General features: G+C 39.6%; 5 protein-coding genes across 5 annotated transcripts; 3 read left to right on the forward strand and 2 right to left on the reverse strand.

The window, feature by feature from the left end:
• The first annotated feature begins 19,923 nt into the window (after window positions 1-19,923).
• Window positions 19,924-26,818, forward strand: LOC147334517 (uncharacterized). The gene is made up of 4 exons (XM_086273007.1): window positions 19,924-20,176; window positions 21,487-21,607; window positions 22,688-23,224; window positions 25,139-26,818. Exons 2-4 carry the CDS (start codon window positions 21,505-21,507, stop codon window positions 26,464-26,466), a joined length of 1,968 nt encoding a protein of 655 aa, XP_086129133.1. The 5' UTR covers window positions 19,924-20,176; window positions 21,487-21,504; the 3' UTR covers window positions 26,467-26,818.
• Window positions 26,819-32,494: 5,676 nt separating this feature from the next.
• Window positions 32,495-40,447, forward strand: fga (fibrinogen alpha chain). Its single transcript, XM_086273020.1, has 8 exons — window positions 32,495-32,662; window positions 34,364-34,465; window positions 34,982-35,165; window positions 35,553-35,698; window positions 36,474-36,572; window positions 37,454-37,615; window positions 38,437-39,073; window positions 39,522-40,447. Exons 1-8 carry the CDS (start codon window positions 32,510-32,512, stop codon window positions 40,223-40,225), a joined length of 2,187 nt encoding a protein of 728 aa, XP_086129146.1. The 5' UTR covers window positions 32,495-32,509; the 3' UTR covers window positions 40,226-40,447.
• Window positions 40,448-40,594: 147 nt separating this feature from the next.
• LOC147334519 (fibrinogen alpha chain) lies at window positions 40,595-45,779 on the forward strand. The gene is made up of 5 exons (XM_086273031.1): window positions 40,595-40,959; window positions 42,496-42,617; window positions 43,828-44,011; window positions 44,116-44,261; window positions 44,622-45,779. Exons 2-5 carry the CDS (start codon window positions 42,555-42,557, stop codon window positions 44,970-44,972), a joined length of 744 nt encoding a protein of 247 aa, XP_086129157.1. The 5' UTR covers window positions 40,595-40,959; window positions 42,496-42,554; the 3' UTR covers window positions 44,973-45,779.
• A 316-nt stretch (window positions 45,780-46,095) lies between these two features.
• On the reverse strand, window positions 46,096-52,626 carry fgb (fibrinogen beta chain). The gene is made up of 12 exons (XM_086273046.1): window positions 52,462-52,626; window positions 50,618-50,736; window positions 50,257-50,359; window positions 49,258-49,326; window positions 48,930-49,044; window positions 48,463-48,569; window positions 48,187-48,301; window positions 47,942-48,061; window positions 47,730-47,852; window positions 47,531-47,625; window positions 46,998-47,188; window positions 46,096-46,656 (listed from the first exon to the last, which is right to left on the reverse strand). Exons 1-12 carry the CDS (start codon window positions 52,609-52,611, stop codon window positions 46,425-46,427), a joined length of 1,539 nt encoding a protein of 512 aa, XP_086129172.1. The 5' UTR covers window positions 52,612-52,626; the 3' UTR covers window positions 46,096-46,424.
• Window positions 52,627-53,892: 1,266 nt separating this feature from the next.
• On the reverse strand, window positions 53,893-60,748 carry LOC147334521 (uncharacterized). Its single transcript, XM_086273060.1, has 6 exons — window positions 60,653-60,748; window positions 56,311-56,627; window positions 56,029-56,123; window positions 55,806-55,940; window positions 55,101-55,617; window positions 53,893-54,297 (listed from the first exon to the last, which is right to left on the reverse strand). Exons 2-6 carry the CDS (start codon window positions 56,591-56,593, stop codon window positions 54,230-54,232), a joined length of 1,098 nt encoding a protein of 365 aa, XP_086129186.1. The 5' UTR covers window positions 56,594-56,627; window positions 60,653-60,748; the 3' UTR covers window positions 53,893-54,229.
• Window positions 60,749-70,797: the final 10,049 nt, after the last annotated feature.

Consider the following 70,797-nt stretch of genomic DNA (forward strand, 5'->3'; position numbering starts at 1 on the left):
AGGACGCTTAGAAATTCAGAGGCTCCGTGAGAGGAACAAATGCATTTTTCATGTTGTATCTTCGTGTCCCAAGATGTATCGCTGTTAACTGTCTTTATTTTTACGTAACAGGTACATCACTGCCTCCCTCTCCTTATTCCACTATAGTCTCTCATCAGATTTTCTGTGATAAACATTCAGAGTTTAATGCCCTTTGAGCCTTCAACATTGTTTATGTTGTCATGAACTAATCACTCCCTCTATTTAGATTACTGTAGTTTTGATGATGCTTTCACTTTTATTCTGTGGACCTATTCTGCTCTTTTTCACCGCCATCTTTTTTAGTGTTGCATTCTGCTGGAGTAGCTTTGCATGAGTTAAAAAAATCATCTTTATTTATCTTACATAGAGCCTTAGTGGGGCCCCTCAGTTCATCATCATTAAGGTTTTCTTGTAATTTCAGACTCCATATAATTTGTGAACACCTATATAGCTTTGCACGATTCAACGTTCAAAAGAATCGTTATGTGAAACAAGCCATTTTGGCTCCTCCCCCTTCAAGCCAACATTGTTCTAATTGGAGTAAGGATGATTTTGAATGGTGACTTATGCTAAGCTACCCTAAAGTTCAAGAATAAAAATACACAGGTGGAAGCAAACAGAATAAGTCCTGTTTGAGGTCCTTCTAATAATCTGCCCTGCAGCAAACATCTGAACAAAGAAAATTAAAGAGTAGCCACTACTGAATTTCATCTTTTTCTTCCTGCTGTAAATGTGTTCTGGATCACTTGCTGAAAAGGTCAAATTACTGAGAACCTTGGTCAAGCAGACACTTCCATATCAGCCTCACTACCAGCATCCCTTCGCCGACTCTACTGTTGGTTTCTGGATCAAGTTTAGAACCCTCTCCTACAGAGTGCTGCACATGCAGGCTCCAAATATGTGGCTGAGCTACTTCAGATTCACTCTTCAGCTCAGGCCAGCCACTGTTTGTTCCCCTGTGGACTCAGAGATGGCCTTTTGACGTAGAATGTTTGCCTTCAACTCCGGGTTTAGTCGATTCTGTGACTCTTTATGCTAAGGGCAGTTCTGTTTACTCGGACATTTGAGTACCAGTGCAAGTACGTTTGACTTTTGAGTTTTGTTCTGTTCTTAATCAGTTTTACTTCTCACATTTTAAATTGTTTATTTATAAGAATTTTTTCCTTTAACCCTTTAAGACCTACCATAGAACCAAGTCCACCAGAGCTTTATATTTTTACATGCTCTAGTCCCATTTTTGGGAGTATTTCAAGTAGCTATACATCAATACAACCGTTATATCCCAAATTTGAATCCTATGTCTGAATTAAGTATATTATATATTATATAGTATATTAATATATTGCTAGTTAGAGAAATTTAAGAGGTATATCCCTCAAAACTGTAAATGCAAAAAACTTGCACAAAATAGTTTCCAACCACGAGAAATTTATTTTGAGTGTCTTATTTTTGAGATACATCAATTTTTATATAGTGCAGGAAAAACAAAAATAAATATTATAATGCAAATTTGCAAAACAAAAAACAAAAAAAAACAGCATGTGAATCAAAATAAACTATTTCCAACGGTGTAATTTGAGTTCTAAGCATCCCAGAAACTATACAGAAAAGCATAAAGTCAAACATGAAGCATATCTTTGTAAATGCCCTATAGGAAAAAAAATAAAACATTTTCTGCAAAAAGTGATGGCATTTCCAGTTTTGTCAGGTAATTGCGGACATGCAATAGTTCGCACTGACGTCTATTCCAACATAGAAAGTGTTATGAACAGCTGATTGGATCATGCAAAGCGTGTTTCTGGAATATTATGTTTTTGTTGCAGCTAATTAGTTTAGCAAAACTTAAGAAACACAGTGGGAGTATTTAGCTTGGCTTTGATCAAAGTTTTTCAAACTCAGCTTACAGACTGCACAGTTCCCTAAACACCAATTCATTACATATAGTTACGTTTGTGGAATGAAAAACTGTGTTGAGTATTTTGCTATGCAGCTATAAAGCAAAACAGATGGTCATGGGAGGAAAAAACATATCCAAGTAGAAACACATCATTTCTCCCACCCACAGGCGAGAATAATAAATGCAAACCCACAACAGAAACCCACACAGCTCGGTAAACATGCAAAAAAAATGCAACATCAGCTCAAGCTGATGAGAATCTATTGTCTGTAATTTATCTCCTTTCTTCTTCACTCACAGGAGCCAGCGATGTGTGAAAGACAGTAATTAATGAAACCTCGTCCTTCATAGTTCATCTTCTGACATACAGAGCTCTTGGATTACTTCATTAACGACCTCCGAGAATGTTAACATGTTTTCAAGCTTTCTTCATCCATGCCTCATTAATGACTTGCAGTTCCTCTCATATACTTATATTTACATTCACTGACATAATTAAAACCAATAGAAGAACATCTTTTCAGACTTGATGTTTATCTTTGGCATTATTTCATTTGCAACTTGGAAGTTGACCTGAACACAATTTAACAGCAGTAAACGGGTAATTATGTCCCAGCTAAGCCAACGGTCCATGTAAATATCCAGTCACTTGCAATTACACGGTAAAAAGGAAGTACCCGGTCTTTTGCTTATTTTGCTTCTAAGGTTTCACATATTAGGACATAATTTTAAAAATCATCTGGTCCTGAAACAATTTAATTATAAAACTTTATAATTACAACCTGTAATAAACAATATATGACATACAGTATTACAGTGTGTCATTATTTATTTAACAAAACGTCAACTATGCTGAAGCAGTGTGTGAAAAACAGGTTATATGTTTAAAGTTAACATGATGGGCCTACCAGATTTTATGATCTGAAAAGGAAAGCTGGTTTCCAATGCATCCCCCTGGACCCTTTCTTCGAGAACTTATAACGTATACTGTATGTTTCTCGTTCATGCTCTAGGGCTTGATTTTATGCTTCCTCTTAATTTTTAGAATGCTGTTGATGCAAATGCTATTAGAACAGAACAGAAACAAACGAAGATTTCTAGTGTTCTCTTGACCGATCCATCTCCCTGGACAACCTCTCAGTGCAAACTTACAACTACATATTTCTGGTTAACACTAACTGGCTTACCAGTTTTTTTATTCTTTGCCCCTATTAGTCAAGTCCAAAAACTTTATTTATCCCCAAGGGGCAATTAAGATAGATGATACCTCGCCGACCATACATACAATACACAAACATCACATTGGGGAGACAGGTCAGCCTAGGTAGCACTGGCCGGTTGACCGCACAAGCAGCAACCCAAACCGAAACCATAGAAAATGCACAACATGAGGAAAGACGAGGAGAAAAAAAGAACTCCCCCCAGACTGAGCTCCAACAGGGAGCTCAGTTTGAGAACAGAAAAAAAAACAACTCAGCGCACAGCACATGAATCATCACATCTCACAACATAGAAGACATAAGCTTCGGACAGAATAGAAACAAATGTTGACTGTTTCTAGACAAAAAGCAGATTTCAGATGTTCTGATCTGAAACAGAAATCAGCACAGGACAGAAATAGATGTCAACTGAAAAATGCTGTAAATGAAAAGCAGGTTTCCAGCATTCTCTTGGCCCATCCATTCACCCAATCACTGCTCAGTGTGAACTATCAGGATATCGCTATGTAGTTTCTATGTATGTATGTAGTTTTCTGATTTCTTCTTAAGCGATTAACCACACAGATTTTATAATCCAACACTCCTACATCATGACAAAACAGAAACAAATGTTGACTGTGGAAAGCTGGAGATGAATCCAAAATGCCTCAATCGTCTCTATGGCAACATCCCATTGAGTTCTTCTTAGTTTCATAATCTGAAGTGACTTTTTCTATTTTTTGCTTTTATTTTTGTTTTTTGAGAGGCCGTACTGATCCAGAGTATTAACAGTTTTAACAATTCCTTTAAAGACTGGCAAAATGTCCTCACTTTAGAGCATCATCTTGATGTTGCCACCCTTTGAAGGATAATTTGGACTCCAGGGTATAAAAATACACAAACACATACACACTAACTTGAACAAGCACAAGTGACCCAGTTTTTTGGCAGTATGACAGGACGCTGCGAGCTCACTTAATGAAGCGAAGCCACCCTGAAGTAGTTTGAGGAAAAGCTGTTAACTACAAACTTTCAGCAGTGATGGACGAGGAACTCTGCCGCCTGGCTTCCTGTTACTCAGCTCTCTTCATTTTGCCATTAAGGCCTCCACTGGGAGTGCAGATTGAAGCGAGAAAAGATGAGTACAAATTGACTTCCTGTCACAAGATTACACACAAACATTCACACAGCACACCTAATTGCAGAGCACTACAAACAGGCCAGCGACACACAATCGAAAGACTCCGGTCTGGGTGGCTGAACATTAAAAATGCATCAGCAGCAATTAGCATCTGTCTGAGGCGAAAGGAGGAGGAAGAAGTGAAGAAGAAGAGAGGAAAGTTACATAAGAGAAGCCGATTGAAAGAAAGAAAACAGAGGGGAAATGGACACAGAGAGATATTATGAATTAACTTGAGAAAAAGTAAAAAAAAATACAAATAGAACATAATAATATGCAAAGAAAATAGCTCCAAAGAAAGGATAAAGGAAAAGCTTAATTAAGTGGAACAAATATGAGCTGATTTCGATTCAGTCATTTTATTTTTTTTAGTTTTTCATCAGAAAAGATTAACTTATGAAGAGTTAGTCAGTCTTTCTCACACCGAGTCGTTGTATAGTCTATGACATAACCTTCACAATTGGCCAACTCCATTCAAAGCATTCATCATGTGTATCACCTTGTGTTTACTTCCATTATTCCATTATGATAGTTTCAGCAGACTCCCTTTGGGAATTTCAGAGATCGATCAAGGTGAGGGTTTACTAGCATCAGCTTCTGACATGTTCTCCTTCACTTACATCCATGAATGTTATCTGTGGACTTTGACCTTTCTGCTGCCTGGCAGCTTCATATTCAACATCCTTTGTCCAATATACCAACTATCGCTCCTCTGTGCGTCTCATCCTTGACTCTCTAACTTTTTCTTCAAACCACACTTTTCATGTCTAACTTTTTCCACTCTGGTCCATCTGGTCGCTCACAATGAAAGTTTTAACACATTTAGCTCTGCCACCTCCAGCTTGGCCTCCTGTCTTTTTGTTATTGCTACCATCTGAAAACCATACATCGTAGCAGGCCTCACTACCACCTTGTAAACCTTGCCTTTCACTCTCGCTGCCATTCTTCTATCCCAAATCACCCCTGGCACTTTGGATGGTTGACCTCAGGTATATAAACTGTTTCTACCTTATCTTCTATCTGTTTGACCCTAAAAAATATTAACAATGACTGACCGTGATACATACATCCTTAAACTTTGCTTAACTAATATCACCAAAGTTGTCAGTTCATCTATGGAAGGCAGTTTATCCAGTTCATCCACACAATACCTATAACTACAGTTTTCAAGGTGTCTGTTGCTGCAACCTGGCAAAGCACAGCCTAATTTCAGGAGCATCTGTGCAGCTAATTTCTGAGCAGGCTAAATTAATTCTGTGCTATATCAGCTGTTGCTTCACCAATGTTACCTCAAAGACAGTAAAATTTGATTTTTGAAACACACCATAATATTATATTTTTATTATAATGCTTTTAAAAAACTACTTTTCAGAATTTATATTTAAAATCAAAACTGATCTTCGATCATGTTTTTCATGAATGTCTGATTTCCATTACCTTCAAACTGCGATGCATCTGATATGTCACCATTTGTTTGTTGTGTGCAAAGTGAAGCTAAATCTTGACATGTTGGATATTATTTCTAAGCACTGATGCTCCTGTGGCTCAGGGGGTAGAGGGTTACCTGCCAATCAGAAGGCGTCTCTATGTCGCCATATCCTTGGGAAAGATGCTGAACCCAGAGTTGATTGATTGTTAGAGAAAGTGCTTAGAAAAAAGTGCTCATATGAATGTGTATGCAACTGGGTGAATGAGGCTTGTATTATGCATTGCATTAAGTCCTCAATTAGAGAAAGAATATGCTACTCCATTTACCATTAAGCTTTTACCATCAACCAGGTCACTAGCATCTCATCTAGGGTTAGGATTTAATTAAGATCCAGCACATTTTATAGTATTTCCTCCTGTTTGGAACACCCAAATGGAAAAGCTTTTAACATAAAAGCTGTAATGCCAAAGAGTATGACATTTGATCGCAAATGTGACTTTTTTGGATGTGTCGAAAACAAAAGTCACTTCTGGTTGATACACGAAAACCCACTTTTGCTTTTGTGTACTTCAGTCAAGTATAGGCTTTGCTGAGAGATATTTCCATGATAAAGTATTATCAAGAACCACTTACTCTTCTTCTACTTTACTCTTTCTGCTTAAATGATACTTATGTGATACCCAGCATGAGATCAAACTCCTTATATTTTATACATGTGTGTTTGGCTTTCTGTCTCGCCGTCTTGTACCCTTGAGCCTGAGTGGAGTTAATCTTTTGGAATAAAATCTAATCGTTGATGTATCTATGATACAACTCCTCTTTTTGAGTGATACTAAAACCTGTTTTCTTTGACAGACACCAAAACCAAGTGGTTAGGATTGGTGGTTAGATCTCTGTGAGACTCAATGATTAAGACTAAGCCAAACCTAAATGGACCATCAATGAACTGGCAGATGTTGAGAGAAGTTAGATTTGGCTTTTTTATGGGATGTTTAGTGCCAGCAACTTTGTGATTTGACCTAAATGGGTGTGGTTCATGTCAGCCCTGATTTTTTAAAATAATTTTTCAAACTGGAAAGGTTATTGTATAAGACATAATTTAAAAGGGAACAACTAGTTAGTGAAAATATGTCCTTTTAGAACGTGGCCAAAGCAAACCTTAATCGCGACCCCAAATAGGTCACCAGTGATCTGACGGGTTTTAAAAGGTTGATCGCCAGAGCAGGCCTCTGGAAGTAACGTGCATTGAGATCTGGGTATTATTTTGGCTGCACAAAATGAGTATTGAAGTATTGATTAGCACATACTTCCACCTTCCCCTCTGCTCTCAGTGTGCAGAGAGAAAGAAGAAGTTGAGGAAAGGATGTGCTCAGGAAACCTCTGAATTCTCGAGGTTTCCTGAGTACATCACGAAATGCTGATATGCCCTCTTAATGTGTGTTGGAGCAGGTTTTGTACCTGAGGTATTATCTTGTAAAAAGGGTTTTGATGTTTCAGGATGAGGACGTGATCTTGCATGGTGAGAAAAGCTTCACTGTTTGCGTGGATATTTGTGTGGGGGTGTTAAATGTAGACTGGGGAATCTGTGAAACTGAGATCAAAACGTTGAGCCACTACACACAGAGACTGAATATTAATAAGTGAATTTAAAAGCAGTAATATGCAATTATTTTAAATTCATTTTGATGCTATGCCAACTTGGGATAGGGCGATTGGCATTTCCCACCCACTTCAAATGTCTGGCCCGTAGTTACGTAACTTAGCTAAGCAGAAAAGTGCACTACCAAGAATCCTAAGAGCAAAATCTGCAACTACAAGGCCCAGCAGAAAAGGAATGACAGAACACGCTCCGGTTGTAGGGACTCAAGAAGCAGTGGAGTGCATGGAAGGAGAAGACCTAAATTATAGCATCGAAATGTCATTTGGCTGTGGCTTTGCTTTTCTGGCCAAATTTCGGCACTCTGGACAACAAATTTTAGACCTATTCAGGGTTGAGGACACAAATGCAGATGAGGTGATGCTTTATTCTGACATAAACTTGGCTCACTAGCAACCTGAATGGGAAATCTCAAAGTCTGCCAGTTCGCCAATGATTTATCTAAGGGGTGGGGCTGGCTTTGCTTCTTCTATTTATGAAATTGCCATATACAAAAGCTTGTAACAGAAGTTCTGTGGAGTAAAAGCGCATGTAAAACACTTCATTTGGAAAGGATAATCTTCTACAGTAATTTCTAATAATGTGCTTGTTTGACATGAAGCTAAAGTGTAATGTAGCCCTCCATCACTCTGATGGCAAAGTGATTACCACTGGGTTATACTGATCAGAGACGCTTAAGGGAATATTGAACCATGGTAATTCTCATTTCTCCATGACGCAGCCTAAATCTGCAATTATGGTTTTATTAACATCAAAAATTGATCTTCTCCCAAATCAAGCCTGATTAATGAGTTGTAATTTTAAAAATGTTGAGCAAAGGTCAATAAAATCAAAATTGTTATATTCAATGTCATCTTCCTGCACACCTCCTGGGCTGTTTCCTACCAAAACCCATTATAGCCCCTTCTCCCGTGAGATGTGCCAGATCTCATTGACTGCAATATGGCGAGTGAGGATTGTGTTGATGTTGTCAAGAAACTCCAAAAGTTTTGATCCACATGAACATTTTACCTTTTATTTACAACATTATATATCTAGTTGAGTTATTTCCTGTTGCACTGGTGCCTTTTATGGCTGCTGGAAATCCTCCAGAATGCAAAAAAAAAAGGAAATGTGTCTTTTTTTTACTGATGGAAAACAGAAGACACTGTGGGGAGTGAAATCTGGCAGTTGATCTTGGTGGTGATGGAAGATTTTGTTGGAATGGGCAAAAAACTTCAAAGCTTTTCAACCTGTTAACAGAAATTTTTAGTCACATTTTGTGTGTGTGTGTCTTTGGAACTCTTACCTACTTTATTTTTGTGGATTCAAATTCACTAGTCGGTAAACAGTGGCTAGATGTCCATCCATCTGTCCATTCATCTACAATTCATAAGAATCACTACTCTAAACTAAGAATTTTGGTCAGACTTTAGTGAAACTAACACAGAGTGACGTCTGAGTCTTCACCCAGACTGTGCTCAAGCCAAGATCACATGTCGTTTTACGGGCACTTCACATTAATTATGTGCACTTTTTCCAATTTCACCAAGTTCTCACTTCTGATGTATCAAACAAGTGCCACTTCAAATCATTTAGCAAAGTTGATTACATCATAAGATCCATGATGTAGATAAAAAATATTAGCACTTCAACTTTGGCATTGTTCAATGATGGTATTGCTCCACTCATTATCACAGTGGGTTGCTCCACATGTTTTGATTTGGCAGTGTTTTACACAGATCAAATCATTCAAAAAGAATGTGTGTCTGCAGCTGGAATCAAACCAGCAACTTGTGCTAACCACTACACTTTAGTAGCACTGGTTACATTTTGTACTTGATGATTAATTAGGTTAATTTGTGACTTCTTTATGAGTTTCAATTCTCTTCAATTTGCGCAATGCAGCAAACCAGTAATAAAAAAACAAAAAATGTGTGTATTTCTTTCTGCACTTCACACATTGCAGTAATGCAAATTGTAATGGATCCTGGGCCTTACTTTTTAGACTCTTAGAATTTGCTTTCTAGTGCCGTTGGATCATTTTTGGCATGATGTCAAGTACAGGACTTGTTTGCAGCATGCTAATTTGCTGCTCTTAAGGTAGGCTCCCTTAAAGCAAGTGTTTTCTCTTCTTTGAAGGTGTGCATGTCATAAGAAGTTGCTGTGCTGAATTATTTTTATTTCAAGCAGTTCCTGGGAGAAGAGAAACTCACATCAGCAGGCAAAGAGCAACTGACTCATCCTTAAATTCACACAAAACAAAGCAGAGCTCATAACCACATGAGGGTCGGGCCAGATTGGCTACAGCTGGTTCTTATGAAGTTGAACTCTTCGTATATGAAGCACAAAGTCAGCACTGATCTACTTTAAGTTCAAGAAGAGTTGGCTAAAAGGGTTGCTGAATTACTTATACCCATCTTTAGGGAGTAGGATTCACTGATTTTTATCATGTTACTGAGAGATGTCCCCTAAAACATTCAACTGGCTGAAGGAGAGGCAAGTTTTCTGTAAAAGTGAACTCCCAAACTAGTTAAAACCAAAACGTATCCAGTCTAATTGAGACTTGTGAGATTTGGTCTGTTTCATTTTGAAATTTGATTTAAGTGTCTGGGATTCAAGCCAGCGGGAGGTCTAATCCACACAGGAAGTGGTAAAAACAACATTTCAGATAGAAATACGGTCTCGGCTCAATACTTCTTCGCAAAAGAGATTCTTCATCTCAAGAGTTTTACTTCCTAGTTAAGTAAAGGCAAGGAAATGAAGCTCTGTAGCATCCAGATACTCTCTTACAGAAAGATGGCCAATGTCCTTTGTGACTGATGTTCACACAAAAGCTGCAAAAGTCACCAGTTTCGTCCACTTTTAAGTTCTCAGCAGCGGCTGAATCCAATAAGATTTTTTGCAAGAGATGAAATCTGATCAGTTTATTTGCTAGTTTTGAGGATAAAATGTTTATCGGAGTGTTTGAACTTTTCCTTTAAATGAGCAAATTTCTCTGAGTTTACAGAATGACTTTTGCTCTGTATTGATGCATTAATTTAGCTTTGCTACCCGTCAATGAAATTAATCCAATGGAAACCAAATATTGGCACTGTGATTACTGTGATTGATTGGGGCAATTTAATATAAATGGAGGTTTTTTGTCACACTGTACTCAACACAGTGTTCAGCAGGTTTCTGCAATTTACTGATAAAACAGATTTTTTTAATATCCTTCTTAAATCATCTGTCTCAACTCCACATTTTGTTCTCGTGACTATTGTGTTGTGTGTTTGTTATTTTGGGGTATGTTGTGTCCTAGTTACTATAATAACAAGTTTCTGTAATACTTACTTATAATTACAGAATTGCTGTAATTGCAGTTGTTGCTGCCCAGTATATTTAACCCTCACACCCTCACCAGTAGAGTAGAGAGCTCTGCGCTGACTGGTTTTGGGATTTTGAGTGCTCATCTTCAGCTTTTTGGCTGTTGCTGATTTGTTCTTTGGAGCTCAAGGTGACCAAACTTTAATGAGAAGGTGCAGCACTAAGTTATGAGGTGATGCTAATGTGCTTGATTAGCATAAACCATACACAGGTACCTGCTAATTTGTGCTAATTAATACAATAACAAAACTAGTTTGTGCACACAAAGGAATGATTTGACTCCAGTTCACTTTGCGAAGAAAATATTTGTTTATTAATATTATTATTTTTATTCACAAAGCTTCCTCTTATTAAAACTAGCTTCAAGTGGCAACATTTGAAAAACACAAAGTTTTTGACTAAATTTTGACACAGCATTAAAAAAAATCTCCTGAGGTGTAAAACTGTTAGAAGTGATGAAGAGAACTTTTAAAAGTTGTTTTAGAAGAAGAGAAGGGTCAGCGGGGGAGCTGGCTCCAAGGAGGGGCCACTTGCCCTTCCTTTTCTGCCCTCCCCATCCTCGGCTGCCTCCCTCTTCCCGCTCCACTACACCCACACACACGCAGGGCTTGGGGTGCAGGTGCTCTGTCCCCTTCTGGCCGCCTGTGCCTCAATTTTATTCCGCAACCTAGACATCCACATTACTCATACTCTCATAACACATACATATAGGGCCTTGGGGGTGGGCACGTTATACAGTGTCCAGCGGATGGTCTGTGTATTCAAACCCACCTCTGGCGATGGTGCCCTACCCTCAATTTTAAATGCACATAGACACTGAGGGTTTTCGGGAGGAGCCGTGCTGCTCTCTGGCAGGAAGCACCATGCCCTGCTGTGTTTTAAATGCACTTTAGAACAGCACACAGCAACACTACATATGAGCGGGCGGAGGGAGGTTTGGGGTCTTCACTCACCCCGGTTCTGTTACCCGTCAGGGCTGGGGGGCTGGGAGGAGGTGCTGGCCATCAGACTGGGGTCTGGGATGCGGGGCCTCCCTGCTACTGCAGATAAGGAGGCGATCTGCCTTCCTCCACCCCAGAGAGAAGGGTTACATCTCCTGGGTCCGGGTACTGTTTGCCCCTCTGGAGGCAGGGGTACCTGGACCTGGGATATAGAGCATGTTTGGGGAGTGTGAATGTGTGTACAGTGTCTATTTGTGTCTGTCTACACGTTGGTGAGTACCGAGTATTTGTTTGTGCATATGGGGATGGGAATGCATGTTTGTGTCCGCGTGCGCCTGTTCGTCTGTGTCTATATGTCAGGTTGGGTCTCAGACTCAACCTCTCTGGGAACATCTCAGGCTCTCCGAGGTACGGAGGCCAATCTCCCCTCACCACACTCCCTGCCAGTGGCTGATGCCCTCAGACGTTGGTGTGTTGGTGGTTCTTGGTGTCTGGAGCTGGGCGCTCATGTATGTACCGGCTCACTCCTGGTGGCCGATTGGCAGGGCCTGGCGCCTGTGGCCTGGCTGGGACCCTTCTGGGGGGTGGGCAAAGCCCGTGGGCACGTCACTGCAACCCCCTCTGGCCTCTGCTCCGTAGCTGCTGGATGACCTCTCGTTTTGGGGCTTTCCTCAGCTCTTCCCAGGAGGGTTGCACGGTTGCCCCTTTGGTGGTCCTCCTTGGGTTCTCGTACTCTGGGGTCTCTGAATGTCTGGTGCCTGGATCTCCTCCATACCTGCTTCATACCCTGGGGGACGGGGCTATGGCTCCCCACACTCCCTATCAGATTGTTACATGGAGAAACCTTTGGAATACAAGCATGCTGATCCACACAGGTGTACACACGGGTGTTCACAGACAAACTACACCTTTCTTGGCTGCAACCTCAAAGCACATTGTGTGCTGTCTATCTTGCGTGCTGCACAATAACATGTAATATTACGTATCTACTGTTATCTACTGTTAGCTAGTTTATTGTGATGGTGCTGTATTTATTACGTAACATGTTTGTTTTCTCTTCGGTTTTTTCTTATCTCCATACAGGTGATCCAGGTGTTTTGTTTGTTTTTCTTTTTTTTCTTCCCCCTTCTCACCGTCTCTTCTCCCCTCTATTTTTCTCTCCCTCTCTTTCTTTCATTCTTTCTCCCTGTCCTATCCCCCAGTCATGTCTGTCCCGTTTGTAACAACCAAAAATCAAATCAAATAAATACATAAGTATAATAAAGGTCAATCAAATGGACCAATATGGCAAGGCCATGATGATCCAATTGGTAAAGTAAATCTGCTTGGCATCTTTCGTGGCCTTCAGACAACAATTCTGATGGCTAAAGATCCAAATGGGACACAAAAAAAAAAGAAGAAGAAAAGAAAGTAAAAAGCACTGAGCTGCAGGAGCTTTTTCTTTAACTGGGTAAATTCAATCCTAGCACTTTGGACCTGAGTGGTTCCTAAAGTAAGGACCATGACCTACTGTTAGACAGTGAATATACTGCTAGTGAGCTGTAAATATTGTTATTTATTTTAAAAGTCTTGATAGAAGATAGTGCATATAACATTCTAGGATTAAAGCTTTATATGGGGAATGAACCTGAACAAATTGTTGGGCCATGAATCAATAAAACAACCCGTAAAGGACGAAATGCTTCTTCAACTCGTCTGATGAGATGTGTGATTAGAGGTTTGGGTGGGCTGCAGAAGACTTAGAAGTTTCAAACTTGCTATCTGAACTTTGATAATGGCTTTGGATCACAATGACACTTCTATGATTAGGCCTGTCGATGTGAGCTCAGTGAAATATTCTGATGGACTCAGTTCTTAATTCAAGTGTTACTTGATACAATGTGATGTTCGAATGGTCCCATTAGTTTAAAAATGTAAGATAAAGAGGGTTTTCTTACCCTTTGATTGACAAGTATAGCCCAGATTCTAAGTCTGATCTTCATCATATCCACATCCAGCTTCAGGCTTTAAATATAGTACTTCACAAATTAGTGGAAAGCATTATGTATTTCCATTATTTATTTACAGTTTATAGTAATAAATTGTAAATCAGTAATTCTGACCTCTTCTTCCTTCTTCCGATTGTAAAACTCACTCTGGACTGAATTGATGTTTGGACACCTTATGTTACGCCCCAGTCTAGGGGTACAGGAACGCAACATAAGTTTGAAAAGACTGCCCCGCCCTGGTCCCCAAAACCATACACAGAGGGAAACCAATTCCTTAGTGAATCGTGTTTTATTATCTACACTGCAAAAATGAAGCTCCAGGGTGAACAAAGGCCAAAATAACAAACAAAACAAGCTAAGTCAGGAGGAGGTGCTATCTAAAACCCTATGTGAAATCAAACATCAAACAAAAGACAAGCGCTACACCTAACTCCCTAACTGAAATAAACAGGAGAAAACAGTGCAAGGAAAAACAATACGGCAGCTCACCCCTTCTGTTGCAGTGCTATTTACAATGTGCTATGTACAATGAAAGCTAATATACACACTATATACAAAACTCAGAGAAGCCGCACAAATCACAAGCACAAAAGTCTCAAGTTTTGAAGGCCAGGGTCAGGTCTGCTGCTGCTGTCAGTGGCTGCCCCGGGACAACTGCTGGTGAGGGATTTGAAGAAGATCACATGGCCAGGGGACCAATCAGCAGCCGTCAGCTCATCCACTCTGGGACCTGCAAAGACTTAAAGGAACAGACAACAACAGCCACCAAAACAGATTATGGACAGGGCCATAACACCTTAAAAATATGAACAGGTGTTTATCATATGCTCAAATATTTCTCATGTTTTGCATCATTTGTGCTTTGTACTTCCTGCTCTGAAGGAAGTGAACGCAGTGATGCCTGAACCAGTGTCATTGCTTCAGATATTAATCAGGCATTCATGAGAAATAAAATTCCAAAAACTGAGTCACTTAATTGAAACTTGCAAAGCAACAACAGTTTAAACTTCAAAGGGATGTCAGCACTGTGCGTAACAGAAGGACACAGCTTGTGGGCATGTGTGTGTGGTTTTTTTTTTTGTTACTCTTAGTATGATTGTTGGAGGCTTTATCAGCTGCCTGCCTGAGGAGCAGCAGGATGTCTAGCTCAGAAGCTATTTCAGCCTTTTTTTCTCATTTAGTCTTCATCCAGAAACACTTGAGTCACAGTAAGACACACGCTTTAGTTCTGAGATCTGCAAACAGGCCTCCTCCACTCTGATTTTTCTCATGTTTTCTACAGTTTGTTTTTTAATCCGTAGAGCCTCCACTTGTTTCTACTGATGTGATTGCAAACCATTACTAAAAAGCACTCTTAGAGTAAACTTATCATTTGTCTCCATCTAGTGGTGCTCAGAGGACACATACGTCCTGTCTTCATTCTGGTATGTATTATTATTATTTGTTGGTTTTATTTTTTTTTTATAAAATAATATTTTGTTATTAAAAACACACACACACACACACATATACTCAGAAAATTGTAGCAACAGTTATAAAACTGTGAAAATATCTGTGCTAGCAGAGGAGGTAACAGGAGAGATATTTTCTCTGATTTAGAAATAGATCAGTGAACTCATCACACAGTAGGACTGTGCACATTATCCTCGTTGCTCTTTTTTGAAATTTTCCAGAAGGGCCATTTTTTATAACTGGCTGTAGAAGCTGAAATTGACTCTTTTTAGTCTCAAAGACACAAACAGACACACAAAGAGACACGACTGCTCTGCACTGGGTCATCGCTCAGTGTCGTCTTCAGTCATGCTGCTTACCAGCACAGAATAATTCAATTGAGTTTACAGTCCAATAGCTGTGCTATGACTGTTTAATGTTTTTATTATTAATCTGTGTGAATTAGTGTAACTTGTAGCTTAAGTGTATCAGAAGAGTTCAACGCAGTGAATTCACTGTGTGGGCGTGGACCCCGAGGCCCATCCATAACGCAGTGTGTTACAGTATTAGTTTATACTGTCAAACAAATTCAGAGTAATGATGGCACTTTTCACACTTTGTTTAGCATCTGCAGTTAATTCCCATCCCATAATCTAAGCTGGGTAAAATATAGATATACATTTTTTTACAGTGGTTTCACAGTAAAGAACAAACAAACAAAATTATAGGACAGGCTGCACAATGAGTTGTTAGAATTTTTTCTGTAATTTTGCGTATTTTATTCCTGCAAAATTAAACTCAAAGCAGCTTTTTGTTTATCGTGTAAAAAAAAACTGAGATGCATTGTAAAAATAAATAAATAAATTAGTGATTAAATATGTTATTTATTTAACTTCTTTCAACTACCAGAAAGAGAAATTTCACTAGTCCACAGTTTGCATGTTCTCCTGTGTGGGTCTGTGCTTCCTCCCAAGGTCCAAAGACATGCAGCAAGTGGGTCAGGTTAGTTGGTGGGTGTGGATGGTCAGTAGCGGTTTTTGATACGGGCGACACGGGCGGTTGCCGGAGCGGCATCGTGGTGGGGGGCGGCATCGTGGGCATCGGAAAAAAAAAAATAAATAAATAAATTGCTCGCACTCATGCTGCCCCGACATCAGCCAGCGCATACTGGGAATGGCATAGGCACCGATCGGTTTTCTATCGCCCATTTGCTGGGAGTAAGGGCGCTCTCCGTTTGCGAAGTGCGCCTTCTGCTTGCGGCACAGGGAGGAGAGGGCGGGGCGGCGGGGGACTTATAATTTGCACCGACGTTTTTCTGTACGCGAAAAGTGAGCGCGAGAGCCCTCGGTGCGCCTGCTCGCTGCTGAAGTCAAAGTAAAACTTTATTGTCATCTCCACTGCATGCAGTACACAACCCGTGGAAAGGGGAGGGAGACCTGCTGCCTCCAAATAGAGCACATTTCATTCATAATGTTTTCATTCATAATGTTGTAAATCCAAGCCCATTATCTATTCATGATTTGAATCCTGGGTTGTGTGAAATCCCAGAAATACACCTTAGACAAAGTGAATCTGTGAACTAAGATGTAGCTCTGTTAGATTATGTTGTGGTGATTCTCGGGTTGGTGGATTGTGGATTTATTTTTTATTTTTTTGGGGGGGGAAGGGGGGGGTAGAAATGACTGAAAGATTAATAGGCTCTGTTTTGAGTTTTGTTCAAAAAAGAATGACTTCATATAGGGAAAAATATATATCACACATGCAGGACACCTTAAACTAGTTTTTTAATTAAGCAGCAAGGCAGAACAAGGTCGGGGCTGTATCAAGACACGAGGACTAAACCCCAATTCAACCAGACCCAGAACTGATCTGGAATTAAAACAGGACTACAACAGTTCAAAATCAGGACTACTGAGGACTTAACCAAGACAGAACCAGAATCAGAACTAGATGATAGTAGCACTAAAAATCATCATAGACCTGCACTACACTTATTTTTTAATTCTACCAAAGTCCACTATTTAGATTGAGAAAAGTTTATATAATTATTTAGCCTTGTTGTGCAAACAAGCCTGCAGAACTTAATAAATATAGAATTTGAAAAATAACAAACCTAAAAAGAAACACTAGAAGATACATGAGTACCTATGATACGGTGATACTTTTGGTAAACAACCATTTGACTAACATGTGTGTCTCACCTGCTCTTGTTCATCTCTGTTCTGTCCTCATTCTCCTCTCTCTCCCTCTTTGTGCTGACAATCATAAAATATACAGTTGAAACCAGATATTTACAAACTCTTCAGATCAAAACAAACACTTTTTTAATTGTAACATCAAATCCGACTAAATGTTTATTTTTTTTAGATTGATAAATATAAAAAACATATTTGTTAACTTTAAGAGTAAAGAGAGAAACTGTCTGTGTTTCTTAATTGCAAATGGCACCAAATTGTATTCAAACTGAGCCACACTTATGGAGCTCCACAGTTCTTTTTCTGGTGTTTTGGTTGACATCTCTTGATTTTCCCATGTCAAAGAAACAGGCTCTGTGTTTTGCCTTATATGCATCCACAGCTGTGCCACCAATTTATCCACATGGGCTCTACTAACCTATCAGAAGCTTCTTCAGCTCAGAATGGAATCGTCTGGAGTTTCTTATTAATTAACAATAAACTTAGTGTACATGTACTCCTAAATTTAATGAAAGTGATAAAAAATAGACAGCTCTGTCTCTCTTTATTCTGACATTTAACTAATTCAAAATATATTTCAATATTTATCTAAAACAAAAGTTTACTCTAAATTGATGTTGTACAGTAAAAATGTTTTATGTTTTCTCCCTAAAGTGTAAATATCTGGTTACAAATGTGAATATCCTGCTGTGTACTGAAATCCCTCTTGGTTTGCATAGAAATATACTGAACAACATACAAAGCATAATATATAAAATAACATTTACCTGAGTTTTTTCTTTGAAAGAGCCCTCTAATGTCCATTCTTATATTTCAGTACATAACTGAAACCGATTTAGTCGGGGAGGGTAAGAACTGAAAATATGAAATAAACACACGTAAGCTAAGACTCTCTAAAGAAACAGCATTGTTGTTGTTCGGCTTTTCATTTCGCCATTTGTTGATTCACTTGAAGCGCAAGTAACGTAATATGGGTCAAGCAATCAGTTTGACATCAATCTTTCATGATGCACCGTCATATTTACATTATTTGTACGGTACGAATGATTTGCTTTGGTACCTGCTCACACTTAAGCTCTCCTTAGTATGGCTGGCTCCGTTTCTCCAACAGCGCACTCACAGGCAGCAGCTGCCCAGCCCTCTCGCTCAGTCGCTTAGTGCCTGAGCTCGGATCATACCAATATCAGGGGGGATTCACGCACAGTCGTAAATTCCCACAGTGTGCACTATGTGCTTCGAATATTGTGTGTACTTTTTGTTTTATACAGTTGTCAGCCAGGCATCTAACTATGAAAAAATTACACTCCAAAAGACCCCGGGCTTCTGACAAAACAACCCGGGCTTAAGCCCAGTAAGCCACCCCCACGCTCCGCCCCTGGTCCAAAATTAAAACCAATGGAAGATGGACAAGAAAAGTTCAAAGCCATCAGGTGCTCAGTTTAGAAAAAATAGAAAAGAAGAGGAGGAGAAACGAGCAAAAGATACAGGTAAGCAGATGTGTCATTGGATAATGGCAGGTCATCCTGAAATGATCAGAATCAGAATCAGAATCAGAATACGTTATTAATCCCTAAGGAAATAATGTGGGTTACAGTTGCTCCAAGAAGAAATGGTAAAAACAGTAACAGTAAGAGACTAAACTCCAAACAATACATTATGTTACAGATTTTAATATTAATTAGTCATTGTCAGTTGTTGATTTGTCCTGTTCTCAATGTATGATGAATTATGATAGCTGTTTGGTATCCGTTTGCATACAATGCATACTCTCTCTCTCTTCATATGTGTGTGTGTGTCTCTCTGGTGAATTTCGACAACACTTTTATGTTAATGTACAATCCTTAATATGTTTTATGTGTGTGTATGTGTGTGTGTGTGTGTGTGTGTGTGTGTGTGTGGGGGGGGGGGTCAGAGGGAGTGTCGCCCGGGGGGGGGGGGGGGCAAACAGGCTAGAACCGCCACTGTGGATGGTTGTCTGTCTCTCTGTGTTAGCCCTGCAACAGACTGACGACCTGTCCAGGGTGAACCGTGCCTCTCGCAGAAGATAATATATGGATGAATGGAGATGGTTTGGCATCTCAAGTGGGCGGGTTTTTCACAGTGAGGCAAAAGACACTTTGCTTGTTATCACAAACAGTTGATTGCAGTTCTTGCTGCCAAGTGTGGCAAAACCAGTTATTACGTTTTGGGGACTCAGCTAATTTTTCATATAGGATCAGGTTTTGATATTCTTTTCCCCATTAATAAATTAAATCCTTTAAAATCTGCATTTTGTACTTACTTGGATTATCTTTGTTTAATAGAACACTTGAGACAAGAAATGTGACAAATATGAAATAAGAAAACAAAGCCCAAATAAACTAATTAAAAGAATTTATTGTGGTAATTAGACTGAAACACTGATGAAAATTATGTGAAATTTTAAAATTAAATCTGATAAGAGGAACAGCGCCTGAAATAATCTGAACTATCAGACCAATCACTGTCACGGACCAGTGTAAAGAAAGGCGTTCATATCAATTTTGTCCTGAGCCGCGACCCTTCTGTTTGAACTCCATCCATGCTGTGATTGGCTACAGTTCTACACAAGAGCCCGCCTTCTCCTCCCTTCCCCAAAGCTCATTGGTCGCACATCCCCTTCTTCGCGTAAAGCTGGAAAAACACACCAAACACACGTTTCGGACTTCTTTCTCATGTTGTTTCTGTGCGTCCTTCTTCACAGTTTCTTTTCCTGATGAGATTATAAACAGAGGAGAGTGCAGCTCTGCATGTCAGAAGTAGAAATTGATGGTGGAAGTTTATTCATGTTTACACGAAGCGGAAATCGGGCTGCACGAGCGGTTTAGCTCGGGAGTTAGGCCGGGGGAGAAAGCGGACTAAACTCCTTCTGGTGAGTTCACCCAGTGTGCTCGGGGATTTCCTCTTGTGCTCGGTGTAAGGAGAGCAGGATATCAGACATGAAGTTTAAGTCTGTGCTGTAAAACAGGAGCTGGGCTACAGTTAGCCTCAAATTGCTAACTAAAGGGGAGAAAATTAGTTCGCAAAGCCACGTTAAGCACTGAATTGGAAACTAAAGCTGGGGCTATTGTAAAGTAAACCATACCAAGATACTCGGGAAGCTTAAAGCAGAGCAGTGCCTCAAGCTAAAACAGATAAAAACAGTGTAAACTGTGACACCGAAACACCGTCATTATTATTAATATTTATTGATGGATTGTTAATGTTTTACGTTTCTTATTGACGAAGATGTTAAATATTTGCAGGTTTTTGTGCCTGTTGTACTGACATTGTAAAGGAGCTGTCAATGATTATTTTTTGGTTTTATAGGGAAAAAAAAGTTTTGTAGTCATAAACATGCATTAATTAATCTTGCTGATGCATTCTCATAAATGCATATCAGTGGCTGGTGGTTTGTGGAAGCTGCCATGTTGAATACAATGGATGACATGGCCTTAAGCCTGAATTATGCTTCAGCAGGAAGTCTGCTTGGTTTCGGTTGTTTACCTTTAACACTGGGTGTTAAACCTCACTGTGGGAGGATTCGTTATAGCATTCGTCCCAAAAGTCCTGTGATGTCATTTGTATAGGACACCAATGCAAAGCAACACAACACATTGTTATGTTGAGGACATCGAGGCGATGGTATACCTGCTGCTAAGCTGATGGTAAACCATTGGACCACAGTGTTGGTTTGTGTGCAGCCATTTCCCTCGTTTCTGTGTTTCAAAAATGAGGAGTGTGATTCTTCCGGAGGCGTCACTCTTATGACTCATCCAATCAGTGGCATGGAGCCTGGTTACATCACATTTTTGGCTCAACTCAGCTCACTTGGAACCGGGGTCAAGTAGCTACCGGTGGCAAAGAGGCTTAAATGTAACAAGTGGTTGTTTAAGGTACTGCTGTCTTGGGCTTTTGGTGGTTGACTGCACACATAAGCACAATTAGTCCCATTCAATAAAGGCAAAGCATCTGTGTTAGAGATTTCCACTTAAATGGTAATTTTATTGGGCTATTTGATAAACAGACACATACTTAAACTTGCGTAAACAAATCCCCACATAATTAATTACTAGTTAAAATATTTTTATTTGGGTTTTAGTGGGTTTTCTTTTGGCACTGACAAAATTAACTTTAGCCTGCACCAAAAAATATTTATATGCAAGAAAAGCTCAAAACATGCTGAACCTGACTGTCTTTCAGGTCTCTTGACGGGCGATCATGGAGTCGGTCAGCAGTCTGTCCATGCTGGGCCGCAAGCAGCTCACTGTCTGCCTGGTGGACTGTATGAAGACTCTGGGGGTCCCGAGGGCAGAGCTTGAAGGTGAGCAGCATTCAGAAACACAAGATCAGGATCCTTCCTACATCTTACAGTGCTGGTCACAGGCTTAGATACCCTCATCAAGTATACAAACAAGGGCAAGGGAATGAGGGAGTCAACAACAATTAGAGCTGGGAAAAGAAACAAGTCAAACACAGTAGTTTTTATAAATAATATGCTTTTATTGCTATAGTCAAAAAAACAAAAAATGGCTAAACTGAAAGTCAGTAACCAACAGAAATATGCTAAAATAACAATGAGATGGTTCAACAAAGCAAACTACTCACTAGTAATGCCAAAAACAAACTGCACAGCTACTGGCCTCCACTCGGCTGGTAGCTCTAACGCAGCCTTTCTTGTGTCTGGGCTGACTGCTTTTATCACTAGTATGATTTTTATCATGCTGTCAAGCTCCACAAATCAGTACCAGCATGCCTGAGGACCTGCTCCGATGTTCTTAATTTCCTATAGTGATGTTCCACAGTTACAGGCAAACCAGGATTTTACTGTTTGGGCAGATTACTTCTTGGGCATAAAACTGTGACACTGCCCACAAAGACTAATGTAAACCAGCCTTTTCTTTCTTTTATGGCAACATAGTCATCTGCTAAAATCCGCATTCACATGAATTAAACTTTTTTTTTCTAGATTTACATATACAATGACCACTCGGAGAGAGAGACTGAACTCACATGAGCCTGAAGCTTCATGCATAGCTGATGATTCTTTAGAGGTCTTCTCTGGTTACATATGTAACAAATGTTGCCCTGTTGTCAAACTGCTGTTTCTGAGAAATAGAGTCTGAAGAGACTTTGGGAAAATGTGAAGTAATGCATAGATTTTTATCTGTTTTATAAAAAGTTTTAAAACTTGGCCACCATTCTGGAGTCTATTTTAAAGCCCTGTGAACAGGCGATTGGCTGAATTTTAAAACAGTTTAAGGTTTTTGCTCACTGCTCATATCTGTATGCGAACAAATTATTTCAGCCTCCTTTTAAAGTAAAGTTCAAACAGTAAACCCTGAAGAGGTCAGCAAATAATCCATCAGTTTTCTGTGTCTTCCTCTTCTTAACGTCCTTTCAGCCCCGTCTGGTGACCTTCCAGTCCTCACTCTGAGGGAGCTGTCTGTCTCTTTGGTGGACTGCATGAAAACTCCAGTGCTGAACAGTGACGATAATCACAGCAGCTTGCAGCTCAACTTGAAAGAGGAGGACGAGCAGTTGGGGAGAGAGTACGAGGGCTCAAAGCTGGAGCTGCACCCAGTCTGGCAGGACAGCGGAGTCGGAGCAGAGATTCATTTGTATAAAGAAGAAGAAGAAAATAAAAACAACATTTTGGTGGAAAACAAACCTGAAGAGCTTGCTCGGACTGATGGCAAAATGTTAGTGTTTCAGGAGAACGGCAGCGGCACCAAAGGGATGGCGTGGCTCATACAGTGTTCCGAACTATCAGAGTCCCTCGAAACAGCTGCACTGGGCGCCAGTTCAGAGGAGGACATGGATGCAATGTCACAGCAAAGTCAGGAAGAAGATGCTTTATCAGACAGAGCAGAGACGGCACAGCAGGACACTGAAGCAGAGGAAGCTGAAGATGCAGAAACCCCCGAGCCCGAGTCTGGAGGTGAATGTTTAATAACTAGTGTTTTAGTAATTTTTTAATTATTTGATTAAAACTTAAAATTTTCACCAGAAAGTTTTTTTTAAGGCTTTGCTGCCAATATTTTAGCTTTGCACTACTGCTCTGTTGCCTCTTGGTGGCACTGTGACTATTAGATACTGCTGAGTAGATGTTCAGGTCTTCATCAAACATGAGAAGTTTGGGCCGTACTGGACGACATATGTGTGAGTTACAAATTTCCCCATGGAGCAAGAGACACGCTCTTCAATAAAAACTCAAAAGTTTTCCAATTTATCATCAGTGAGGTCTTTGCATTAGACTGAGTAAATATGACGCTGATCAGATCAAACCTTTAACGTAAAACCTAGAAATGTCATTATTTCTAAATGATATTATTTCCACACTACCCTCCTAAATTGTTAGCTTTACAGCATGGCTACAAAAGGTTTGGTTTTTGTAGGGTTTTTTGTGCATCCTGTGATGTTACATGTGTGTACCAATCTCACATATGCATGTAAAAAAAAAACATCAGTTGGGTTTATTTGTAGTAAGCCCAACTGTTCACATTCAACTGATGTGAAAGTAAATCTTCACCAGTTGCAATTCTCCTGATGAATTTCAGAGCATGTTTAGCTTCTAGAAAAAGGCCTTATTATTAGGGGTGGGCGATATATCGAATATACTTCAGGTATCGCAAGTTTTTCCATGTATGGTGGTTAAAATGGCTTTATCGTGACCATCGAGTATAAATTGCTATGGCAATATTAAGCCATTGACACATGTCAACATCTCCTCACACAGCAAAGAAAATGTTAAACCAGCTGTGATACCTGTGACTGTTCTTGGTCAGTCATTTTTATAGTCACTATCTAGACTTTTCTTTCTGTAATTTGAGATAATCCCATTTTTTGTTTTAAAATTTTCATATATCATAAGCACAAAAGAGCACCTTTTTCATTTCAGTTAGTTTATTTTGTCACATGAATTATTGCTTGATGTACTTTTGTTTGTTCTGATCTTTTGTTTGTTAAATGTCTGGTGTTGAACACAGAAAGAGATGTACTACCACAGTAGTGTCATTTTTTTGTATTTGAAGTAGAAGTAAAACACAGAATGGTCGATTTGAATGTTGTACTACACCAAAGTGGGTTTTTTTTGTTTTGTTTTGTTTTGTTTTGTTTTGGGGGGGGGGTATTTGAACATTAGATTTTTCTCATATTGCCCAGCCGTACTTGTTGTTGTTATTGTTATTAGTATCATTATGATTAGTTGTAGTAGTACGAGTAGTATTGGTATTAGCTTGAGTATTATAAACTTAGTGCAAGACCCTGTTGCATCTGCTAGGAGTTCTCAGGTCCAACAATAGCTCGAGCTGATTCAATTTTGGTGAAAATCATGTCAAGGTCACAGCAAATGTAAAAATCAGTAAAAGCTTTGCTTACCCACAATTTTTTCTGGATCATCCACAAACTTAGCACCCTCAACATCAAAGTTGACCTTGAAAAAAGATTTAAAGAAACCATATTAAGTATATATATGTATTATAAAAGGGCATGGAGAGCACTGTACAAAGCACTTTTTCAACACAATGCCTTACGATGTCACAAAGATGGCATAAAGGTTCGCAAATTGCAAACAGCATGAAAATACCTTCAAATTTCAAGTTTTTACAGCTTATAGAACCCAAAGATTTCATCTTATGGGTAAACATGCTATTTTAGTATGTAATGCTTCAAGGCCATAGGTCAAAAGGTCAGACATTAGTCTTGTTATAAAAGCAGATTGATTGTAATTAAAACATCAATTTTTTTACGTCCTTCAAGCTTCTCTTCTAAACATCATTTTCAACACGCTAATGGAATAATTTTGAGCATTGTGACTTGTAATCATCACTTTCTTCTTTCCTCTTCCTTGCAGCTCCTTCTTGCGTGTCTTCAACCAATGAAAACCAAACAGAGAACCAACAGGATGCTGCGTCTGAACCCCGACACCACCGCTGTGAGCACTGTGGGAAGTCCTTCGCAAGGAAGAGCAACGTCCTCCGACACCAGCGGCACAACTGCAGCAGAACAAAACCCACAGAAGATTCAGACCAGCTGGAGCAGGAGACGTTCTCATGCAGCAGGTGCATTCTAACATTTGACACTAAACGCGGGCTGAAGCTGCATGAGCTCTGTCACAAAGAGAACGGTGAAAGTCACGAGGGCAAAGACAGTAATGAGGTTCAACGAGAGAGGCCTCACACCTGCACACAATGTAATAAGAGCTTCTACATGCTGTACACACTGCGGCAGCATCTCCTCACTCACACTGGGGAGAAATCTTACCACTGTGAGGTCTGTGGGAAGCAGTTTGGCAGGGAAGGAACTCTGAAGGAGCACATGCTGATCCACACAGGGGAGAAACCATATAAATGCGACCAGTGCGGCAAGACCTGTGCCAGGCGCGGGGACCTCAGAATACACATGTTGAGCCACTCTGAGGAGAGACCTCACAACTGCAGCCACTGTGGCAAAAGCTTCAAACAGCTTTTCAAACTGAGGAAGCACGAGCGAATCCACACAGGGGAGAAACCCTACCAATGTCAGCTTTGCGCAAAGAAGTTTAGACTGCAGGAATCGCTGGCATCACACATCCACACCCACACTGGAGAGCAGCCCTTCAAGTGCAGACTCTGCCCCAAGGCCTTCAGTATCAGGAGCAACTTGAAGAAGCACCAAATGATACACACCGGGGAGAAGCGCTTTCACTGCTCACACTGCGACAAAAGTTTCCGGCTGCAGCAGCACCTGATATTCCATGAGCGTGGCCACACAGGGGAGAAACCATACAAGTGTGAAAAATGTGGGAAAGGTTATTGTCACCCGTCCACGTTGAAAACACACCTGTCCGCTCATGAGGAGAAACCACCACGGTGTTCCCTGTGCGGGCGGGAATTTAGAGATCAGGAGGAGTTAGCCAATCACGGGTGTGCTGAGTCAGCAGAAAAACCACATCGCTGCTCTCAGTGTGGAAAGTGCTTTTCCCAGATCATGAATATGAAGAAACACCAGATGATCCACTCAGGGGAAAAACCCTTCGCGTGCAAGGAGTGTGGGAAGCAGTTCAACCACAGTGGGAATCTCACAAAGCACATGCGCACCCACACCGATGAAAGGCCGTTTGAGTGTGAACTCTGCAAGAAGCGCTTCAGGCTCCTGCAGCACCTCACAAATCACAGATTAACTCACAACAAGAAAAAGTAGAGACTGAATCTGATGTTTTAGTGGAAGCAGCTGCAGATTAGGAGGACAAACAGGGATGACTGCTGAGATGAGATTACGTTGACTCAGCTTCACCCCATTTTAAGCTTTAACTGTAGCTCTTTTAGTTGTTCTTCATGTAAAATGAGACGGAAGAATGTTAGAGAGAAACTCGCTGCCTTGGTCTTTAAATGATAAAATGCTTTTAGAATTATAGTTTGGGACAGTTTTGTATTCTTTTATTTTATTTTTTTTACAGATTAATATATTAAATTGGGGATTTGTCCCAAACTGAAAAGGATGAAAAAAATGAAATGCCAAAAAAAGAAACTATTTCGGGAATAAAAGTCAATATTAAAACCAAAGAACTAAGAAACTATCTTGTGTCTGGATGTCATAGTTTTCATTGGTAAAATACAGATTGGATATTGATCATCAAGTAGTGAGTTACAATCATACTTTCACCACACTAGACTCTCAGTACGTCTACCTCACTGTAGTTGTCAGAGTAATTAATAATATAGATAATAGAGAAAATTAAAAAGAAAAAACTGCTGTTGGTCAAAATGGGCATCAACTTTTTGCCCTGTTTTAAGTCATGTATCTCTAATTAAGGAAACTCATTGCGCTCATTGACACAGACTGACTCCGATTGATTGGCAGAGGTTTCCAAATAACTGCAGATTGCAATCTGTCTGAGAGTTGCCACAACTACTTGTAGATGGTTGGCTTTGCGATGTAATTCAATGCAACTATTGGTCACCTATCTTTATAAATTTATTCTTCTCCTAGTTGCAGAGACAATGCTTTCCTACCTTTACTCCAGTGTGATATCTGCTGTAACCCAAACTGTGCTGCCACTGGATTTCTTGCAATGTGCACGTTTTTAACGTGATACGTGTCAACCTACGCAAGTGGCCAACACTGTTACCAGTAGGGCTGCCACAAACGATTATTTTGATAGTCGACTAGTCACCGATTATTTATGCGATTAGTCGACTAATCAGATCATCATCCACTGGACGTAAAACTACAGCTTAATTGCACCAGCAGCATCTGCTCTTATATAACTATCATTAGCTTACAGCTTTAAGCTTTTAAGGTGTTAACTAAAAATAAAGACAAGATGATAGTTTATTCAATTTTAATGAAATTTGCAGATTGTTTTGGTAAAGTTTAATAAACTCCTTGCTATCTAAAATATAACAGGACACCGGAGTATATTCTCCAGCATCTCACACTTCTGATAATCAGCTGTCTGCTTGACGTTTATTCAGCTGTGTAAAAACTATAACTTTAATCTCAGCCAAACCGATTTACTCAGGAACAAATAAAATACTAAAAAAAAAAAAAAAAGCCAAACAACAACATTTTTAATTTATCTAAGTGACTCATATATATTTAACCTGAGTCGCGAAAGACGGCGGTGGGTTTGAAAACAATTTGCCGGGAGTCCGGTGTTCTCACGGCGCTAGTGACCTAGCCCCCGGCTAGCTATCGAGCTAGTGGGTAACAGACGTCTCCGAAAACGTCGGAGCGCTTTTGAAAATATGTGTAACAGCTACCCTGAGGTACCCCTGAGCAAGGTACCGTCCCTACACACTGCTCCCCGGGCGCCCAATGGCTGCCCACTGCTTCACTGAGTGAATGGGTTAAATGCAGAGAGCAATTTCCCCACGGGGCTCAATAAAGTACAATAATAATGTAATAATAATAAACTGAGCCGATATTTGAGGTTTACACAGCTACATTCTCGCCTGAAAATATGTTAAACGTTTATTTTGTGACCCAGAAAGAATAATAAGAGTAATATTAAAACTAACTAGCTACCGCCATGACAACTGCGCTGGGCTGCGCTATGAATTCTGGGACACAGCTGCTTCTTCTTCTTCGGGGTTTAACGGCAGCTGGCATCCTTGTACATGCAGTGCTGCCATCTTCTGTTTCAGTCCGTTATTACACTCTTAAATCCTGCTATTATTCCTGCGTCTTTTGCGATCTTACAAAGCTTCAAACGACACGTCGACTATTAAATCAGTCGTCGACGATTTTGATAGTCGACGTAATCGTGACTAGTCGACAAATCGTGGCAGCCCTAGTTACCAGCATTCAAACTTGTGCTGGGTGTTTTATCTGTTTACCTTCAGATTGTGAGCCTTTATGTAATTTCAATTTTTTAATGAAGTGACAGTGATAATGGAACTAAATAAAATTCAGGGACTTTTTTTTTACCCTCTTGAATTCTCGCTCTTCGCTGTGGTCAACATATTTGTGCCTCAATGGGTTCGACTTATTAACCCATTCCTGCTCATCTATTTGGATATTTTTGGCAGTCTCTCTCCAGGGATTCACACCCTCCCCACATACTACTCTGCAAGTCAGAGCAGACCATTATACATGAGTTTACAATCCAAGAATCTTGTAAAAGTGTAAACCTTTAATCTGCACTGCCAATGTTGTGAATTTTTAAGCCAAAGTGGTAACTCATAATGCGTCAACACGTATTTGGTCATTTCTTACTATGTCTTGAACTTGGTCCTGAATTGTTTTTGTGTGTAAGACATGACTGAGCTGTTCAGTGTGAAGCTTTAGGTTTTTAATGTCTGGTACAAAAACAACAACACCTATGACCTCAGTAATAGCTTAGCACTTATCTTAGTACAAGGACATGCAGATGGTTGTTAAACTCCTGACATTCAAATACACTGCATTTTGACCATCTTCTAGGTTGGTGTGTAATTATTAATTTTAGTATCAATGAACTTCCATGTTAGGTTAATTGGTGATTCTGGCTGTAGTTGTAAAAGTTCATGAAGGAAGCAAAGCAGATAAAATAGCTAATATAACTGAGGAGTTGGTTCTTTTCTTCTTGAGGTGGTTTCAGAGACACCACTAGCTCCCCAAAGTGTCCCATTTCATCACACTGAAAGCAACTATATGAGAGAAAGATGAAAATATGACTTTGGAAACATGAGTATTTCTTTTCATAATAAATCTGAATCGCTGAACATGGCTGAGAAAAACATCAAAGTTAAGGTAAGTGCTTACTCTATACCGTTAACTATCGCTAAATTTAATCACATTTTTAATCTGAGAGTAGTTTGTGTTGGTCTTTGTTCAATGTTCTGATGGGACAAGTTCTAGTCACACAAACTCTTCACCCAGTGCACATGATAGCAGTGAAATTATCAGTTGCAGTAATGAAGGCAAATTTATCTGCAGCTCCTTTAAAGGAAAGGCGCTCCAGCAGGATCCAGAAGTGTTTGCTATATTTGACTAAGACTGAGCCAGAAACAAATTTCTACTGCTTTACAGCAGAGAATACATTCATAGACTTTGACGCTGAGCTAGATTATGCAGTTCTGGAGCTCAACCCTGAAACATCTTGATGCATGCTCAATCATCCAGGTAACCCTGAAAGCTCAAAGGCAAAACAAGAGCAAAGAACAAGGTACCACTGGGGCTCCACTGCCTCCCAATGGTAAAGCCTGCATCATTGGACACCCAGCAGGGGAAGTGAAACAAATGGATCCTACATGTATCATTGAGACAGAGAAGAGAGGGCAGGCTGCTGATGATTATTTGAGTCATTAAATTAAGTCATTAAATCCAATAATCATCCACTTGATCTGTAATTATGCCACAAAGCAAAGCATTGAAAACATATTAGAGGGTGGAAATAAAGCAGGAAAAGTAGCGACCTAACACACTTCGATGTATCACGCTGGCTCTGGCTCTCCAGTGTTTGATGTTTTTGCAGGATTTACTTATGGTTTTACAAAAGAAGTCGATGGTATTTAACTGATAGTAAATGAGAAGTGAAGCAACACAGTGTGTAAAACAGTTTCTTGTCTGTGTGGTAAAAAGTTGAGATGAAGATGATAATGTACTTCTGCACTTAGTGAAGAACTTACATTCTGCTAATAGGGTTCTTTATATGGTTAAAATCTGTATCTTTGTCTGCACTGATTTAAAGAGTTTTATGTGTCTTTGTGAGACATTCAATCCTAAATTGTTTCCTATCACTAATTTGTCAATCCACTTTTACTTTTCCTGAAAATAAAAGCATGCATATTGTTTGTTTCTTTGTCTAAGTATAAGCTTTAATCTTCTACAGACCCAGATCAGAAAGATTGGCTGAGACTTATTGCTGCTGCTGATATCAATACACTTCATATGTTACTATTAATCAGTCGTGCCATTTTGTTTGGTCTGTGCTGCTCTTTAAGCAGCCTTAAACTCAAGAGTGATTCTTTGTTTGTTCCAGTAGATGGCGGTGTTGCTTCATTATTCTCCTCACTGGTAAACAAGAAAGAAAAGATATTTCCTATAGTAATTTAGTCTGTCTATACATTTATCAGAATCAGAATACTTCATTAATCCCCAGGGAAATTATGTGGGTTATAGTTGCTCCAGTACAGTAACATTAACAAAAGCAGACTATTTAACAATACAATATGTTAAGATATAAGGAATAGCACAATATATACAAATCACCAAATAATAAATATCCCGGGTTGACAGATGTAGTTATAAATAAATATTAAGAATATTGACAGCAACATTACAGAGTAGAAAAGAGCGTGTGTAAAACGTGCGTAGCTATTGCAGTGTTTACAGTGTGTTTGATGGAGGAGTTGTACAGGGAGATGGCCACAGGCAGGAATGATTTCCTGTGTGATTCAGTGGTGCTTTTTGGTAATCTCAGTCTCCCACTGAACGTGCTCCTGTGACAAGCCAGCATGTCATGAGTGGGTGGGAGGTATTACCCAACATTGTCTTTATCTTGGACAACATCCGCCTCTCCGACACCACCTTAAGGGAATCCAGCTCCATACCCACAACATTACTGCATCACTTTGTTTTTGATTTGATAAATAACCATGTTCCTGGTGTGTATTTAACAGTGTGTGATTCTCCTCATATTTACATATTTACATATTTATGTACATCTGTTCACAGAAACGGTTATAGCAAAAGACTAATGAGAATTTTAGAAGGACAATTTTAATGGGAAGATAATTGTGATTCGGTTTATTTCCTGTTAAGAGAAATAATATCGAAAGCGTTCACGTGTTTATAAAACTGTAAGTAGTTGGCTTAGTGTATCTCCCAAAATACTGTATTGGCACTATGAAACTGCAGTTTCTCATTTTTACTATTACTTTTGTACTGGATCAATAAGTTAGTGTCCTGCTTAACAATCAGTCAAATAAAGCCTTTGAAATAAATGATAAATTTTGCTGTGCACACCCCACAGCAGCCTAGCTGGTAGTTGCTAGCTCTCATCCCCTAGTTCTAGTCATTTAACTGGTTCTGTCCACTCTGTTGGTGTGTTTTTTAATATCGTGGCCTGCTGTGTGGTACTTTTTATGCGCTCCTTTATTCATTAACTTCTACAACAATATTTTACCTTCTGGCCTGTATTTCTCTTTTATATTTGGTGTTAACATACACCTTAACTTGAGAAGCTAAATCATTATTGTTATTTAAAAATGTTATACATTTTATCATTGCATTTTTTTTTACCTGTGTGTCGTTAACTTTTTTATTCTCTGGTATTTTTTTGTGAAGCACTTTGTGATCTTTGTATTGAAAGGTGGTAAATAAATGACATTTTTCTGACGCATGTAATATTAATATGGAGAGATTCATTTATATTTTAACAAAACCCGCGGTAATGCTGTAAAATGGGAGTAAATAGAAACTCTATTCTATCATTTTAAAATCCTCGAATGTTTTTGTTGCCCTTTTCTGATTGAGTTCAGTTGAGTCAATGTTAGTGTCGTTGGTGTTTGTCACTATTTGGTTGGTGTAAAATGTACAGGAACTGACAGGAAATCCTGCTGCAACTGAACTGAGTAGGCAGCATGTTTGACTTTAGTGTGTGTGTGTGTGTGTGTGTGTGTGTGTGTGTGTGTGTGTGTGTGTGTGTGTGTGTGTGTGTTTGAATGCATTATTTTTGAGTAAAGATACACACAGTACAACAAACACATCGATTAGAAGCTGTTGCTCAACTCTGATCTGACCTGACCAGTGTTTGCTGATGACTCACCGGTTTGTGAAACTGAACCTGAAGGCTTCAAATGATCAGAGAGCAGCGTTAGAAAATCATTCAGGAACAACTCTTCGCACAGAAACAGGAACGATGGAGCGACTCTGTTTCCTTTTGTGTCTGATATGTGTGTCCTCAACACTGGTGAGTTTCTCTGATGTTTTTAAATAATTTTACAAAGATGTGGCCCTGAAATTTTTTTCTTTGTCATTTTACTGTATACTATGTGTTGTTTAATAAATAACAAGAATAATTATGTATTTACTGATCACACATATGTTTATTATTTACTGATATGAATACATGAACATAGAATTTGGCTGTTCTATTTATAAAGATGTCGAGCACACTGTCTTATCCATTATTTACTCTTTTATTTTACTACCTAAGTTTATTAGATATATTTCTGGTAATTATTATTATTATTATTATTGATTTATATGAATATAGTAACAAAAGATTTAGCAGTTGTGGACGTCGGCTTGAGCAGAATGCTGAATACTGATCAATCAAAGAAACAGTCACTATCTTTAGCTGTTTTAAGAATTCAAATAAAGGATGTGTAACTTAGCAGACCTAACAAAACAGAGCTTCATTTATACTTACAGATTTTATATATATTATTTAAAGCCAGTTATTTAAATACTGCAGACTGATTAACTACCACTGACCTAAAATTTTCGTATGCAACATTTAACCTCCTAAGACCCAAACTTTTCCACGGCATGCATTTTTAATTTCTCTTTGATATTTGAGCATATTGGGGCCAGATGAATGTAAAAACAAAGAATTACCTGATTATTATTTTTTTACCTGATTTTTTTCTCTTAAAAAAATTATAGCCACATATGAGGATATTCATTTAATATTTCGACAGAACAGTAGCAGTTTAATGTCCTCGTAAGTGAATATCAGGCCCATGTAGAGCAAAATTGAGTATTTTGGTCTAAATAACCCAAAATGTGATGTCCACATATGTGGACGTCAGGTAAATGGACTGATTCTTATATGGCGCTTTTCTACTCTCCCAGAGTACTCAAAGCGCTGTATACAACATGCCTCATTCACCCATTCATACAAGCGCTTCTAAACTCAAGTGCAACTAATAAGCATTCACACACATTCACACTCCGATGAACGCATCGGAGGGCAACTTGGGGTTAGTATCTTGCCCAAGGATATTTGGCATGCAGACTGGGGCAGCCAGGAATCAAACCACCAACCTTCCAATCAGTAGTTGATCTGCTCTACCACCTGAGCCACAGCCACCCCAGGGTCCTAGGAGGATGATAAGAAAAATAATTATGTACTAATAACAGTATAAAATTGAGTACATTTCAAAATAAATTTGCAATAAATAAATTTGAAAAGTATTTCTGCTTATATAATTATTGTAATTGTGGATTTTACTTTATAAAAATTATTAATAAAATCTTTATTTGTGGGTAAGAAGCAAACAATTTAAATATTTTTAGTCAGTAATATTATTCCAAAGAAACACCTCCTAATTTGAGCAGTTCAATTGAAATTGGTTATACGTGTTATAATGTACATGTCTGATGTGCAGCATCTGTTTTTAAGATTTTTAGTTAGTTTTATCAAAGAAGTTCAGAATGTATCACCAAGCCTTTAACCAGGGTTTTGTTTAAGTAGGGTTTCATTGTAAAAGTCCTTGTTGTAGACCAAATGGACTAAAATAGCTGCTCTGTCACAAAGACTCTTTGCTTGCAACTATATGTGCATAGTCACCCCTCAAAAATCCATTGTACACCAAGAACAACCAGAGACAATAGCTATGTTTTCTGCCCTAACTAAAACAATGTTGACTTTCTTGTCTTCGTCTAGGCCCAGGTTGATCCCAGGGGAGCTCGTCCAGTGGAGCAGGGCACCAGAAGTGAAAAATGTGCCACTGAGAAGGAATGGCCTTTCTGCACAGACGTTGAATGGGTATGCAGATTCTCTGTTGTCTCTCAGAGCTCAAGCTAGGCAAAGTTCTTATTGACCTCAATTAATGTGTGCAATTTTAAGATTCAATGTTTACAAGAAAGCTGGACTGGTGAAATTCCAGTTTCTGTCAGTGCAAAAGTCTAACTATGTACTTAATCGATAAGATTTCAAAATTATGTCTTAGTGTTTATATATGGTAAAGAGATGCTGCTATAATAAGGGAAGGAAATCTGTCAGCACGAGCCGATTGCAATAATTAATGCTTAAAATGACAGAAATCTATAATAAATGTTATATTGTGAATGACCATGAGGGAGGTCTTTATGGGTAGGAAAAATGGTTAAACTTGTGAAAATACACTACAGAATGTACAATCCGGGCCAGACTGGAGCTTTTGTGCCTCTGGTTGTACTGCCAATTATTAGAATAACCTGTTGTTCTATATTTAAATGACTCTGATTTTCATGTGACACAGAAATAAGGAATAATTATGTCTTCTCTTTGGTCATCCATTAGGGCCCTAAATGTCCATCAGGCTGCAGGATCCAGGGTCTGATGGAGAAATACGATCACAATATGCTGAAGAAGATCGAGAAAATCCGCAGCCTGCTGGATCAAAACAAGGCCAAACATCGCTCCGCTGATACGGTGTCGAAACAGACCTACACCTACTTGAAAGAAAAGCTAACCACTGACGCTGGTTAGTGTGGCTTTGTGCACTTCTTCTGTTTCCCAGTCAAGAGTTTAATGGTTACAGGAACCCAGTCTAGGTGGTTACAGGACACCTGGAAGTTGTTTCACAGTTAAATAAATATCTGCATAAACTGATCAAAAGTGCAACCCTAACAAGCAGCTTTAAAGGTGTACACAGTCATATTTAAAAGATATTTAGCGGAAAGAAATGGGACATGGGAGTGCGCACCAGTTTGTGGAAGCCATCATGTGGTTTTATTCCCAATATTATCTCAATTATTTATATCCAGCAGAACCCTCCCATCTCCGGACAGCTGACAAAATGCATTTAAACAAAAGTAAGAATCAATCCATCCATTTATTAAACTAAACGTTTCCTGTTTTCTTCTACTAGGTGGCGACAACAACTACCTTGAATTGGCTCAGACTCTTCGTCAGAGGATCACAGACATGAAGATTAAAATCGACAAACAGATGACTGTCCTGGCAGCCCTGAGGGATCAGGTCAAAGACCAGGTCACAGAGATGCAGAGACTGGAGGTATACCAAGCCAGCACAGTCAAAAATACATGTTTGCATAAAAAACATGACAAGAACATCCTTAAAAGTATTTACAAATGCACTAGAGAAGAAAGAATTTAAAGTACTGAGGATAGTTGACTATGCAAAAATATTGAAATGCCTGTAACCAACAGTAGTGAAGCCACAGGTTTCAGAAGTCTAGAAGAAAGAAAATAAGAACATTTTAAAAAGCACTTAGCCAGCGCCAAATCACAACAACAGTCACCTCTAGTTGCTTTATGCTGTAAGGTAAAGACCTTAGAATAATACAGAGAAAACTCCAACAATCCGTTGAACCCTTAAAGCAAGCCCTTGGCGACAGTAGGAAGGAAGAACTCCCTTTTAACAGGAAGAAACAGCAGAACCAAGTTCAGGGAGGGACATCCATCTGCCGTGACCAGTTGGGGGTGAGGGAAAGAAGGCAGGACACAATAAATCAACATAAATCAGTATAATAAATATCTACACATGGATATATTCAGATTTGTACTGCGAATGTAGCTCAACTTCTGACAAAACTCTGAATATTAATTAATCAAAAGGTCCGATTAACTAAAGTAAAATCTTTTTATGGCACCTGTGTAACAGTGAGAAGCAGTAAAATATTGTTTTTTATTGTAAAGATATGTTACAATGGCAGAGTGAATTTGTTCACATATATTTAAAACTACCACTTTTTTTACAAGTTACTTTTACAATTTTTTTTTACTCTTGGGTTTCACATTTTTTTTAAAAACTTGATCTCCTCTTTCAGGTGGATATTGATATTAAGCTTCGTTCCTGCAAAGGATCCTGTGGAGGCTACTCTGAGTACCAAGTGGACACGGAAAGCTATGTCACCTTGAATAAACAGGTGAGAATTCAAGCGACCACATCTATCCACCCAGTTAAGGGTGAATAAATTAAAAACAAGCTCATTAAATTGCCAATCAGCAGAGTGAGTCAATAAATAACTAATTGTGGGGTTTGCATACAGTGAAACACCAGCTATCTCGAGTAATCTGCTGTTTTAAATACATTTTAAGTCCAAGTAATTTCACCTCTCACAATTTCTTAGGTTTTTGCATATCTGTCCCATTTTATTGACCACTAGAGATAACCTTGGAAAAAACTTCTTTTTCCTATTTTTAAATGGAAAAAGAAGTATTTTTAAAAGCTACCCAAACCTACATGGCTCTATGCAGAACTGTAATTGCCCCCAAAACTTAATAACTTGTGCCACCCTTGACATGAAGAACTTAAATAATTTGCTATAACTGTCAATGAGTCTTCACAGTTTTCACCCATTTGCAGTTTGCCATTACTTTTGTCACCAAAATAAAGTTATTACTTTACATCTGTTAAAAGTGGTTTAAAGTTTAAAGGGTTGCGGGTCGGACTCAAACTCGGGTCGGCCACTCTAATCATACAGGATTTGGTCACCTGCTCATCCCACCAAGCCAAAACATGAGAATAAATAGTGAGAAATACACTATTTTAAGATAACATTGGAAATAAAACAACCAAAAAGAAAGTTTTTATTGGCTGTTTTTTGAAAGGTAATAAATTCAAAGATACAGAAAAAGTTATATTTGTTAAAAAGTCAAAATATTTAGTTGTGACCATTTTTATATTCAATTTTTTCAGAATTAATAAAAAGATATTTTTGTGTAAGATTTGTGTTTGTCATTCTTCTGACAATTGAATTTTTCCCAACATTAGGTTGTGAACTTCTCTTTCTGTCTGTCTTTCCAGGTCCAGCAGTTAGACTCCCAGGCACCCCAGAATGTCGAGACTGTGGGGACGCTGTACGTGATGAAGAGCAGGCCGCTAAGGGATATGGTTGTGGATAGCAACTTCAAATCCGGGGCCGTTGAAGGAGCAGCAGGACAGCAGACTGCAGACAAGTTCCCTGATGTAAGAGAGCCGTCACATTTAGATTTCATCTCTTAACAAGCATTACGTTGCTGGTAACTTTTCAGGTTTAGAGGTATATTCAAAAATAACTATTATTATGGCGTTTTCATGTACTTCAAATGGAAATCTTACAATAGGAGAGAGATAAGGCCAAAATTGCCTTTAGTTGACATTCTCCTGAAAGCTAAGCGCCTCATTTCTAAAACTATGCATCTTTACCATGTGGCTAAAATGTTAATCTTAACTCTAAGCGGTAATGCAGTGATTGATGAAAATCTTAAGTAAATGCTTCCCATTGTTTACATCTTGCACCAGTGAGCTAGTGTTTGATTGTTTTATGCTACTTTGGAGCACTTTTTGTCCCCTTGGATTGCCCACTAGTGGAGTTCTAAGACCCAGAGGAAGCAGACATATCAAATTTTGATATCAACTGACATTTGTTATTGACAGTTTAGTCTTTTTAAAACGTTTGACAGCATTTAGTTCAATTCAATTTAATTTTAAATACCCTAAAATTTGATTCCTTTTGGTTTGTGGTTCTTATTTGGTTAACTGTACTGTATGTTTGGAAACTTTAGGCTTTTATGTTACACAAACATTTATTGGGAATTGTTATGGCACCATGAAAAAAATGTCAGGGACTTCTCAAGCAAGAAGCAGCTATTGAGTTACTGACCTTCCGGAAGTTGGAAACCATTCTCCCTCTTGAGCAGGATCTATCATTTCATCAAATTCTGTTAATATTGCTCTATATTTGTATAAAAAAGTACTTTCACTGAACCAATATTCCTTAAGAGTTTTTTTCTCTTTTCTTTTTCTAGGTGAGGACTGTCCATTTGGTCCTGGAAGAGGAAGGCTCTAGCTCATCCCCAGCAACTGTTTCCAAGGTCCCAGGTACTTCCTTCTCTTCGTCTACATCCTCATCCTCCTCATCTTCATCGTCCACCTCTTCCACATCATCTAGATCAATCACTGAGATTAGTGGTCGTGGCGACGCGGACACGTTTGGTTTGGGTGGAGGGTCGCATAGCCTCGGCCAACCCAGTACAAGTCATGTGTCCACCAAAACCATCACCTGCACCAAGAGAACCCGAACAACTGTGGTTCATACAAGCGATGGGCCAGTGGAAAGGACAGAGGAGGTGATAGAAGGAGGACCCGGATGCCAGGTGACAGGAGACTTCACCAAGGGTGGGATAAGCTCCTTGTTCCCCTCTCTCAGCCATACATCTTCATCCTCTTCTACTGGCTCCACCAAGACCGTACATCTCAGCAGCACTAAGGGCAGCGTCTCTGGAAATACCAAAACTGGGTTTAGCGATCCATTCGACTCTGATGTCGGGCTCGACCTTGGCGCATTTCTGACTGACAATACAGAAGATGATGTTCCTGATTTTCACGCCAGGAGTGTGAAGGTCACATCACGAATCGAACGCCAGGCGGATTATGTAGGAAAAGGTACTGAAACTGACCTGGAGTAAAATATACAAAGCCAAGAAGAAAATGATTAGCTAGATAGCATGCATTAGCATCAGATAGCTTGCTAGCTAGCCCTATGTACCAAAATGATAAGTGAATACAGCATTTTTTGTTGTTTGTTTCTGGAGTTTAAATATTTTAAGATTTCCCATATAATACATTTGATAAAAACATATTTCTCATTGATAGTTTACCAATCAACAAATTCCTGATTAGCGATTAACCAAACTCTCCAAAAATCCTGCAAATATCACCACCCACATCCGTCCTGCTAGCCACAGACTTATTTGCCACAAAAGAGTGTTTAACATAGAGATCAGGAGACGAAGAATCGACTGCCAGCAAGTTTAGCTTTTGTCGATGAAGTGTCCATTTTAGCCAGTCCACGCTAACTCGCGGTTTGCGGTATGCCCCTCTCTGTTTACAGATTGCGTTGAAATCTACCAGAACCATCTGAATGGGGAAACAAATGGCCTGTTTAAGATCAAACCTGGCGGCACCGACTCTGAGGCAGTAGTGGATGTTTACTGCCAGCAGGAGGGTATTATGGGAGGGTGGTTGTTAGTCCAGCAGCGAGAGAGTGGTGCACTCAGCTTCAACCACAGCTGGGTTGAATACCGCAATGGGTTTGGATCAGTGGACACTCAGGGCAAAGGCGAGTTTTGGTTAGGCAACCATAACCTCCACTTGCTAAGTAATGAAAGTGAGACTATGCTGAAAGTTGAACTAGAGGACTGGGAAGGTGCTGTAGCCAGTGCAGAGTACACTATACGGGTAGGATCAGAGGCGGAGGGGTACCCGCTGCATGTCTCCACATACAGCGGGGATGCTGGGGATGCTCTATTAATGCCAAAAGCATCTGATTTATCCCACAACGGAATGAAATTCAGCACCTTCGACAAAGATAACGATAGATCGGAGCATAATTGTGCAGAGATTTATGGGGGTGGGTGGTGGTACAACAACTGCCAGTCAGCTAATTTAAACGGTATTTATTATAAAGGCACATATGACCCCAAAAAAACAAACATCCCACATGGAACCGAGAATGGAGTTGTGTGGGTGACATACAAACCAGCAAATTACAGCCTGAAAACTGTTCGGATGTTTATCCGACCAACTGCTTTTTAACTTGAAAAAACAGGTGAATAGATAACAACCAGAGGACAAAAACCAAAGGTAGAATCAATCTATCTGTGCAATAAGTACTTTCTGTTTGTGAGCATGCTGTGTAAACAGTATTGATTCTTTTGTTAGCACTACCAGTCCAATGTTCTTGCAGTGACCCAATGTTTTTCGTGTTTCTCAACCACTGAACTCTGCTCAATCAATAAAGACTCAGTCTTCACTTTACTCACTGTGGTTTGTGTTCTCATTTCCCGCTAAATAAATAACTTGAATTTAATCTTATTGACTTGAATTGAAACTTAAAGATAGAAAATATGTACAAAATCTATCAAAATATTAAACCACATGGTTGCAGAGTAATAAACCACATGTAAAATAACTGGGTATTAGGAGTATTTATATGGTCTTATAGACTGTATGTATAACTGGCACTCACTTTGCTATTAATATTTTAAAAATAAAGCGCAATATAAGGATATATTATTTCATAATGTGAGTAATACAAAATATATGTTAAAATATTCTGAATGGGTATATCTAGTTTGTAGTGTCAAAGATTGCCGCTGAAAAGTAAAGCAGTTAACCATGCTAAGTCATTCTGTGTTTGATGAATTGTATTTATTGTTATGTTGTCTTCCTTCCTTCTTAGAGTTGCTGGGTTGATGATGACGTGTTAGCACACATAACATGCAAATTGAACTCCGCGCAAGAAGTAGCCAAAGCAAGTATTGTCGAATGTGTGTACACAAGGAACTGGTGACAAAAAGTTCTTACACAATATGATATAGTGCAAGAAATACTACTACTACTAATGGTAATAATAATTCAAAACTTTAAAAATTTATATGTGCATTGCTGAATTTAGGCATCAAAACAACAGGAACTACATAAAGATTACAAGATTAAAAAACATGAATGTGAAAACATGAAAACAAGATAGTGATTAAGTATTATTACCGAAAATAAGAAAAAGTATTCAGAAGGCATTAAAATGTTATGCACAAGTCATTCTATAAAGGAGATCTGAGTATCCCTTTGTTTTAAACCCTGAAACTTATAACAGTATCACATTCTTTGATCTGTGCTTCAAAATACTGAGTTAAGAGTCCTCAGATTTCTAAAGGAACAAAGTCGTTGTTTTCATTTAAAAGAAATAACAAAAAATCTCACATATAGATGACCTAATACATTTATTAGGCTGTCACTTAATGTATTTTTTTTGTTAAATTCAATTCAGTTCAGTTTTATTTATATATAATATATATATAACACCAAATAACACAGCAGTTGCCTCAAGGCACTTCACATTGTAAGGTAAAGCTGTCCTAAATTAAAAGTATTTATAATAACGAGAATCTTTAATGGTTAATCCATCAGTGTGTGCGAACTCTAATCAAAATTATATTTCTAATGCTAAAATATAACTATTATTATCCATCATTTTTAAAATGCATTTTATTATTTATTAAAATGTATTTTTTACCATATAATAAAGCGCATCTTTAGATTATGATTAAGATGCCAGATAGCAGTTATTTTACTTACAAACATGAACAAAAAAAAAAAAATGGTTCTTCAATGTCAGTTAATTCGTTTTTGTTCAGTGTGAAAGCTCAAATTTCAGTATAAAAATGGCACATTCAGTTTATTTGCCTATAAATAACAATTAAATGAGACATACAACTGTAAAAGTTACCAAGGCACTCTTAGGATACAATTTATTTGAATTGATTTAAATGAAAATATGCTTTGAGTGCTCCAAGAGAGTAGAAAAGCTCTCTATAAGAATCAACTATTTAAATACCAACTGTGACTAGCAATACCTGTGATACTGTATATAACCCATAGAGGGCATTAAAAATAAAAGCACCAATGTGGTCTAGCGCAGATTAGTATGCAACATAACAACAGGATCTACATAAAGATTACATTTTAACTGTAACATCCTTGTGTTTTTTATGTAATAAGTTTTTATGGTCATTGTTTTTATCTCTGGCCTGGTGATAAGGACATTGGAAAGTTATCTTTTATGCTTTTTATCCATAGAGCCCATTTTCACCTCACAGTTTCATAACTATTATTGATTTTGTGCTTGTTTTTCATGTGGAAATGTTAAATAACAACCCCGAAGTTACTGATCTTTGTACAGTCCACAAGTTCCATCAGTGACACAAAATAAACACAAGAAAGTGCACGCAAATCACATTTCGTTTGTACTGTCCTATTTGAATTAGAGCACAGTTGAAGGTGGACTTTTTTTTCCCTCTCTGCAGTGTGTATCAGGTTCAAACAGCAGAATGAAGATGGCCGACCGTCCCCCAGTGCAACCCAGATGTACAGGAAGCAGCAATGTGAAGCAAAACTAGAGACCCCGCTGTGTTTAGATGATGACTGGGTAAGAAGCATACAAGCACATAAATACAACTCTATTGATGAGTACTATAAAGAAAATCATTTGCTAGTTTAAACCATTGTAATATCAGGATGTGAAAATAATTTGAGTTTCTTGAGCTTAAATTAAAAGAAATTCACAGAAAACATGAGGGAAACCAACTTAAGTGCTCTCTTTGAGAGGAAGAGGGCACTTGGGTTTTGGTGTCCAGTACTCTTGACCACCACACGTCAGCTTTAGCCAAAGGTGACCAGCCATACTGAAAGAGGTCACTATGTTAGAAAACCAGCAAACCAGCATTTATTGACTTGCTCAGTCTCATAAACCAATAGGCAGAAAATCACCTTACACAAGCAGCCACCTTTAGCTGAAGTGCAAAGCGCACAGATGACATCTACAAAAACTTTGAATTGAATCCAGGATTTGCTCTTGATAACTGGTAGAATTTAAACATTTTCAGTCGACTTACGTATTATTACACAATTGCTTGAAAACTTAAACTAGCACACCTAAAGTACTTTTTATCTTGCTTTTATTTGTCAGGGATCGCAATCTAAAATACATCAGTCAAAAGGTTTAAGCTGTTTAAGCAGTAACTACATCTGTTCTGATATCCTTCCCTGTTTGAGATCAGTGGGGTTATCATTACAGTTACACATCCTAGAATAAAAACAAAACACCCCCTCTTCTTCCCAAAAAAGGACATAACCACATTAACCATTAAGCCAGTTAATTTGAGAAAAATGTCAATAATGAAATTGTTTCAATCAATTCCAGTTTATTTTATCTGTAACCCATGCACTGACACACATCCAACAGCTGGCAAGATGTAGACTAAATTTCAAAGTTGGTAAAGAATTTGGAAAGATTTCTTTAACGTTTCAATTTTTTCTTTGTAATCTGTCTTAAAATAAATAGTTACTCGTGAACTAAGTGTTATCAGTATAATTCATGAATACTCTGGCACCACTGATAACAATTGATTGTTATGAAGGACAGTCCTACAACATGGCTTAATTAGCAGTTGTCTAATTATTTGAATTATTTCAACCCAGCACCGTGCTACCACTTTACTAGCATTACTCTGAAAAATCTAAAACGCAAAGTGTAAATAAGATGGGGTTTTTTTGTTGTTATGATGCATGATAACTCAGAATGACCTGTTACTATGATGCACTGCCAACCTGACCTGTTCTCTTGTCCTTCTCCAAAGTTTTCTAAATGCCCGTCTGGCTGCAGACTCCAAGGTTTGATCTCACAGATGGAAAACAAAGTGGAAAGAAAACTGCGGGAGGTGTGTAAAACAGCAGAGATGTATGAAGATGCAACAGAGAAGTCCATGACTACAATGACTCACATATACAACTTTAACCGGCGAGTCATCATCAACAGATACAGTTAAGACTCTTTGGGGATGTTTGGATTTGTGGTTGTGGATAAAATAATTCGTAAATACTTACTAAAGTAATGCTGAGTTACTAATGCAGAATTTCATCTCTAGTGTTTAAGCTGAAATTCGTGGAACAAGCAGAAGAATTGGGCAGAAATTTCACAACGCTACAGAAACGATCAAGCAGTCTGTCCCAACAGATAAAAAAACTGATTAGCAAACTGCAGAAACAGACAGAGGAGCTATATCGAACAGAGGTAAGACATAAACAAATACTATTGATTGGTCGATTGTGCAATTGTTTGACTGTATTTACATTTAAGACTTGTTGATTACCTTATTCTTCTGACACTGATTGCTGCAATGTTTTAAATGAATGCCCTAAAACATTTTATTTTATATTTGACACGTTAAACAACTCAGTGTAGTTAGTATTTATGGAATGCCATTTCATAAATGGCGTTATTGTCCTCTATTGCAAAGAAACACATTTCAGACAAGTTATGTTCAACCTGATACATTTATATTTTTTGTAATACTTTTTCTTACTTTGTTTTTTGTTCTTTATGGTGTTTGTTGCTTGAATAACTGCTTATTCAACTTGTTTTTGTTGCCAGGTGGACATTGACATGAAGCTACGAGCCTGTCGCGGGTCTTGCCAGTCTGTGCTGCCATTTGAAATTGATCATCCCGACTATCACATCCTTCGAACTCACATGGAAGACATGGACAAGACTCTAAACAGAAGAGCCAAAGCACCTTTACCTCCTGCAGGCATCCCACATATTAAGCTCCAGCCTATAGACATAGTCCCAGAACCAGCTGAAGGATACAAGACGATCCCGACAGTCCAGAAAGAACTACTGACCCAATTTGAGGACATTGAACAGAATCAGATCATTTTGGAGGAGCCACTGGAGGAGTTAGAGGATGTAAATGATCACAATCATGTAGAAAGGTTTAATTAAATATGGGGCTGACAGAAAACAAGGAAGCACATTGTAATCTTGTTACTTAAATAACCATTATTTTGTTTCATCTGCAAAGTTTAGCTATCGTTTCAGTTTATATTTGGATCAGCAATGTGAGTAGTTTGTGGGCTAGTCTTTTCCATATTTTTCGGTGGTATGTCATTTGAATAGATGAGATAACATGAAGAATAACTCTGATTTATGACATGCTGTTTTACAGTTCAATCCAGGGGCATTTTTGATTAAAAACAATGGGGGGGAAAAGCCTTTTGGTGAATTTAAATATAGTTAAACTACTAACGTTAATGATGCAGTCTGTGTTCTGCTGGGAAACTTTGAGTCAAGGTATTAGTGGATGTTACTGTGACATCTCCCTAAACACACCCACAGTACACTCCCACTTTTGGCAGTGGAACTGCCTTACAGCATCTGCTTTGTCAGGCAAGAGAATAGACCCCACAAGCAAAAGCTAGCTTGTGTTATTACATTGAAGAGGTGGACTGTGCTTTTTTCAAAGGATGATGGGAGTAGACAGTATTACTAATTCTGTGCCTTATCAATGCACCTGAGAAATTCTCCTGTTACCTCCATTCATTATCCAGACAATGCACTCCTGTTTGGTCATCTGTTATTTACCTCACAAACTCCATGATTAGGCAATAAAACTATTACTTTACCCTCGCTGTGCAGTCATTGCTTTATGCAACTTACTAAATTTTATTTGTGTAAGTGAAAATGCTGTCTGAATGGTTACAAGTTGCTATCCATTGTATCCTTATTCTGTTTTATTAAATAGTTTCTGATAACCAATTTTGTTTTATATTTATGTTTACTTGAGTTTACTGGATGACTGGATATCATCCCTGTCAATTATAATCAAAACTTTAAACTCCAAAACTTGCAAAAAATTAAATAATCAATGTTTTTACATTTAATTCATTGTCACATAAATCCTTTAATAGTTTTCTTGGTATGCAGCAAAAATGAGCAGATGATTCCAGTGGTACCAGATTTGTCTTATTTATGTCACAGAAGTGCTCATAGTGTTTAAGCAAAAGAACATTTAAATAGCAAAGACATTTTTGTTTCTTAGGTGAAATAACCAACACAAACAATATAATATGTTCCTCAATGTGTTTATTGAGTAGTCGAGGACAGTTTGCATCAACTCATCCTTATAGTTGTCACACATAACAAAAAAGGACAGATCGCAGCATATTTACTCACAACTAATTAGGTTTTTTTCTCTTACTTTTGTTGGTAACAAGTTTATCTGACATCCCCAACATATTTTTAATACTTGCATTGCTCCTGCATTACTTTAGCCTTGTTTTTTAGTTCTCGTTACAGTTTGTTGACACTTAGTGTTAGTTATTTGTAAATCTGCATGTCATATACCATTTAGTTTGGCACCTTCTTTTATATGTTATGTGCATCGACACTCTTGGATTATCTGGAGGCAAAGTAAGGCCTGATCTTCATGCTAATAGCCTTGAGCGAGTACCAGCTGCCCTTCCAGTTCATCCACACCACACCATCATCTGTGCCATGCTTGGCCATCTGTCGTGTGTAGGCTCCTCCAATGTAGTACCGCCCATTGGGATTGGCTGAGTGGCAGCGATTGTACCACCAGCCACCTCCATCCTCCTTGGAGCACTGTTTGGTGGGATTACCAGGGGTCCTGATTGGTACGGACAAGAAGAGTAAAGTTAAAATGTGAAATTTCTGAAAAATTCTAAATCTGAGTTATTACCATTTACATTTATTTCATAACATTACATTTAGATGCTGGTAGATGTATTAACTACTGCCACATTTAGTTTATAGAGGGGTGTTAAAGCCAAAGTCAAAATCCTTTTGAACATATTTAACAGACTGAGTAAACTTGTGGGTCATCCAAAATGCTAAGATGGGCTTGATTTCTTTACATTTTAGTAACATGATAATTAGCTGTTACAGCTAGTATTCTAGTATTTATATTTTAAGTAATAATTTATTATTTACTTTTTTTAGGATACCTACCAGTTGTCGTTGTCTCTGTCGTAGGTACTGAACATCATGCCATTGTGAATGGTCATAGTACGGTTTTCACCAAAGAGCTCAAGAGATCCTTCCAGGAAACAGTTGCCAGCATTACCAGAATAACCACCAACAGCAAGCACGTAGTTGGATGTCTCTGATTGGACAGTGAACTGGTTGTACTGGGCATGGACCTGATTAAAAGCAGAAACCAGTTTTAATTTAATTCCTAACTGACATAGTCATTAGAAGGAGTAGGTGAAAACACTGTAATATTGCATTCATGTCTTCCTGATAATTAACTATTAGACCCTAACCATTAATGCAAATTACAATTTCCTAAATTCAAAAAAACTTTTTTTGAAATTGCTTCTTTTTTTTAGATCAACTATTCAAAACTGTACACAATTTGCTTTATTATCAAATAAACAAATTTCTACATTTAAAATTCACAGGAGTCTACAATTATCAAGCTTAAACTTTTTCAGTAGTCCTATGATAATTTCTTGGACCTGCCAATCCCTTTAAAAACTCACCTTGGCTCCTGTCCAGTCCTCCATCTCGATGAGAACCTCAGTTGGGCCCATCTTAGTCAGCTGACTGATACGGTCATTACCCAGCCAGTATTCACCTGTAGGCATGTAAGAAGGTATATTACAGTAGCTGACCAGAAATAAGTGTAACCATTAAGAAAGGGTTACAGTACATTTTTGTCTTGTGTTTTAACTCTCTTACCAGGAGTCGCACAGTGACCCTTGCCAGAATCAAAGGCAATATTTCCAAATCCACGGCGATATTCGTCCCAGCGTCGACCAAAGTCAACACTGCCGTCAAGCCTATTCTGGATAAGAAGCCATCCTGGGAACAAATTTAAAAAGGAAATGTAAAAAAGACAAACCTTAACTGAAAACCATTAAATCACAGTAATGATCAAAGAAAAGTCTCACCTCCATTCTGGGAGGCCTGATCACAGAAAACCTTGTATGGAGGGTAAAAGGCATCAGGCTGGATCATATACATCTGGGAATCTACTCCTCCCCGACGGAAGATGTCCTCACACTCTTTACCTAAAACAAACAAAAGAAAAAGCTTTAACATCTGTGGAGCTTCTAAGTCATTCAGGTCATGATAGTCTTAAGTGTTTGAGTTCACAGCAAGTAGCCTCTCTCTAGCTTTTTTTGTCATTTCTTACCAGAAACTACTGGTATGGGACATTTAGTCTTGCATGGCGTCTTGCACTCATCCCTCTGGGCCTGGATGGCCTTCTCCAGCTTCTGTATCTTCAGCTTGATCTTGTCCAGGACCCCCTGGAGTCATGACATGTTATAAATTAGAACAAGGCTGATTGTACTGTTTTTGTTCTCATTTTCTATCATATAAATTCTACATGGTTCCTAAACTTGAAAGACACACTGTATCATTATAATTATACTATTATATGTATACTACTATGTCACTTTGTATTTACCTGCAATAATCTGATATTGGAAGGGAACACAGTATCCACTATCTCTTTGATGTAGGTGTGCTGCTCCTCCACTCGGTCGGTGTACTGACTAACTACCCTACTGTTGTCTAAGAGCACAAGAAAACAGAAAAAACATGTTCAGCATTTCACATTTTCAGATATTATTTTAAGGCAGGCATTTTTAATGAAACAACTATTATAAACCAACAGTGTTTAATGGTTACCATAGAAACTTTTTTTGCTTGCTTTCTAAAAATTTTGTATTTAATTAGATGTGATTCACTGTATTTCATTGTATTTGTTTTATTTATTAACTTGTAACACTCACAGAATTACTGGCAATTAGTTATAATTGATATATTGTAATGTCAGTACAAATAAATTTAATCAGGCCATAGTTATAAATAATCTTTGGGTTGTTTTTTTTTTTTACATTTTCAGTGTTATATTGCAAATTTCTTTCGCACCGTTGGATAGTCTTTGCCTCTCCCTCAGCGAGTTGGAAATGCCATTGACGTAGTTGAAGACAGTGTTGGAGGACTGGGACAAATCATTCACCTGAGGCTTGAGTTCGTCAATGCTCTGTATAAAACAGTTGCAAAAAATAAAACAAATACAGGAGGTTGAACTTAGTCTTTTCACAAAGTAATGATTTCCCATAGTTGGTTAAACTCATATCCAAACCAAACCTTATTCTGCTAATCATAGCAGAAAACATTTTTACTAATGTTTGCTTGGAAAGATCTCAAAGATGACGACTACCGCCCTTTAAATGATTGCATAAGTTTGATTTACCCTCTTGACATTTCTCTCTTGCTTCAGCAACGTGGTCTTTAGATCGCAGCCAGTGGGACACAAAACACCCTGATGGACAAAAGCAAAACAAGTTAAGCTAACTTATCTTGTGTCACTAAAATACATGTTCTTTGACTTTGTTCTAATTTTCTGACTTCAAAGTAGCTTATTAATGTAACTTAAAGGCAATAAAAAACTACAGTTAACATCAGCAATTAAAGGTTTCCCAAGAACACAGACCAATTGATTTTGATGGAAACTGCTTGTTTTCAGCTAGGTGAACCTGGTCACAAATAGGCATATGGTGCTTTCTTTCTGCGGTTATCCCATAGCTTGCATGGAAGCAAACATTGATCAACTAATTGTGGCAGACTTTGCATTTTATTTGTACATTCATAATAAACTGAACACTAAAATTTGCACTTTTTACTTTTCATTTTACTTTTCATTGTAGTAACTAGTTGGACCAAATAGTTGCATATCCTCACTAACTGCACATCCTCTACAGAGAAAATATCAAAGTACAGTATGACAGTAAAATAATAAGGGCACCTTATTTACCCTTTTTAATTTACCCTTTACCCTTTTTAATTTTTCATATTTATTTCCTATCTTATTCATAGCCTTTCCTTTTTTGTTTTCTTTAGGTCACGAGCAGTTGTCCAAGCATTTCACTACATATCGTACTGTGTATGACTGTGTACGTGACAAATAAAATTTGAATTTGATTTGATTTAATGTCTATATAGTTGTGCAATATACTGGGATATTCATATTAGAGCTATTTGTATCCATTAAACCTATTTTGTTACATTTTGTAACTACGCAATATATTGTGTTAATCAATTGTGTTTAGTTAGGAACTTTTCTTGCTGTACTGGAGCAACTGTGACCACATAATTTCCTCTTGGAAAGTATTCTGGTCCTGACATCACCTAAGACCACTGGCCTGTATTTAATTGTATGTGTGTTACTATTATCTTTTTTTTTTTTTTTTACCATCTCCTCTGAAGCATGTGTACATCCTCCTGCCTCGGGCTGCTCAACTTTCTCCTGCATCTGTCGGCCACCAACTGGAGCAGGAGTGGGGCGCCCACGATACCTTAATGAAAAAAATAATTTAAAAAACACACACAAATATACCGGCGATTATTTGTTATTTGTATCCCCTACAGTGGCACCGCAGACCACATCATGCCACTTTGCTGTATTTCACAAAATTTTATTATTAACGAAATTTTATTGCCAATTTTATACTATAAGATTTCATTTCATTTCATCTATATCATAAGGATGGCTGCGTTAGATTTTGTTTCTTTTCACTGTTTTTATTTCATTTATTAAAAAAAAAAAGCCTTACCTGCTACCACTGCTGACAGGAGGAGGGGCATATCTATTTCCAGTGAAGGTCTCCCTGCCCTTTTGTAGTGGGCGGTGACCACGAGCATCTACAGCTGTTCCATTTGATTCCGGTGTTGCCTGTGGAAGATTTTAAGAAACTGCTGTGAGTAACAAATTTCCTCTCATTTCATAAATGTTGTTTTAAAGACATATTTCAAATTAAATCATGGCAGTGAGAATACTATAAAACTATGCTGGACAACCAAAATATTAAAATTAAAGAAACAATGTATTCCATAAACATATATGATTATTTATTTCAAATTGTTACAGATCTGGGTTAATTAAACCATCCATCCATCCATCCATTCGCTTCCGCTTATCCTTTTCAGGGTCGTGGGGGGCGCTGGAGCCTATCCCAGCTGTCATAGGGCGAAAGGCGGGGTACACCCTGGACAGGTCGCCAGTCTGTCGCAGGGCTAACACATAGGGACAGACAACCATTCACACTCACATTCACACCTAGTGGCAATTTAGATTAATCAATTAACCTATCCCCACAAGCTGCATGTCTTTGGACGGTGGGAGGAAGCCGGAGTACCCGGAGAGAACCCACGCAAACACGAGGAGAACATACAAACTCCACACAGAAAGACCCAGGCCTGATGGAGGAATTGAACTCAGGACCTTCTTGCTGTGCGGCAACAGTGCTAACCACCGTGCCACCCACCGTGCCACCGTGCTAATTAAATCATGTTAAAAAAAATGCTACATTTATTAGACCACGTCACAAAAATGAGGAAGCACAAATAAATGGTCTGTAAAATGGTCTGTATTTTTATAACGCTTTACTACATTCACACACTGGTGATGGCAAGCTACAGTGTAGCTACAGTCGCCCTGGGGCGCACTGAGAGAGGCGAGGCTGCTGGACACTGGCGCCACCGGGCCCTCTGACCAAAATATTTTATAAATACATCAAAAACTTGTTTATGCCATTCTTTTTATGGCATATAGAGTGCTCTCTTTTCAGTATTGTAAGTATATAAATGTAACTTGTCACCTTGATCATAAAATAACAGTGTGCCTTATATTTTGTTTTCTAAAACAGTAAATTGGAAAACTCATGGATGTCAATATTACTATCGACAATATTGTTTTCCAAAAATATATATCTTAGCATTAACAACACAATTTTGATTAGAGATTTTACGCATACTGGTGGATTAATCATACGATAAACATAAAAATTCTGATTCTGGTAATTACCAGTACTACTACTCTTAATTTAGGGCAGAACTGGCATAAAACCTCAAAACATTCGGTGGTGGTCAGACAAATTTGGTAAGAACTGTATTTAAAAAGTAAAACTTGAAATTATTTCAAAAACATGTTTCAATTTCTCCCAAACAAATTTAGCTCCTAACGTAGATCTTATTTTTTTTAAATTATGTGTAATCTATGTTTTAGCACCATTTGTCCATTGAGAATTAGAATTGAGAAGTTCTCATATGTGCAAATCAAATAAAAGATAAACCCAATCAAAATAGATACATGAATAAAAATAAAACAAAACAAGCAATGCATTTTTTTCAAGTCTAGCATTTCTCAGTAAAAATAGACCCAATCTGTGAAGAAATGTATTTCATAAAATAACATAACAGATAGACAGGTAGATATTTTGATAATAACACAGCTGAAATTTTAAACATAGTTCTTTACACAGTGTACACTCTTTTAAAAACTAACTGATACACTATGAAAGTAAGTTTAATATATTTTATTGACTATGTCCTTTCATCAAAGGAATTAATCAAAAAAATGTGTGATATAAAAACGTTTCCGCTTTAGACACATACTCACCAAGTCATCATCCTCTTCGTTATCAAACTCAAGGTCCTGTGCCCAGGCGACATACACACACAGATAAACCAACAGCAGTATCTTCATGGTGTACTTTATGAAGTTAGTCTTGTCACACACTGTCCAAACTGCCTTTTCTCTCCCAGACATTTGATTTTACCACATATTTATCCTCCATCTCTGCACATGCGTAGGCGTCCTCCCCCACTTGTATTGATCTGTTCCGTAACTGTTGGGACAGTTTACCCAATCTTAGTCACTGCCACACTAGGTAAGTCTGGGGAATGTCAATGAACAAAAGGGCAAAGGGGCCGAAAGGCAGAATGCCACAAAATGTGGTAACTTGTGTTTTTAAAAAGCTGTTTCTATCTAGTGAAACTTTTTCAGAACAATGTTATGATAGCAGCAAAAGCATCATTGCTTTAAAATAACATTTGAAATTCTTAGTTTCAGGAGTGGCAGATTGGTTAGAAACGTAGTGGCCTTAACTGTCCTTTAATATCAAAAACATAATATTAAAGAGGAGAAATTATATAACGTATTCTTTGAAGTGTGAAGAGTGTTTAGTGTTGGGAACTGTCTCCAGCGCTCCTTGATTCCTGTTTACTTTTGTTGTTTTCATTAGGAAAATGCAGAAAATGTACAGTGAGAACAGTTTTACGGTTTTCCCGAAGAACCTGCAGTGAGTCATGCATTGATTGGAGGTTAGGATGTTGAAACAACTGATATTTGTTTAAATCCAAAAGGGTACATTGTACAATGTTATGAAATCACTAAAATCAACACAGAGTCATGCGTGCACAAATGTGTGCTGCTGGACAAAGTATAATGTATTAAAAACCTTTGTTCTTTAACCTAATTTTTAGTAGTAGTTACTTTGTACTAAAGTGTGGCAGCCCCCACCCACTGCAACTCTCCCATATAAGAGTCACAATACCTTTCTTGGAAGACTCACTGGAGTCGTTCAAGAAACTTCTCAAAACTCACCTCTTCATCAAAACAAAACTTAACCTCGAGCCTTTTTAACTACTAGATACTCTTGTGCAAAGAATCCTTGGGTTTCTTGAAAGGTGCTATAGAAATCTAAGTTATTTTAAAGTTATTATTATTTTAAACAGGTGGTTTTATAGTAGCTGCTGGGTGAGACTGATCAGCATTCCCACACAGTAGGCTTGGGAATTAATAGATATCTCCATGATGTTAGTGTGTTAACTGAATGGTTTGTGTCTTAACCAAGTAAACAAATATGGTAACATATCACTGTATGAAAAGATTTTTTCTGACACAATATAGGTGTAATCAGTGTATGTATGATGTAGGAATGTCAATCAAATAGTGTCCTCACAGTGCAGATTTTCTGATCAATGTATGTCCCTAAAATGTAGGTTTTCAAAGACATTAGGTTTAGTTGGACCCGATTTCTATTGTGTGACAATAAACACAATTCATTTGTGTTGCTTTGTTTTTATTGTGTTTTTTATACTTAGAGTAATTGAAACATGCTTGATTATACAAAAATAGATTATTAGAAGAATTTGATCCAAGTTCACATGCACAAATGATTTGGATTTATATCTAGAACTGAACCAAATTCAGTAAACAACTGGTTGAACAAGAAAAACTACCCCTAAAGATGTTTTTAATACCTATTGATTACATTTAAAAACATAAAACAAAACAAAAAAAGAGTAAGAAACAAATTTTGTGGGGCTGTCATGTGTAGTGCGTATAGTCAAGACTCTTGGTTTTTTCATCATCTGGTCTGAGTTCAGATCCTTTTCGAACAAACAAATGGGAAGGCGTCATTGCAGGTTGCAGTGCACCACTTCAGATTATCTGCAAAAACAAGAAAAACACATGTGAATTTAAGAATTTCAAACTGGAATTATAAATTGTGTGTTTTAGCTGATCTTACTATCGGTCAGGGTCATTTTGTAGATTCTTTGTGACTGAATATGTGGCTGCTCTTATGTCAATACATTGGCAAAGGGGAATCTGACAGAGCCATTTTCTAAATGTTTCTAAAAACTTTGCTTTGGATGAGGTGTGGGGAAAACATGAAGGTCTTAAGAGCATGCTTAAGATTCTAGCTCACTGTCAGGCACCTAGCAAACATTAGTAATCAGCTAATGCAGAGTATTTTTCAACCTTAGACCTACTCAAAGGATGTGAATGGCTTTGATTGTCCTTTAGGATATTAAAGTACAGAAAGTGTGTAAATAAAATATATTAATGGTAAAGCCAATCCATATATTGTCCTTGCTGTGTATATGTTCTAAGTGATCAGTGTATTTGAGATGCAGATATGTTTACTGACCAGATGTGCTAACTCGTGTCACTATAATACAGATGTGCTTTTTGACTAGTCTACTTATAATATATGTGTGCTAACTGTCCCAGCAATGCATGTGTACTTACTGGCTAGTTTTCCCCCAATATAGGAGTACTAAATGAACACCTTTATCTAGTTACACTCTTTTGTAAACTGTAGTTTGTAAAGTAATGTAAAACCCACCTTGACATTTTTATCTCCACTTAGAACATAAGTAAGAATAACAGCAGGCTAACTTTATCTGTACTCATATTAGTTTGTTGGTATGTGTACATGTCTGTGTATTTGTGTGTGTTTATAGCATTACAATGGCAATTTATCTTCATGCAGATGCTAGCTGTCTTCTTGGTGTTGTCATGGTCGTCATCATCGTCATCTTCACTGTCCTGCTCACTGGTATCATCATGGCTGTCCTTCTTACTGGATTTGCCATGGCTGTCTTGTTCACTTGTATCATCATGGCTGTCTTCCTCACTTGTATCATCATGGCTGCGCTTCTTCCTGGATTTACCATGGCTGTCTTGTTCACTTGTGTTGTCATGGCTGTCTTCCTCACTTGTATCATCATGGCTGTCTTTCTTGCTGGATTTGCCATGGCTGTCTTCCTCACTTGTATCATCATGGCTGTCTTTCTTGCTGGATTTGCCATGGCTGTCTTCCTCACTTGTATCATCATGGCTGTCTTTCTTACTGGATTTTCCATGGCTGTCTTCTTCATTTGTGTTGTCATGGCTGTCTTCTTCACTCGTATCATCATGATCGTCATCATCGCACCAGTCTTCATAGTAAAACTTGGAGCCATCAATCCACATCCAAAAACCAGGCTATGGACAGACACAAACATACATAAATACATATAGTGAACTTGCATAGTTATATCTTAGGTGGGATTTTGGTAGTGTTTAAGTTTGCAACTATTTAATTTCCACTGAAGCTGTCAGATTTCAATCCTGACTAAGTGTACAGGCATGGATTATAACACTGATTTAAAAAAATATATATATATCCATACATGGACGGCGCTAGTGGCACCAGCCCAGGTTTCTGGGAAGTTGTCGGTGTCCCCTCTGGTCAAAGACTGGACAAAGTGGTTTTCCTCATAATTGTGAATGGATGCCAGGTTGCCGCCATCGAACTGACAAAAAATCTGGTGGGAGCCATTTTGTATTCATTACAATACATATGAACAACTGAATGAATAGTATGTTGTATTCATCATCTCTATGATAGCTCACCTGAGCTTCAGTCCATGTCTTTGGGGTGCTGATATAGTTGAAACACCGGTCACCGAATCGAGACCAGCCGTCTGGGCAGTCTGAGTCCCCTATCACTTAAAAAAACAAAAAAAAACAAAGTCCAAATCAACAAAATTAAAAAAAGCACAGTTATACTTATGTTTTAACATTTTGTGTGCTAGATCTGTTCATTATATTGCACATGTTTTTACTTGTCTTGTACAGGTTTCTCCTTTTGAATGACTTAGTGTAATGTGGGTACACATTGCTAAAGCCACTCACTGCAGTTAACAGGTGGGGTATCAGGTGGTGTTGTTGTATTCGGTATCTTCTTTCCAGTCATGATGTCAACGCACCAACAGTACCCGGTAGACCCGGAGCACTGCCTTGGAAGGAAGTTTCCATTGTCATCACACTTAGGGCAGAATGATCCAATGAGGAATGAGCAATTCATTCTTTCATGGTAACAATGGCCTTTATCCCAGGACATGGTGGGGTTGATCGGAATGGCTTGGCTTATCGCCAGGACAGTGCACAGTGTAAGTGACACAGCAAGCATCTTCATGGTGATCGTGAAGATGATGATGGAGGAAGTTGACCTTCAGACAACACATCAAAATGTTAAAGTCTTGAGGGGGATTTTGTTTTAACCATGTGCTGAATATTGGAATATGCTGAATTTTAAGTGAAGCCTATTTTTACTTTTTTTTTTTCTATTAAGAGATTTTACTTTGTAAGTTTCCAGGCTTACAAAAATTCTCTAAAAAAAGAACAGATGTTAACCAAACCCTAACTCTAGCACTATATCACCAAGCTTCCTGTTGTGTTTGGGTCAAATCCGACTGATTTACAAATTAAAAATATTAATAAATAAATAAATATTGTGTTTTACATCTGATTGCCTCAAGGCCCTACGATTTCCTAAACACGACACACACTTGAACATATAAAAGTGATGAGCCCCTTTTTCGTTGAATTTTGAGTGTTTTAATGAACTTTGTTCTGTGGTGTTCCCACTCAAAATTGACCGCGATAGGAAATGAATGGCAGATCGTTACATGGAGAAACCTTTGGAATGCAAGCATGCTGATCCACACAGGTATGCACACAGGTGTACACACGGGTATTCACAGACGCGGACTACAGCTTTCTTGGCTGCTGCCTCAAAGCACATTGTGCGCTGTCTTGCGTGCTGCACAATATCGTTTATTATTTAGTATCTACTGATATCTACTGCTAGCTAGTTTATTGTGATGGTGCTGTTTTTTTTATTATGTTGCTCTTTGTTGTTTGCTTTCTCTTATGTTTTTTTTCTCCATACAGGTGACCCAGGAGTTTTTTTTTGTTTGTTTTTTTCCTTTCTTCCCCCCCTTCTCACAGTCTCTTCTCCCCTTTGGTTTTCTTTCTCTCCCTCTCTTTCTTTCATTCTTTCTCCCTGTCCTATCCCCCAGTCATGTCTGTCCCGTTTGTAGCAACTGAAAATAAAATAAATTCATAATTATAATAAAGGTCAATCAAATGGACCAATATGGCAAGGCCATGATGATCCACTTGGTAAAATAAATCCGCTTGGCATCTTTCTTGGCCTTAAGACAACAATTCTGATGGCTAAAGATCCAAACGGGACACACAAAAAAAAAAAAAAAAAAAAAAAAAAAAAGGAATGGGAATCCCCCCCCCCCAAATTGAAAGACCCGCTTTTACAACCTACTGAACAACCCACTGAATGGCCCACTGAACAGCACATTGTCCCACCCACTGAACTGAATTTGGTGGTGAAAAATGTTTCTTATGTTAATTTCACAGCTGTTAAAACTGACTGGTTGTGTGCACCCCCACCCCCCTTACTGTAGTAAGTGACTAGAGGGCTAAGCATGATCTCGAAAAACATAAAATAGGCAAAACACAAAACAGTCACGAACAAGTAATCTATTTGTTTTGCATGAATTCTATTGTTTATTTTATTCAAAATTGTATAACACTTTCTAGTCTTACTGTTGTCAAAAAATGATATTCAGATAGTAATCAATACTAAAATTAATATCATGTAAAATACTGCAACAATATCAAAAATGCCATCTTGGTTTCCTTCTTTAGCTGACACAGAATTTCACACAGCACGGCTTTAAGAGGAATTTCAGTGGTGAAAGTTCCTGTTTCACAGACGCTAATATATTTTAATTATTAATGTTTACCCGATGAGTGCAAAAACTAACATTAGGCATTTAACTATTAGCAAATAGTCAAATGGACTGTGGATAGATAAAAGATAAATAATTATTGACAGCTTAACGGTTCAAGGATGGAATACTGAGCTGTGACAGAGAGACCTGGAGAACTGGGCGGGTTTGGCTGCGTGGAGCAACAGGGAAACCGGAGCTGAAGTGAGCAGAGTCCAAAGTGTGGAGAACTAGTCAGAACAAATTAAGAGTAGAGCAGCTCAATCAGACAGGTTTCAGGACTGAAAAAGGAAAGCAGACTGAGACGGAGCAGTGTGAATGGTGGATGAGAGAGAGGTTGCATGCTGATTAGGGATGGGTATCGTTTAGGCTTTATCCGATACCAGTACCAAACCGGTACTTTTGAAACTGTGCCGGTGCTTAAACAGTGCTCGAACCGGTGCTTAAAGAATGGAGAACACAAAATTGGTCCAAAAACCTCTCATGTTCAGCTGTTTTTTTGTAAAAAGACAACAATGTTAGCCTTTTCTGCAGCTAGAGGGCATGTATGGTATCACTCTTGGCTGGAAGCAGTGCTTAATCAATGGAAAAAACACAAACCTTGTCCAAAAATCTCTCACGTTTAGCTGTTTTCCACTTTTTCTTTGGTCATTTTAGCCTTTTTGGCCAGGGTGAAGGGAGTATCTGCCATCAAACAAGACAGCTGCATGTAACTACGACTGTATTTGCTAGTTCACCTTAAATGCATTAATGTAATAACGTGGTTAGCCTACTCAGCGTAAATTACACACGAAGAACATTAAGCTACTCACGCAGAGAAGAACGGTTGCTGCTGCCATCATCATCATCATCCGTCATCATTTCTGCTACACTGGCAGGGCTAGGGGCCAGGACTCTCCTCTTTGGGTTCTTGGGGGATGTTGCTAACTCCAGGTCCGATAAGAGGCACCACACCCGCAGTAGATGTGCTCGATGTGAGGTCTTGCAGCAAGCTATCAAATACGGTGCATTTCTCAGCTTTTAACAAAATGCTATACGTCGCCAGGTGTTTCATCAGATTCGAGGTGTTACCTCCTTTGCACAGTATCCCCTTAAACCATTTGTTTTGCTGCTGAGCTTGCATCTTTTGCTGTGAAGTACAGCCAGACTTTGACCGCTTTGCCTTGGGCGTTTTTAATCTGTAGCTCTGTTTTAAAAGAACGTGCATACCTGGGCCCGCCTACTACGCTTGCAAAGGTAAAATGATTGGCTGGAATCCAAAGTGTATGACATCTCAGGGAAAAAAAAAAAGCACCGAAATAAAGCACCGAAATGTGCGCTGCTTTTCGGTCTGGTTACTACCGTTTATGTCAGAACCAATACCGGTACCCATCCCTAATGCTGAAATATGTGACAAAATCTACTTTTACAATCATTTATTAAAAATCTGTTTCTTATTTTGTTTTTAGTCAGCTGTTATAAATGCATTTATATGTTTAATCTGTGTCAGAGTGAGCACACAGTTTTTTTTATATTCTTCTTCTTTTTAGAATAACTAATACCACGTTTTATCCAAAGTTCACTTGTAATTTTTCCATAATGTTTTTTTGTACAGTATTTCAATTATTTAGATGTAAATATAGTATCCTATATTCATTAATAGGTTCTAAAATATTTTTTAACTTGATCTATACTGGAATAATCTAAAAAATATGTAAAATGAATAGAACCTCTAAATTCCTCTTTGCCATGCAAAAGATGTATAAAGATGTATAAATAAAATAACATAAAATAACAGATAGCTAAGCCAAGATTGAGAAAAGGGATGGGTAGAGGTGGAGTGTGAAATGAAGGAGAAGGAACAAAGGCAGAGGGAGAGTTTTGATAAGGTTTAGGGAATGAGAGCAGAAGAGAATAAAGTAAAAGAAAAAAATAAGGAAAGACAATGTTTGCATCAAAGCAGAGGAAAGGGATGTAAGGAACAAGAAAAGTGAGGAAGGAAATTTAAAAATGGACAAAAGAAAGAGTGAAAGGTTAGGCTTAGGTAAAACAAGTAGAAGTAGGAGCATTGTAAGAAAATATTCTTATTTAAAACAGTGGCTTTGGAAAATGATAACCCAGTTAAGAAAACTTGAGTTAAATATACAAAAAAATAAAATTTACAAATAATCTAATTTTCACATTTGGTTTTTTACTTCCCCCCAATACAGTTTCCAAAAAATAAATAATAGATTAAGAAAAGCCACATTTCATCCACACGAGATGCTTCTTTCTCAAAAAAGTGTCATAGTTGTGAGAGATTTTTATAATTTATAATTCAATTTTTGTTTGCAAAAATTATTGTTTGAATTACTACAAATGTCTTCAGATACTTAAAAATCTGACTTGTTGATTTTTTTATGCAATAAGCATTTGCATTTTAATTTTAATATTAATTTTCATAAAATAAAAAAAAGTGTACTCACTCTGCTCAGTGTCAGCTGGAGTGCTGATTCAGGTTTGAAAGCGTCTGCTGTGTCTTCTCCCTTTATTCTGCAGATTCTGCTTTGTCATGATATGATTTCCCACAGAAGCACTGGATCACAATTTCACATGATGCATTAATTGCCCTTTTCATCATGCAGCACTTCATCTTACTCCTTTTTTTACTCATTGTGTATCAGAAAATGAGCCATTGTGAGTGTATTTATTCTTTTCTCAGAATGTTAAGTCATGATGAGTTTTGTGTTACATCACTTCCTTCTTGGTATTCACAGAGACTCATTGAGTCTTGAGTTCCCATACAGTCTGTTTAGGTCACAGGTAACTTTAGTTACAACCTTGTATTGTGTTAATCTGGGTTACAGACAGCTTTTGCAGGTAAATATAAAACACCTTAGAAATGCATCATACATTTTTATTATCCCACTTCAATCTAATTAAGCAACCTGCTGATCATACTGCCGTTTAATATAATCTTGTTGTATTATTATGTTTTTTTTAATATATATTGCAGTAACAGACATGCCTGGTTTCTTGTAATTGAAAAAGTTGTGTGAAAATGGGGGAAAAAATAGTTGAATGCTACCTGCTATCTTGTTTGCCTCTTTATGAGGAATTGTTCTTCAAATTATTTATTATTTAAGAAGAATTTACTTATATGAGTTTTGTTCTGACTCCTTAAGAGTCGCCCCACATATTATGTGGTGTTATACAAGTTCATGCAGTCTTCATTTGTTTCTGGGGCACTGTTCATTTTATTTTGACATCCTACCTGACACTGCTTTGTGTCTAAAAGGAAAAGGGCAGTTAGCTACTCCTGTGCCTACCTATGCTGCCTCTTAAGCCAACACAGTCTGTAAGTTGGCAGTAATGTTGTGTTTTACCAGTGTGTGTTTGGCACTAACTGCTGTGAGTTGCTTGTGATAGTTTGAGCAAGTGAATTCTCCTAATGATGTGCTTCATTTGATACTAGCCTAGACGCTAATTAGCGCTAGCTAATTGCTAATGTTAGCTTGTGTAGTTCTGCTTCTCTTTGCATAGTAACAGGTCATAGCATCTTCCAATTCTAAAAAATGTTTGCTTATGTCAGCTCTTACGTTTTATTTTTGTTAGATTTGTGTTCTCATGAGTAAATATATTAATTTATCTTATGTTGTGAAAGACATTTTCTGATTGTCATTTTATTTTGGAAAGGATTTTATTTTGGTGATTATGGATTACTTCCACATTCAAACTGACTACTTTACCTACTGGTAGAAATACCATTGGAGGAAAATGGGTCTACGCCCTCAAAGAAAATGAACAAGGACAAATATTCAAAGCCAGGTTTGTAGCAAAAACAGTTACGAACTTTGGGAGGGAAAGTTTCTCGGCCACATGCGGATCATTGGTCTAAAGGACACTATATTATCAGCCACTAACCCAGATGCAGAGAAGAATGCTGAATGCTACGCTGAACTAATACAGTTTCTTGATGATAAAAGCCTTTCACTGGTAATGAGACATGCGACTGACGACGGAAGAAAAGCTTTAAAAATACTACGTGACCACTACGATAGTAAAGGCAAGCCCAGAATCATCGCACTGTACACAGAGCTGACGTCTTTACAGAAGAAACCAGATGAGACAGTGACAGATTATATTATCCGAGCTGAAAAAGCAGTGACCTCCCTAAGAAATGCAAAAGAAGTCATCAGTGATGGACTTATTATCGCTATGATTTTAAAGGGGCTTCCTGAAGCTTACAAGGCATTTGCTATTCACACAACTCAAAGCAGTGAAGATTTAACATCCACACAGTTCAAAAGCAACCTACGAAGTTATGAGGAAACCGAGAAATTCGACAACAAAGTAAAAGCGGATAATGTGATGAAGGTTGATTTAACATCAATCACCTGCCATGGATGCAGAAACCGAGGACATTTTGTAAAAGATTGTCGCCAAAAGGGAACACCTAAGTGGTGTACCTACCATAGAAGCTCGACACATAGTGATGAGACATGTAGAAGAAAAACCAAGTACAGAGATGATGCGAAACTAACTGTAGTAAAACAAGAGGACAAGAAAGAAGAGCAGACTTTTGTATTTAAAGTTAGTCAAAGACTTCTGCCTACTGACATAATAAGAGAAGGACTAATGGTGGACTGTGGTGCTACTTCACACATCATTACAGAGAAGAACAAGTTCATAAAGTTTGATGAGACTTTTGATCCTGAGAAACACTACATGGAGCTCGCTGATGGATCCAGGACAAACAACGTCGCACTCAAGAGGGGAGATGCCAACGTCTCTCTACGGGACATACAAGGACACTGTACCACCATCACACTGAGAGATGCCCTGTTCATCCCATCCTACCCTCAGAGCATATTTTCAGTGAAGGCAGCTACAACCTATGGAGCGCAGGTGGTCTTCAAGAAGGGACAGAATGAACTAGTGAACAAAGATGGGACAGTCTTCTCCATTGAAGAATACAACAGACTCTACTATTTGAAAACGGTAAACAATGAAACATCATACAATGACATGATGTCCTGTGACACTGTTAATCTGGCTTGTGATGTGAAAACATGGCACGAAATTTTAGGACATTGTAATGTTAGCGATGTGTTAAAGCTACCTGATGTTGTAGATGGCATGAAAATCACAGGCAGTGGTATGTTAGATTGTAATGTGTGCACAGAAGGGAAATTCACTAACAACAGAAACAGACAAAGCGACCCAAAAGCGAGTGAGCCATTACAGTTGGTGCACACTGATCTAGCCGGCCCCATTGAACCAAGTGGCCAAAGTGGTCATAAATACGCTATATTATTTACGGATGATTTTTCAGGGGCAGTGTCAGTTTACTTTCTAAAACAGAAAAATGACACCACACTTTTCTGGCAGCTCTTTACTAGAAAAAGAGCTGCCAAAAGAATTATGGCCTTACGCCATTCAAAATGCAGCACACACCCACAACAGATGCTACAGTAACAGGACTAAAAGTACACCATATCAGATGTTAACAGGGAAAAGACCAGATCTCTCAAAACTGTGGATATTTGGGTCAGACTGTTATGCATATGTAAGGTAGTGACTGGAATAAGTCACAAGGTGTCGCTGTTGAGCTGCATATATGGTGTAAATGTTAGCAATTTTGGCCATTCGTCCTCTGCAGGACACCGTACTTTAGATTTCTTGTTCGCGCGGTCGCCATCTTGGTTCAGTGTTTGCTGTGATTTGGAAAGGTAAGCACTGCCAGTGGCGAACTGCATCAGTTTTGTGTTGTACTCATCCCCGAGACCGTGGAATGTTGTAGAAGGCACGGTTATTGTTACTTAATGTGTATTCTGTGTATATGTGTTGTTGTATTTTGCAATGTTGATGGTCACGAAGTGTTTGCTGTGATTTGCGAAGGGCCAGCAGCAGAGTTGGAGTGGTGTTTGCCCCTGCTTCCGAATAAACGGCGCGGTCCGAGCCACAAATTGAACGCCTGTGTCCGACTGGTCTCTCTGCGGTGCACCCCCATCCAACACAAATTAACACAACGCAGAGTCCGGGGTGTAGGGAGGCCCCTGCACTGGTCGGGTTACATCTTTGGTGCCGTGACCCGGATTTGTGGCACTTCGAGAACGAAGAGAAAGCAATGCCGACACCCCCCAGCTACGCAGCCATAGTAAGAGGTGTCGCCATCTGATGGGGTGCTGAACTAAGTATATAACTGCCTGTGCAGCTGTATTACTAGGACTTTCATCTCCCCAGGCATATCCTTTGAAAGTGAAATCTTGGGGTGGTTTCATTTGAGGGTTTCTGTCCCTGGAAAAAAAAAAAAAAGAGACTCAGAGACTTGAATTGTAGCGAGAATGTTAAATGATGTTGCCTGTCTATAATGATAATCATCGGATACAGTTAAGAAATTGCTGATAATTTGTGTCATTCACAACCTCTGTGCTGAAGATAGTTGTTTAACTACACTCTGAGTTTAATGCTGTTTTTTGTGAATTCTTTTTTTTGCGTTATGAGATGATAGTTGTCATATATCTTTGTTGTGTTCTATTTTACTAGAAATAGATTGTACTTACTCACAGTTAAGCATACTACAAGCAACCCACACACATTCTCTGGTGCAACTAAACTAGAGATACAGGACAGTGAAAATGATGAGAGGCTATGCAGACACTCCAAAGAGGGCCCAGCCTCATCTTTTGAATGAAGGGGCAACAGCTAGCGCCAGTACAGTGGACCAACAGTCATCAGTGAGGTCGAAGCTGGTCACCCAGTTCCCCAGCTTCACTGGCCAGCGGTTACAGTATCACACCCCGATCAGGGACCTCACCGACTCTGGGCTGGGCACACAACAGACCCCACCACCAACCATGCTTTCACCCCAGACTGATCTTGGCGTGGCTCCAGCTCATGCTCCACCACTGCCACCCTATGGAGGCCAAATGCAGGTGCCCTCACACCTATCTGAAATTCGCCCAAGTTCAGGGCCAGCCAATCAGACAAGCCAGTCCAACCACAGCCCTCTAACTACAGCCCCTCCAGTGTTTCGGCCAGATATACAGATAACTATGCCCCCTGCTTTTTCCCCTCAGGCCAGTGTCCATGGGCCCACTGCTACACCGGCACCCCATGTTGCCTCATATCCCAACTACCCAGCGGTGCACAGTACCCAGCATCCCACCCTGAACCAATCACTTAACACTCCTTACCCAACGACGACCGTTCCATTCAGCTCCCAAGCATACACCAGCCATCTGTATTCCACACCTGCCCCCCAAGCCGCCATGCCAAACCCCCTAACAGTGCAGGGAGTGGGCATAATGAATAATCCCTCTGCAGCCGAGCAGACCCTTGAAAGTTCAAAGCATGGGCTGACGCCCCGTTTGCCCCACATGCCACTAGCTGCTGTCCATGACTCTCGAGCCCCCCTCCACTCATCTGCTATAAGCTCCAACACTGTCATGCCCCCTATCGTGAATATGACCCATGGAGGTTTTATAGCCCCACCCGGCACCCATGCCTCAATGCACGTACCAACCTCTGCTTTAGACTCCCAAGTTAGTGGACACCCTGGCATACCCCCCCATCAGGTGCATACCTCTTTAAGTGCTCCTGGCGGGGCTGCAGCCAACGCAAACCCCCCACTAGCTGCCTACGGTGGTTTTATACAGACTCATCAAGTGAAAAATGTCCAAGCCTTCACTGGCAGTGCTGACAGCAAGGTGCTTGTAGAGGACTGGATTCGTGACATGCAGTATCTTCTCGAGGCAATAGAGCTCCCCATTCACCTCCGCTTTTCCACGGTGGTGCGTCACCTAACTGGTGAAGCCCGAAAGCTGGTCCTGAATCTACCTCTCCATGACCAAACACCTGAAAGGGCATTCGAAGAACTGAGAGCAGAGTACGGCGACACACAGAGCTCCTCAGATCTACTAGCGGACTTCTATGAGCGTATTCAGAGGTCTGGGGAGTCTGCCTGTTCATATGCTATAGCACTGGAGGCAACACTGCGAGCTGTGGAAGAAAACCAAAGAGGAGGCAAGCCTTTTCCTGACCGTGACAGTAAACTCACCCGGCAGTTCATACGGGGGATTAATGATGAGGATGTGTATGCGAGGATCTCGCCAATGAAGCCCCGGCTTTTGAGTTTCCGTGAGCTGCAGGCTGAGCTCCGAAATCTAGCAAAAGAAACAAAGAGATTCCAGCCTCAAAACAAATCAAAGAAAACTTATGCCCAGGTACAAGTGGCATCAGAGTGTAGTGTGAATGTGAAGGCAGAAAAGGCTAAACATCCCTCAGAGTGGTCAGAGCTAGCAGAGATGGTCAAGAAATTAGCACTGAGCCAGGAGGAGCAGATGGCCAAGTTGACCCACCTTGAATCGAGAATTTATGCTCCATCCTCTGCCACTCCACTGAGAGTACAACCACCCCCTGGGGCTACAACCCCAATGTCAGTGGTCACATGCTACCGGTGTGGGAAGCAAGGACACATAGCCCGGGTTTGCAGAGCAGTGCTCCCAGGGCCTGAACAGACGTGGGCACACGATCCTCAGCCTGTGACCCCCATGGAGGGAAACACTTACTCAGCTCAGCCTTTAAACAGATAAAGCCCATGGTCGCCGGGGCAACCATGGGCGAGCAGCAAGTCCCCACACTGCAGGTGAACAAAGGTGACGGAGGGGAGAGCACTCCCCTAGTTGGTCCCAGGAACGAGGGGGAGGTGGAAGTCAACGGAATGAAGTGCAGGGCACTCATCGACTCTGGCTCCCAGATAACCAGTATTACGCACCAGTACTGGCGCAGCCACCCCACCCTCCATAAACAAAAACTGCAGCCTTCTAAGATACCCATAGAAGGTGCAGGGGGCCAGAGTGTCACCTACCATGGTGTGCTACGCATCAACCTAAAATTGTTGGGGAGAGAGTTTAAGGGTGTGCCTGCTTTTGTTGTCACTAACACAGAGTACCGCTCCTCTGTTCCTCTGCTTGTGGGAACTAATGTCCTCCGTGCCTCCAGAAGTCACCTCCAGGCAACCTACGGCCAGCAGTTCCTCCTCCAGGTCAAGGAGACTCATCCGGAGTGGCACGCCTCCCTGCTAGAGATTGAGAGCACTGACCAGTGTGATATGGATGACACAGTGGGCCCTGTTGTTTATACTGGTCGCAAGGTGCACATTCAAGCAGGGAAAGAGATGGATTTAATGTGCAAAATAAAAGCTGGACCACAAAGAAAGACTTATACAGCCCTAATTGAAGGCCACCCCTCCCTGCGGCTCAGCCAAGACATCCTGGTCGCCAGAGTTCTTGCTGATGTAAAGAAAGGATGTGCCCCGGTAAGAGTGGTGAACCTCTCCCAGCATGCCATCACTATCAAGCCTCACACGCATCTGGCCAAGGCATCTCTGGTGGAAAGTATTGTGGACTTTTCAGACAGGGTGCGGGGCAGTCATCACATTAGCGGAGGCAGAGAAGCATGCCTGGGTATGGACCACGTTGTGGCAAGCCAGGAAGTGGATTTAAGTGGAGCAGATGTTGAAAACGAGCACCAGCGTTCCCTTCTTAAAGAGCTTGTGGAAAGGAACATGGGTGTGTTCTCACAGCACCCCCTGGATTATGGCCATACAAAGACTGTGCAACATGAAATCCCTCTGGTCGACCCTAAGCCATTTCGACTGCCTTACCGTAAGATCCCCCCATCACAGTGGCAGGACGTGAGAAGGTTACTGACAGAAATGGAGGCAACAGGAGTTATCAGGCCCAGCAAAAGTCCATATGCTTCACCTGTCGTGATCGTAACCAAGAAAGATGGATCACTAAGGCTGTGTATTGACTACAGGAAACTGAACTCCTGTAGCACGAGAGATGCTTTCCCTCTCCCCAGAATAGAAGAAGCCCTGGAGGCTCTAGGGCAGGCAAGATACTTCTCCACCCTTGACCTCACCTCTGGTTATTGGCAGGTGGAGGTGGCGGAGCATGACAAACACAAGACGGCATTCAGCACCCCTATGGGGCTGTTTGAAGCAAATCGTATGCCCTTTGGACTGCAGAATGCTCCCTCCACCTTTCAGAGACTCATGACCTGCTGCTTTGGCTTGAACTTCACCCACCTCCTAATCTATCTTGATGATCTCATCATATTCTCCAAAACCTTTGATGAGCATCTGGAAAGACTGCAGCTGGTGTTCGATCGGCTTCGGGAGCATGGCTTGAAGTTAAAGCCTTCTAAATGCCACCTAGTGAGAAAGGAGGTTCAGTATTTGGGTCACTTAGTGTCTGCTGAGGGGATCCGGACAGACCCAGAGAAGATCAGCAAGGTGAAAAACTGGGTGAGGCCCACAAATCGCAAAGAAGTGTTGCAATTCCTGGGATTCGCTGGATACTATAGGCGGTATGTAAGTGGGTACTCTACCCTAGCTGCTCCCCTGTACCGCCTAACTGCTGGTGACCCCAGAAAGAAAAGGAGAGGGGGAAAGAAAAGTCTGGCTACCGACCCACCCTTTTTGTGGACAGATGAATGCGAGAAGGCATTTAAGACCCTAAAAGAAAGGCTGACAAGCGCTCCAGTGCTGGGATATCCTGACTATAGCTTGCCCTTCGTTCTGCAGACGGACGCCTCAGGGGAGGGTCTGGGCGCCGTTCTAGCTCAGATCCAAGGTGGAGCTGAGAGGGTCATAGCCTTCGCCAGTAGAGGTTTGAGCCCAGCAGAGACAAGGTATCCTGCACACAAACTCGAGTTCCTTGCTCTTAAATGGGCGGTCACCGACAAATTCTACGACCACCTCTATGGGCGTAGATTCTCTGTCCAGACAGACAACAACCCTCTCAAGTATGTTATGTCATCAGCGAAGCTGGATGCCACAGGCCAGCGGTGGGTGTCTAGGCTGGCTGCTTTCGATTTCGATGTCCAGTATCGGAGGGGACAGAGCAACACAAACGCTGACGCCCTCTCTCGCATGTCTAACCAGGAGGTCATGCACATCCTACAGACATGCCCTCAGTGGGTGGGTGTCGACGAACAGGGGCATGGTGCGACACAGGCTACCCAGGATACTCAAAGCCTCACTGGCCATGGCACGCCTACAGGGGAGGAACTGGAACTCGGGCCACCTACATCCACTGAGCCTTACAGGGATGTGGGGATGGAATCCCTGCCCACCATGACCAAACAGGAGATCCGTGCAGGGCAGAAAAAAGACCTCGTTATTGGCCCTGTCTTGCACTATAAGAGTATGAACCAGAAGCCGAGCCGCAGTGAGCGAATGAGTGCCGAAGGACACGTGCGCCTTCTCTTAAAGGAGTGGAGAAGGTTAGCGGTAAGGGATGGCATCCTGTACCGCTGCGTCCAAGACAGCCAAAGGGGAGTAGTTGAGCAATTGGTGCTACCAGAGGATTTGCGTATATCAGTGAAGACTGCTCTCCACGATGACTCAGGCCACCTGGGTTTTGAGAGGACATTGCACATGATAAGGGAGAGGTTTTATTGGCCACGGATGTTCCAGGAAATCAAGGCTTGGTGCGAACAATGTGAGAGGTGCTGCCTTAGGAAAACTCCAACCGCAGGGGTCAGGGCCCCCCTGGTCAGTATCCACAGCAGTGCCCCCTTGGAGCTAGTTTGTGTGGATTTTTTGACTCTTGAGAAATCAAAAGGTGGTATCAAAAATGTCCTCGTTGTCACTGACCATTTCTCACGCTATGCGCAAGCATACCCCACTAAAGACCAAAAAGCCAGCACGGTGGCTAAGGTGCTGTATAGAAACTTTTTCTGTCGGTTTGGCTTCCCAGCAAAATTGCATGCAGACCAAGGGCGCAATTTTGAAAGTGCTGTGGTGAAGGAGCTTTGTAAATGCACCGGCATCACTAAGACCCACACCACGCCCTATCACCCACAGGGCAACGGGACAACTGAACGGTTTAACCGCACCCTCATGAACATGCTGGGGACGCTAGAACCTCACCTGAAGCCCCGGTGGCACGAATATGTGGATGCAATGACACACGCCTACAACTGCACCCGCCATGATTCGACAGGGTACACACCATACTACCTGATGTTTGGCAGGCATCCACGGCTCCCTGTCGACTTGGTCTTTGGGCTGTCAACCACTAATGGGTCGGGGGGATATAGCGAGTATGTCCAGACCCTGCATGACTGCTTGTCACAGGCTTATGCACAGGCTAATCAGGCCTCTCGCCAGGCTAAGGGTCACCAGAAAAGATACTATGACCGACAAGCAAAGAGTCAAAGCTTCAGCCCGGGTGACAGAGTCCTGGTTAAAGTGTGTCATGTGGAGGGGCGAAGTAAACTAGGAGACAAGTGGGAGTCACGTCCATACATTGTGGTGAAGAAACAGCCAGACATGCCGGTGTATGTGGTGCGATCGGAAAATGGTGGTACAGAGAGAGTGGTCCACCGCAACCTACTCACGCAGTGTATGTTTCTTCCCGTGGAGCAGGTGGGAGAGGAGGCAAGAGAGGAAATGGAGCTTGACGTGGAGGAGGTTCATGGAGGAGAGATTGAGGACGTAGAGGACAGTGGAGAGCAGGCTGGTGAAGTAATCAGACAGGATGAAGAGTCGGACATGATCGAGGACGGGGAGACTGATAGCCTGGAAGGAGGTGTGGAGGGAATTTCACCTGAAGCA

The sequence above is a fragment of the Aulonocara sp. 'chitande type north' Nkhata Bay genome, linkage group LG3 (assembly GCF_057382095.1).
Source record: "Aulonocara sp. 'chitande type north' Nkhata Bay isolate Kocher_YH1m ecotype deep benthic linkage group LG3, A_spYH_male_GT1.1, whole genome shotgun sequence".
Lineage (NCBI taxonomy): Eukaryota > Metazoa > Chordata > Actinopteri > Cichliformes > Cichlidae > Aulonocara > Aulonocara sp. 'chitande type north' Nkhata Bay.

Coding starts and splice junctions, on each gene's coding strand:
- LOC147334517 (XM_086273007.1), top strand. CDS start 21,505: ATGGAGTCGGTCAGCAGTCTGTCCATGCTGGGCCGCAAGCAGCTCACT. Junction 21,608..22,687: donor CCCGAGGGCAGAGCTTGAAG/GTGAGCAGCATT, acceptor ACGTCCTTTCAG/CCCCGTCTGGTGACCTTCCA. Junction 23,225..25,138: donor CCCCGAGCCCGAGTCTGGAG/GTGAATGTTTAA, acceptor TCTTCCTTGCAG/CTCCTTCTTGCGTGTCTTCA.
- fga (XM_086273020.1), top strand. CDS start 32,510: ATGACTCACCGGTTTGTGAAACTGAACCTGAAGGCTTCAAATGATCAG. Junction 36,573..37,453: donor ATGTCACCTTGAATAAACAG/GTGAGAATTCAA, acceptor CTGTCTTTCCAG/GTCCAGCAGTTAGACTCCCA. Junction 39,074..39,521: donor GGCGGATTATGTAGGAAAAG/GTACTGAAACTG, acceptor CTCTGTTTACAG/ATTGCGTTGAAATCTACCAG.
- LOC147334519 (XM_086273031.1), top strand. CDS start 42,555: ATGTACAGGAAGCAGCAATGTGAAGCAAAACTAGAGACCCCGCTGTGT. Junction 42,618..43,827: donor TGTGTTTAGATGATGACTGG/GTAAGAAGCATA, acceptor CCTTCTCCAAAG/TTTTCTAAATGCCCGTCTGG. Junction 44,012..44,115: donor AGTCATCATCAACAGATACA/GTTAAGACTCTT, acceptor TTTCATCTCTAG/TGTTTAAGCTGAAATTCGTG.
- fgb (XM_086273046.1), bottom strand. CDS start 52,611: ATGTCTGGGAGAGAAAAGGCAGTTTGGACAGTGTGTGACAAGACTAAC. Junction 47,853..47,941: donor TCAGGCCTCCCAGAATGGAG/GTGAGACTTTTC, acceptor ATTTGTTCCCAG/GATGGCTTCTTATCCAGAAT. Junction 46,657..46,997: donor GACAGAGACAACGACAACTG/GTAGGTATCCTA, acceptor CGTACCAATCAG/GACCCCTGGTAATCCCACCA.
- LOC147334521 (XM_086273060.1), bottom strand. CDS start 56,593: ATGAAGATGCTTGCTGTGTCACTTACACTGTGCACTGTCCTGGCGATA. Junction 56,124..56,310: donor TACCCCACCTGTTAACTGCA/GTGAGTGGCTTT, acceptor TGTTTTTTTAAG/TGATAGGGGACTCAGACTGC. Junction 54,298..55,100: donor CATGAAGATAAATTGCCATT/GTAATGCTATAA, acceptor TTGTTTTTGCAG/ATAATCTGAAGTGGTGCACT.